The sequence below is a fragment of the Oncorhynchus gorbuscha genome, linkage group LG02 (assembly GCF_021184085.1).
Source record: "Oncorhynchus gorbuscha isolate QuinsamMale2020 ecotype Even-year linkage group LG02, OgorEven_v1.0, whole genome shotgun sequence".
In the NCBI taxonomy this organism is placed as follows: domain Eukaryota; kingdom Metazoa; phylum Chordata; class Actinopteri; order Salmoniformes; family Salmonidae; genus Oncorhynchus; species Oncorhynchus gorbuscha.
This window is the reverse complement of record NC_060174.1, coordinates 25020053-25092141: the sequence shown is the minus strand read 5'-3', so window position 1 is coordinate 25092141 and position 72089 is coordinate 25020053. Positions and strand designations below refer to the sequence as shown.

The 72089-nt window shown below is 42.7% G+C and overlaps 1 protein-coding gene across 1 annotated transcript; it reads right to left on the bottom strand.

Annotated features, from left to right (window-relative positions):
• Nucleotides 1-22245: 22245 nt before the first annotated feature.
• Nucleotides 22246-65635, bottom strand: LOC123999571 (junctophilin-3-like). The gene is made up of 5 exons (XM_046305479.1): nt 64230-65635; nt 53009-53798; nt 31363-31487; nt 26961-27958; nt 22246-25557 (listed from the first exon to the last, which is right to left on the bottom strand). Exons 1-5 carry the CDS (start codon nt 64609-64611, stop codon nt 25477-25479), a joined length of 2376 nt encoding a protein of 791 aa, XP_046161435.1. The 5' UTR covers nt 64612-65635; the 3' UTR covers nt 22246-25476.
• Nucleotides 65636-72089: the final 6454 nt, after the last annotated feature.

Sequence of the window (72089 nt, the reverse complement as noted above, 5' to 3'; positions counted from 1 at the left end):
AGTTATTTAATAAATATATGTTTTGTTACTCCTTATCTCCACGTTGTCTCCCTTTTGTTACGGGCTTTGAGCCGGTTCGTGACAGCTGTAATAGTTAAAATAACTTTTGTTAGAACAGATAGGGATTTTTTAATAATGTTTTTATTTATTATCGATTTTGCTTTAAATAGGCCTACAGTAAAGCAGTTTTGTTTGAAAATGATATAACAATGGGAGTCTTGAATGATTAAAACAATAAATAAACCGCAACATGTCAGAAATTGCATTTCATGAATGAAAATGTTTTTAACTTAAGACTTAACCTTTTTCATTAGAACATATCTGGGATTTCTTATTTACACTTCCAAACAGTCAGAAAACAAACTAACACCTGTTTGGCTGTGGCACACACTTTGAGATATCAGCTGATGTACGAAGGGCTATATAAATAAATTTGATTTGATTTTGATTTTAATCGTTTTTCCTGTCCATGCTAGCTATATTTGTATGTGCTGCATACATACATTTAGTTCTTTATTTGACCTTTGAACATGTTTTAAAACCCAAATGTAATGCAGATGTCACTTAAATATGAATCATTGTTAATATTTATCTAATCATTTTTGATATCTTGAATGAATACAGGTTATTGACACTTTTCTACTATTATGTCGTGGACTTTTATTTTGAAAATGTCTACCCGGAAGTGATTGGTTTAGCTGACAATACACAAACTGAAAGGAGCCAAGAAGACAGCTGCAAAAAATTGATACAAAGGTTTCAGATGTTTAAATGAGAAGAGGTACCTAGCTAGGCTTTGCATGTCATTGTCACCTCTACCAACTGCTAGCTACTGCTTACAGTTTAAACTTTAAAGTCGAGAAATATGTCTTTATGGCTTAACTTTGGCGTGTGTGAAATGGCAAATCAATCACAGAATGCCATTGTCTACAGTACACATTACCAACCCTGTACACAGTGAACAATTTCCTCTGGCATTTGGCCTGGCGACACTGATACCTGAGTATCAGTCTATGGATGCCAAGAAGACAACAGTTGTGGAGACTGCCTGCTCTCACTCAGGTGACCCATTTAAAGGCCCAGTACAGTCAAAAACGTGATATACTTGTGTTTTATATATATTTCCACACTATGAGTTTGAAAAATTATGATATTATGATTATGATGGCCTTTTAATGTAAGAGCTGTTTGAAAATAAATATCAGCCTGTTTGGTGGGATGGAATTTTGGTCTGCCTGGTGACATTTGCTTGAAAATAATTAAAAGTAAACAAATACCCTACCACCTAAAAACAAAACTTAAGAACAGGAAGCATCAAAATAGCACACACCGAACAGATCTACTTCTTAGACTTGATTTCAATGAGAATTTATTGGGATCGTCCAAAAAGTTACATATTGCAGCTTTAATTGTTACCCAGAAAAAATGACTGCATTGGACCTTTAAGTCCTGGACATTGACCTGGTGTGTATTCATTACGCTGATTCTGTTACAAAACATTAAACGGTAGACAGTTTCCATTGATGTAATCAATACACCCCTGGTCTGTGTTCAATAGGCACAAAATGGGGGAAAGTGTTTTGAAACCTGGGTTGCATTTAGTATGAAAAAAAAAATGGTGTGCAACATTGAATTCAATAGAAACGGTACTGTACTGAACGACCAGTTGAAAAAACATGATAATGTTGGCCCAGACGGCAATTACCATATGGTGTTTTGCCCGAGTTTTGCGATTTCAGATGGTCATACCCATATTGATCCAGACCATGTGTCAGGGGATATTAATATCCAGTGTCAGTATCCTGTTGGTCTCATCACTGTCTGTCTCATCACTCCTCAGTTTGAATTCAGGTTGAATTCCTCTCTGTCAGCATACCCCGACAAGGAAGAATCTTGTTTGGGGGTGAATTCTTCAACCTCAAAAAGGTAAGATTGATATACCTTGAACATCTTTATATCCTTAAAAAAATGTTTTTGACAAATCCTTGTTGACTTTGGATGAATAGGTTTTTAGTTGACAGTGGGTTTATTTTCTTCCTTTCAGTCTTACCTTTACAATGACCTGTTCTTCTATAACTTAAAGCAAAACACCTGAGTCATCGGGTAACTATGTACCTCCTATAAACCTCAGTGCTTCCACTACAGTCAATAAGCAGAGGCGTGCCGCCACTGGTAAATCGTTGCCGAATATTCAGGGCCTTCAGAAAGTATTCAGACTCCTTGACTTTTTCCACGTTTTGTTACGTTACAGCCTTATTCTAAAATGGATTTAAAAAATATCCCTCATCAATCTACACACAATACCCAATAATGACAAAGCAAAAACAGGTTTGTAGACAGTTTTGAAAATATATTTTTAAAAAAAAATGAAATATTACATTTACATACAGTACCAGTCAAAAGTTTGGACACACCTACTCATTCAAGGGTTTTTCTTTATTTTAATTTTATTTTTTTCTACATTGTAGAATAAGACATCAAAACGATGAAATAACACATATGGAATCATGTAGTAGCCAAAAAAGTGTTAAACAAATGAAAAATATATTTTATATTTGAGATTCTTCAAAGTAGCCACCCTTTGCCTTTATGACAGCTTTGCACACTCTTGGAATTCCCTCAACCAGCTTCATGAGGTAGTCACCTGGAATGCATTTCAATTAACAGGTGTGCCTTGTTAAAAATTAATTTGTGGAATGTATTTCCTTCTTAATGCGTTGAGCCAATTAGTTGTGTTGTGACAAGGTAGGGTTATTATACAACAGATAGCCCAATTTAGTTAAAGACCAAGTACATATTATGGCAAGAACAGCTCAAATAAGCAAAGAGAAACAACAGTCCATAATACTTTAAGACATGAAGGTCAGTCATTCCGGAAAATTTCAAGAGGTGCAATTCTTTTCAAGTACTTTGTGGCGACAAAGCTCTTAGGCACGTCTCTCTCCATGCCAGGCACATCTCTCTCCATGCGCACCGACTCCCACAGATTTGTGTGCATTCATAGTTTTCATGGTTTTAATTGCTTGCCAGTGTTTATGAATTCCCCACTATATAGCAAAAGTTTCACCAGTAGTATATGTAGGCTACCGTTAATCATTGCCGTTTCTAGAATGTTTGGTTAAAGTCATTTCTGTTCATTAAATGTATTAATACTGCATACCATTCTCATTCTCTTAGTGGACCTTGTTTGGGGAGCTGACGAACGGCGCAATACTTGTGATAATGAAGTTGTGGTTTATTTAATTACCAGTTGTAATTACATTTCTTCATTGTCTTTCGTTTGGAGCACATGTCTGGTTTCTCTGTCTTGTCACTGAATGCATGAGTGCGCAGAAATGTAGGCTGCCTGACCTGCACACCAGGATTATGCTAAATATGTCCCCTATCACTTTTAAGCTCTCCTATCACAGTATAACTAGCTTCTTGACAAATCATATGCTTATCGCAAAGAAACGTTATTGGAATGGAACAAGCAGCAGCAATCTCGCATCACATCTTTTGCCACTGCAAAGCGCCTCTGTAGACCCTGCCAGACCCGAGCAGTTAACACAGCTCATTATGGTTTCAATGAAGGGTTCTCAAATGGATCTTGTTTTTATTGACTGAATATATACTCAGGTGCCAGTTTATAAGGTACACCCATCTAGTACCAGGTCGGACCCCCCTTTGCCTCCAGAATAACCTGAATTCTTCATGGCATGGATTCTACAAGGTGTGGCGTTCAAACGTTGCTCAATTAGTATCAAGGGACCTAATGTGTGCTATGAAAACATTCCCCACATCATTAAACCACCTTCACCAGCCTGTACCTTTGACACCAAGCAGGATGGGGCCATGGACTCATGCTGCTTACGCCAAATCCTGACTCTGCCTTCAGAATGATGCAACAGCAACCGGGATTCGTCTGATTAGGCAACATTTTTACACTCCTCAATTGTCCAATGTTGGTGATCGTGTGCCCACTGGAGCCGCTTCTTCTTGTTTTAGCTGGAAGGAGTGGAACCAGGTGTGGTTTTCTGCTGCAGTAACCCATGCTTGACAAGGATGGACGAGTTGTGCGTTCCGAGATGTCGTTCTGCACACTACTGTTGTAGTGCGCCCCTTATTGGTCTGTTTGCGACCCGCCTGTTAGCTTGCGCAATTCTTGCCATTTTCGACCTCTCTCACCACAGGTCAGGCCAAAATTAATGAATTGCCAAAATCTCGCACTATCCCTTTAAAATTAGAGTGACAAGTTACAATGTATACTTGTAGGAAACCGAGTGAGCATGGTCGTGAGCTTGCTCCTCATTCCCTACAGTGCAGTGGCACGAATTAGTTATATTTCAGATTGTGTCCACATAATTAAATTTTCATGCATTTTGGAGTAGAATGCCTTTCTAAGTCCCCCCCCCCCCAAATGTCCCGGCATACAAACGCTGCTGAAAGAAATCCTAGGGGAAACACTGAACATCCACCCATCATCTCTACCTCCATCCTCGTTACTCTACAGAGCTCACTATATCCCCCTGTCATGACGTTGGCCTGGGGTAGGTTTATGACAGTCATAAATACCTCGTCCCCCCTTTTTCCTCTCTCTACCCTACTGATGTTACATTTGAAAAACCCTTGGTTAACATAGAGATTCTGGGAACATCAGAAGGTGGGGGGAAATGAACTATATTCTGGTTATCCGACCAACTGAACATATGCGGTGGTACTTAATGAATATGATGTCAGTTCGGTTGTCATCTGAGACATTGTCATCAATGATAAGAATACATAAAGATGACTCTACAGTGGAAAGTCTACACATCAGAGTTATCGGATTCACATGGAATTTTTGTTTAATTTAAATGTTTGAATATGAAATTATTTGTGATGGGATGAAATTTGATTTTAGCTTCTAAAATGTGAGATTTGGGTTTTCATAAGATATGGCTCTGCTCAATCAGTGGCCAGCCCCTGTGAAGGGACATGGGCTATAAAACTTTTTAAACACGCCCTCCTCTCCCTTCCTATATAAGCCCTTGATGACAATATAACCTCCTGTTGTGAGGACGACGGTCTGATGTCAGAATGGTTCAGATAATAACTACAGAACGAAGCCAACATCAGCGTGAGCTTTGGTTGTGAATGGTATGAACTTTGAACTCTTATTCACTACAGAAGTGATACCTCCTAGCCGTTCAGTTAGCAACAGCCGCTGCAAACGAGGGTTAGGAAGGAACAGACAGAGTATCCCGTCTACCACACAACGACGTTACTACAACGTATTCAATTTACCAGCAGAGACATTCTTCAAAAGAACAAAGGACTCGGTTGGGCAACACGGCCTTCCATCTACCACCAACCTACCGAAGCGCAGCTCAGAGTAAATATTTATTGCATTTTACTTTTCCAAATGGGCAGTAATTTAGAATGCATAAGATATTGTATTTACAATAGCACAGATTCACCCTTTGTTCCTCAGTCTTCCCGCTCTTTCACTCAAACCCAGCCCCTTTTCTTTTGTGTAACAAGCTGTCATATCTGTTCCGCCCGCTAGGGACGTTTTCCTTTATGACGTCATTTGTAATCAAGTTATGATTTAATTACGTGTATGTGTAATACTGTGTGATTAGTTAGGTATTTAGTAAATAAATCATTAAACCCAATTTTGTATTGCTGGTTCAACTTGTTAGCCAGGGTTCATGCAGATAAACAAGAATTTACAACTTTCAGATGAGACTTAATTAAGATGACGATTAATATTGACTGCTATTGATGTAAAATATTACTAGGTCTTTAAGAGTTTATTCAGAAGATAACAGCTCTATAAATATTATTTTGTGGTGCCCGACTCTCTAGTTAATTACATTTACATGATTAGCTCAATCAGGTAATATTAATTACGGATAAATTATTTTATAGAATAGCATGTCATATCACGTAATCTGGCATAGCCAAAGACACGACACCCCCACCCCCCACCTTATGCCAGGAACCTATCTATACCCTCTATAGTTACTTAGACAGCTCAGAACGTTGTTGGGGAGCTCACCATTTTTTCACACCTTTGTTCTACTTTTATCTATTGTTGTGGACTGGTGATTCCAGTCCACAACAAGGATTCCTCTCACTGCGGGTCTCTGTTGGCAGCCTGCCCATTGTTCTGTCATCCTCCCATTTGGACACCAAGGGGCAGACTATGCTCTGATACAACTATGAAGAGATTTGAGAGATAGCCAGGGTAGATGCTATCGATCTGAACACTTTCCCGCCCTCTAACTCTCTTTATTTCTCTCTCTCCCTCCTGCAGGCTGTGGTAGTTCCCCAGGAAAGGGGTAGCTGTCGGTGATTGAGGGGGGGGGGGTTGCTTCCCCTGAAGTGGAGCAGTTCAAAGACCTCTGGGGGCTTCATCTTTCCACAAACACCTGGGAACAGATCAAGTGAGTGGCCAGGTGTCTTTGCGTGCCATGCTGTTACTGTAGTAGTAGACTGCTGGGTTTGTGTTTGAGGTGCTACTACAGTAGGTGTACCTTGTATGTATCAGTGTGTGTCTGTAACCAAGGGTTCCAGGTGCTCACTCTGGTAGGAGTGGCCATCGTATGGTCCTGAGTAAGAGACAGCTGCTGGTGTTTAGAGGTTTCCACAAAAGTGCCAGGTAAGGAGAGATGATGGGAGGAGCAATTGTTTCAGGTAATGACAGGTGGTAGGAGGACTAATTGTAATTGTAGGAAATAAGAGGAGAGAAAATAGTTCTGGAGAGTTTATGGCTGAGGCTAAAATATAATTTCACAATATTTTTTAGAAGCTTTCGGCCTGCCGCTGTTATTGAAATATGGAAAATGTATGATAATCTGACGGTATGAACTCTAGATTACACTTCTGTTAGTCAATTTATTTTCCTGCGTGGGTTTTATCTACTACAACGACGTGCACAGCTTCAGTCTGGACTCCTTCACCTTTAGTCGCCTCTTCCCCTCTGGTACCCCCTTATCCCCTCATTCTGCCTGCCAGAATACCTCTGCCCCTGATGGCTCCGGGGTCATCATCTACGGCGGTTACTCCAAAGTGGTGTGTGTGTGTTTGTGCATGTGCGTGTGTGCGCAAGAGGGTCTTAAGTCTGTGCGTGTTCATTTAAGCATTAGGATATTGAGAGTTATGCAACGTGTCTTTGAGTGGCTTCCGTCTGGACACTCTACTATAAAGGCCTGATTGGTGGAGTGCTGCAGAGATGGTTGTCCTTCGGGAAGGTTCTCCCATCTCCCAGAGGACCTCTGGGGCTCTGTCAGAGTGACCATTTGACTTCCCTGACCAAGGCCCTTCTCCCCTGATTGCTCAGTTTGGCCGGGCGGCCAGCTCTAGGAAGAGTCTTGGTGGTTCCAAACTTCTTCTATTTAAGAATGATGGAGGCCACTGTGTTCTTGGGGACCTTCAATGCTGCAGACATGTTTTGGTACCCTTGATCTGTGCCTCGACACAATCCTGTCTCAGAGCTCTACGGATAATTACTTCAACTTCATTGCTTGGACTACCTGACATGATGACTCCTTGCTGTCCCCAGTCCACCTGGCCATGCTGCTGCTCCAGTTTCAACTGGCCTGGGCCCTAGGACCATGTCCCAGGACTACCTGACATGAGGACTCCTTGCTGTCCCCAGTCCACCTGGCCATGCTCCTGCTCCAGTTTCAACTGTTCTGCCTTACTATTATTCAACCATGCTGGTCATTTATGAACATTTGAACATCTTGGCCACGTTCTGTTATAATCTCCACCTGGCACAGCCAGAAGAGGACTGGCCACCCCACATATGCTCTCTCTAATTCTCTCTTTCTTTCTCTCTCTCGGAGGACCTGAGCCCTAGGACCGTGCCCCAGGACTACCTGACATGATGGCTCCTTGCTGTCCCCAGTCCATCTGACTGTGCTGCTGCTCCAGTTTCAACTGTTCTGCCTTATTATTATTTGACCATGCTGGTCATTTATGAACATTTGAACATCTTGGTCATGTTCTGTTATAATCTCTACCCGGCACAGCCAGAAGAGGACTGGCCACCCCACATAGCCCGGTTCCTCTCTAGGTTTCTTCCTAGGTTTTGGCCTTTCTAGGGAGTTTTTCCTAGCCACCGTGCTTTTACACCTGCATTGTTTGCTGTTTGGGGTTTTAGGCTGGGTTTCTGTACAGCACTTTGAGATATCAGCTGATGTACGAAGGGCGAAGGGCTATATAAATAAATTTGATTTGATTTGATTTGATTTGATTTGATTTGATTTGGTTTTTGCTCTGATATGCACTGACACTTGTGGGACCTTATATAGACATGTGTGTGCCTTACCAAATCATGTCCAATCAAGTTGTAGAAACATTTCAAGGATGAAACAGAATGCACCTGAGCCAGTGGCAATTTTAGCATGTTAATCTTGGTGGGGAAAACGCAAAAAAATGTTTTTAGATGCATGCCAGCAAAGCCACAACACAACAACATAACACTAAACAATACATTAATTGCATATACATTAAACAATGTATATGCACTAAACAATACATTATAACGACGACAAGTGGTGCCCACAAACTGTTAGCGCCTACATAAAGCTGTCCCAACAGAAGAGCTTTCTTTCCAGCACAATAAATAATATGCCATTTAGCAGACGCTTTTATCCAAAGCGACTTACAGTCATGTGTGCATACATTCTACGTATGGGTGGTCCCGGGAATCGAACCCACTACCCTGGCATTACAAGCGCCATGCTCTACCAACTGAGCTACAGAACCACAATGGAGTGAATCCTTACCACGCTACACCAGGCTATCAGCGGGGTCTTGTCTGGCGGCGAAACAATTCATTCAGCCTCATTTACTGCCTTTTTATAAAACATAGCTGATATGGCTGGCATAACATACCATATCTCCTTGGCATATTACATAATTGCTGAACTTGTTGTGTGCGGCAGTCCTTCGTTGGCAAATTTTGTCATCAAAGAAAAACATTTACAGTTCTGAGTTGGTTGACCTTTCAAAACATATTTTCCCAGTCTTCCCAGTTGCAATGCTAGCGGTTAGCCACTGTCACGATACCTTCCAAACAACTCATTGTTGAATTTGCGATTTCCAACTTGTGTTTAAGTGTTTGTGGCGTCACAACAGATCCGGGTTCGATTCCTTGGCTGTGTTGCAGCTGGCCGCGACTGGGAAATCCATGAGGCGGCGTCGTCTGGGTTAGCGGAGGGTTTGGCCGGCTGGGATGTCCTTGCCCCATCGCGCTCTATTGACTCCTGTGGCGGGCCGGTCACATGCATGCTGACATTGGTGCGGCTGGCTTCCAGGTTAAGCGAGCAGTGTGTCAAGAAGCAGTGCGACTTGGCAGGGTCGTGTTTCGGAGGACACATGGCTCTTGACCTTCGCCTCTCCCGAGTCTGTACTGGAGTTGCAGCAATGGGACAAGACTGTAACTATCAATTGGACATCACGAAAAGGTGTAAAAAGTAGTATAGAATAGGTCAACTTTTGTTCTATTGGGGATAGTAGATTGACATAAGCTAGGGCTTTTGATGTTCATTAGACCTACTCATCTTGTTGGCTGATGAAAAGTAAGTTCTTCCAATATTCAAGATGCGCACAGTTGCATTCCTGATGTTGCTCTCTTCCCCTGTAGCCTGTGAAAAAGACCTGGTCATGTGATGGAGAGCCATGTGAGTGAGAGGTGCTTCGGAGCACACAGCAATCAGGGAGAAGGGAATTATAATCATTATATTTAACCCAAGGTCACAATGGCCACTGGCCGCAAAAGGCATGGATTGTTTTAGGGGGCATTATGGCCACACAAAGGGAATGCCGCCGGGAAATTCGAGGCATTATCAAGTGTCTGTCAAATTGTGAATGAGAGACTGATGAAGTGTGTACAGCCAGCGCCAAAAAAATGAAGCAGAGCACATGCCTTTCAAGCAACTTTTTTCAAATCATCATTAGAGTCGTACAGCCTTACAATGTATTAAAAATCAAAACATATAGCCCAACATTTGTAGAACATCTAAAGTTACATTAATAACTTAGGGCCCTTCCGATTGGTGCAGCAGTCTAAGGCGCTACATTGCAGTGCTAGAGGTGTCACTACAGACTCAGGTTGTATCACAACCGGCCCGTGATATGGAGTCCCATAGGGTGGCGCACAATTACCCCAGCGTCGTCCAGGTTAGGGAAGGGTTTGGCTGAGGGGGCTTTACTTGGCTCATCGCGCTCTAGTGACTCCTTGTGGTGGGCCATGCGACCTCCAAGCTGACCTCGGTTGTCAGGTGAACGTTGTTTCCTCTGACACATTGGTGCGGCTGACTTCCGGGTTAAACGGGCGAGTGTTAAGACGCGCGGTTTGTCGGGTTATGTTTTGGAGGATGCATGACTCAACCTTTGCCTCCAACCCTGATGGGGAGTTGCAGCAATGAGACAAGATCAAAATTGGGGAGAAAAAGGTGCTGAAATACAACAACAAAAATAAATAAATATAATAATAATAATAATACATTTCCATAAATTAAGAATATAGGAGCACCTATTTCTTTGTTAACCGCTCACAGAATAGCTGCATGTGTGCACTCCCTCAAATCGTTTGTAGAAAATATATTTTAGATTTTATTCAGCTTTGTTCAATTGTATTCTTCATACTATAAAATAATATAAAATAATGCCATGGAATTTTAAGCAAATCTCGTCTGCTAAATGAAATAGTGTAGCCCACAGCCATTTGGCATAGCCAGATCAGGACCTAAAATAAGGACAACTCAGAGTATGCTATACTACATAATATACTACATTTTCTTCATATCATGTTTCTTTAGACCTGTCTAAAATAATTAATTAATTTATTGTGAAGGTGTCGGCTATATTACATGGATGTATTAGACTTTTTAAAATGTAGATGTAGGGTGTGAATTTTCATCATAGGTACACTTCAACTATGACAGACAAAATGAGGAAAGAAAATCCAGAAAATCGCATTGTAGGATTTTTAATGCATTTATTTGCAAATGATGGTGGAAAATAAGTATTTCGTCACCTACAAGCAAGATTTCTGTCTCCCACAGACCTGTAACTTCTTCTTTAAGAGGCTCCTCTGTCCTCCACTCATTACCTGTGTTAATGGCACCTGTTTGAACTTGTTATCAGTATAAAAGACACCTGTCCACAACCTTAAACAGTCACACTCCAAACTCCACTATGGCCAAGACCAAAGAGCTGTCAAAGGACACCAGAAACAAAATTGTAGACCTGCACCAGGCTGGGAAGACTGAATCTGCAATAGGTAAGCAGCTTGGTTTGAAGAAATCAACTGTGGGAGCAATATTAGGAAATGGAAGACATACAAGACCGCTGATAATCTCCCTCGATCTGGGGCTCCATGCAAGATCTCATCCCGTGAGGTCAAAATGATCACAAGAACAGTGAGCAAAAATCCCAGAACCACACGGGGGGACCTAGTGAATGACCTGCAGAGAGCTGGGACCAAAGTAACAAAGCCTACCATCAGTAACACACTACGCCGCCAGGGACTCAAATCCTGCAGTGCCAGACGTGTCCCCCTGCTTAAGCCAGTACATGTCCAGGCCCATCTGAAGTTTGCTAGAGAGCATTTGGATGATCCAGAAGAAGATTGGGAGAATGTCATATGGTTAGATGAAACCAAAATATAACTTTTTGGTAAAAACTCAACTCGTTGTGTTTGGAGGACAAAGAATGCTGAGTTGCATCCAAAGAACACCATACCTACTGTGAAGCATGGGGGTGAAAACATCATGCTTTGGGCCTGTTTCTCTGCAAAGGGACCAGGACGACTGATCCGTGTAAAGGAAAGAATGAATGGGGCCATGTATCGTGAGATTTTGAGTGAAAACCTCCTTCCATCAGCAAGGGCATTGAAGATGAAACGTGGCTGGGTCTTTCAGCATGACAATGATTCCAAACACTCCGCACCCGGGCAACGAAGGAGTGGCTTCGTAAGAAGCATTTCAAGGTCCTGGTCTCAACCCCATAGAAAATCTTTGGAGGGAGTTGAAAGTCTGTGTTGCCCGGCAACAGCCCCAAAACATCACTGCTCTAGAGGAGATCTGCATGGAGGAATGGGCCAAAATACCAGCAACAGTGTGTGAAAACTTTATGAAGACTTACAGACAACGTTTGACCTCTGTCATTGCCAACAAAGGGTATATAACAAAGTATTGAGATAAACTTTTGTTATTGACCAAATACTTATTTTCCACCATAATTTGCAAATAAATGTATTTATTTTTTTCTCATTTTGTCTGTCATAGTTTAAGTTTACCTATGATGAAAATTACAGGCCTCTCTCATCTTTTTAAGTGGGAGAACTTGCACAATTGGTGGCTGACTAAATACTTTTTTGCCCCACTGTATAACTATCATGTATGATTATTTAAAATTTTTTGTTTACTTTTTAAATACAGGGTGGGTCACCATTGAGACCAGGGTCTCATTTGCAAGTAAGCCCTATGAACATACAATAAATAATATCAATACAATAAATACAAAAATATGAATCAAAACAAACAACTCTCACATATCACCTCAATTAAACTCGATATAAACTTTCCAATGGAGACCAGCGAGTCTAATTTTAAAGCGACCTGAAGGCTATTCCATGAGCCAAAGCAACAATTTCAAAGATTTTATTGAGTTACAGTTTATATAGGGAAATCAGTCAATTGAAATAAATTCATTAGGCCCTAATCTATGGATTTCACATGACTGGGAATAGAGATATGCATCTGTTGGTCACAGATACCTTTAAAAAAAAGTTACAGGCGTGGATCATAAAACTAGTCAGTATCTGGTGTGACCACCATTTGCCTTAGGCAGCGCGACAGTTGCTGTGTATTGGCGGGAACTGGAACACACTGACTTACATATTGATCCAGAGCCTCCCAAACATGCTCAATCGGTGATATGTCTGGAGATTATGCAGGCCATGGAAGAGCTGGGACATTTTCATTTCAACTCCCAGGAATTTTGTACAGATCCTTGAGACATGGGGCTGTCCATTATCATGCTGAAGCATGAGGTGATGAATGGCAAACTGCTGTCAGGTCAAGACCCTGGTGAGGACGACAAGCATGCAGATGAGCTTCCCTGAGACGGTTTCTGACAGTTTGTGCAGAAATTCTTCAGTTGTGTAATTCCACAGTTTCATCAGCTGCCCGTTGGCTAGTCTCAGACCATCTCGCAGGGGAAGAAGCCGAATGTGGAGGTCCTGGGCTGGCGTGGTTACACACGGTCTGCGGTTGTGAGGCCTGTTGGTCGTACTGCCAAATTTTCTAAAACGATGTTGGAGGCAGCTTATAATAGAGAAATTAACATTCAATTATCTAGCAACATCTCTGGTGGACATTCCTGCAGACAGCATGCCAATTGCACACTCACGCATATCTGTGGAATCTGTGGAATCTGTGGCATTGTGCTGCGTGACAAAACAATACATTTTAGAGTGGCCTTTTATTGTCCCCAGCATAAGGTGCACCTGTGTAATGATCATGCTGTTTAATCAGCTTCTTGATATGCCACACCTGTCAGGTGGATGGATATCTTGGCAAAGATCAACGTTTTTTGTGCATATGGAACATTTCTGGGATCTTTTATTTCAGCTCAAGAAACATGGGACCAACACTTTACATGTTGCGTTTATATAGTATTTTTGTTCATTATATCACCATATTAAGTACTAGGAGAAGTGTTTCTTGAACAATCTTCCTTCTATTTTCAAAAGTGAGGCAGGATTTATTTCTATAAACTTTTTGAACGTTTTTTGTATGTTTTTCAATGTTTGTTTTAAAAGAGAGTTTATCATCAATCCAAATACCCAAGTACTTATAATTGGCTCCCTTACATGTGCAAATATGCAGGTCCACAGGGTCAATGTTATGAGAAGGGATGGTTGTTTAGCAACAGAACCGACGTGTGCCCAACTATTGGGCAAAACAGACAGGGTTGGCTTAGTTTCATTAGCATTTAGCACTAGTTTAGGATCAGCAGTAAACCATGCTGAAGGTCATAAATGGCCTGCTGTTCTGACGGTGCACAGGAGTAAATAACTGTATCATCCACGTAGAGATGAATGTTACAGGTTTTAACGGAAACATATTATTTATTTAAATAGTGATGAAAATATGGCCCAAATCGACCCCTGTAGCAAAGGGATAGAAGATTGACTTTATTCATTCAATTCAACACATTTAAAAAACTAGTCAACACTTGCTGCTGTTAGGTCGTATATCAAAGCACCATAAATAGCCCATGTGCCCCGACTATAGTAGGCCTATGAAACTAAATGGATGCGCCACAAAACAATTAAGTGGATTTCAATTCATTGTTAACACTTACATTACACTGGACATCTAAATTCACTCACAGGAGACAATGAAGAAGCATCATGCTCTCCCTCCTCCCTGAAAAAAATTATGTGTAAATAAATTTGACTGCAGCCAACCAGAGCGCACAAAAAGTAAAAAGTGGAAAAAAGTGTCTGGCTGACAATGAGTCTGTTATTGGCTATTGAGACTACGGGTGGGATTTATGGAATGAAATGCTCTACCCTGGGCCCAGTTTTTCAAAAGTTATCTATCTGGATTTAGCTTATTGGATAGGATTAAATAAATAGAAATATAATGGGTGTCCCCATTCAAGTCAGAAATTAATCCGTTCTATTCATTCTATTTCTATGCATTTAATCCTATCCGATAGGCAAAATCCAGATAGATAATTTATGAAAAACTGGGTACTGCTGATTTGTGCCAAAGCTTTGCCTGAATATATGAGGGGTTGGTTGTTTAGCAACATGACAGATTTTAGTTTTGGGAACAGAAAACTGAATTGAGATCAAATTTGCTGGATGACGGCCAAAATCCATCTTGCTCCATCTTCACCCACTGCTGGCCACTGTGCTTCCTCTCATCATCATACCATATTTGGTGGTGAGTGGAAATGCCAACTGGATGCTACAGATTTATACACCCAGTGAAACATCTGGCTCATTGTTCAATCTGTATTATAGCTCTGGGTGCTGTGTGTTATATGCATCACTGTTTTCCGTCACATTTTGGACTGTCAGCGTAGCTGTCAGCAAAGCCTAGTGGTTAGAGTGTTGGACTAGTAACCGAAAGGTTGCAAGTTCAAAATCCTGAGCTGACAAGGTACAAATCTGTTGTTCTACCCCTGAACAAGGCAGTTAACCCACTGTTCCTAGGCCATCATTGAAAATAAGAATTTAATCTTAACTGACTTGCCTAGTTAAATAAAGGTGAAAACAATGTTGTAGAGAGTTGTTGCACATGCTAGTTTCAAGTGCAAGCTAGTTATCAAGTGTGTCCCACGGTCTGCAATTTATACATTTTTTTCACTCTGTGACAAACACACGTTTTGCCTTGTCTCAAATTGTCCATGTGGTTGCTGGCTGCGCTTTGCTACCATCCGAAAAATCTGAAACATTGTCCATTATTTCATTTCGTAAGGACCCCAAAACACTAAAGCAGTGGGAGAACCTATTCACGTAAGTAAATACATGTTTCTTATGTAAAAAAAAACAATGTATCATTAGCTAGCTGGCTACAGTAGGCCATTTTGTAGGCTAATTCAACTGATCTGCTAGCTAGCTTTACACACAGTTTAGGTAAGTGAATTAAATGTAATCAGCTACTTAACTTCTTATTACTGTAGCTGGCTATCTTGATGTGATCATTGTAAAAACAGTCTCTAAATGCATTTGTAAATAACATCCATGAAAGAGGTTGACATTACAGCTCCAGCTGTCAGTAAAGGGAGAGTGTAGGTTACTGGATAGGGCAGGCCATTTTGTGGTCATTATGAAAACATTATATATGTAAGCCTTCCTATTTTAGCAAATGTTGTATAAAGAAATACAGTTAAACATCACACACAATGTACTGTATAAACCTATTACAATTGGAGCAGGTGTCACCTTCTGACCTTTATTTCCTTTGTTTTGTATTTATTTAGTATGGTCAGGGCGTGAGTTGGGTGGGCAGTCTATGTTTGTTTTTCTATGTTTTGGGGTATTTCTATGTTTCGGCCTAGTATGGTTCTCAATCAGAGGCAGGTGTCATTAGTTGTCTCTGATTGAGAATCATACTTAGGTAGCCTGGGTTTCACTGTGTGTGTGTGTGTGTGTGGGTGATTGTTCCTGTCTCTGCACCAGATAGGACTGTTTTTGGTTTTCGCACATTTATTGTTTTGTTAGTTATTTCATGTATAGTTCCTTCATTAAAGAACATGAATAACCACCACGCTGCATTTTGGTCCGCCTCTAATTCACCACAGGAAAACCCTTACAGCAGGCCAACCCTACTGGAGGTCTGCTTGGTATGCAGGGTTCTGTTTCAGCCCAGCAATAACACACCTAACTCAACTTATCAAACCTAATGAGTAGATAATCAAGTGTGCTATTGCTGGGCTGGATTAGAAGTCTGCTCACCCAATAGGTCAGGTATCAGTGAAGCAAGGTTGGCTAGCTAGTCTCATACGAACCTTGGTGTGGCTGGCTAGTTCTTGTCTCTCATGCTAGCCTTTACAGCCAAATATCACTTCAGAAACTGTTATTTGTTTGTTCCGTCAATAAATCTATCAGATTTACGCAGAAACAGAGTGCTCCTTTGTCTTTTTTTTCTGGATAGTCACCAGTTGAAGTGTCCTGGGCTAAGGAATGGTTTTTGGATCATGCCAGAAACGTCAAAATGTAAAATATTGATATGGCCAGCATTGTAGACCATTTCTCCCCTCTTACTGTAGCTTTAGCTCATCTAGAGGTAACAGAGAAATGATGTGAAAACCAGCGTGCTGCAAACATTCCAAAATGTTTTGTCACCAGTGCTTGTTTCGTTGTCCTTTTTAGTCCTCACACACTGTTGCTCCTACGGCATTAATCTAGTGAGCACCTTTGGAGTTCCGCCCAAGCAAGGCATTTGATTGGTTTGAAGTTGTCACTGATCCCTCCGGAACTTTCCTTATGCACACCTGGCCCCAATTCCCAATGATTAGTATAAGTGTATACGTGTGCCCTTGGTTTACAGTGTCCTGTTGATTGTTGTTACAATGTCTGTTGGTTTGTGTGTGTACCTGTGTTGTGTGTTTTGGCTTTCGTGCCATTGTGAATTGCGCAGATGATAGTACTGGTCGATACTGGTCTCGTCCCGTGTGTTAATCATTGTGCGCTTGTGTGATTTATTTGAGGTACTCCTCGCTCTTTTGTTTGGGTTTCAACCCTGTGTTTTGTATAGTGTCTGTTTGGTCTTCATCCCTGCTTCTTTATTTGGGTAAGAAAAAAAAAAAAGAGAAAAAAACTATTATGCATTCCTGCCCCTGTCTCCCGACCCTTCATACCAACGTGACAGAAGTGTTGTGAGGTTTCACTGATTTGCACAGTTTCCAATCCCTTGTTAGCTGATTTCTGCCAGGGAGCTTCTCCAGGCTTCATGTTTTAGGGAAGCCTGGATTGCGACTAGGCTAGGAGGGGGTCTCTGTCGCCTGTCCCGAAGTTAGAGAATTTAGCATTCTCAAATTTTTATGCATATCTAAGCATACCACTTGAGCTGTATATATCCTCCTGACTGTTTTATTTTGTTTAAATAAGCTAAATATGCATATCTGTTCAAATCTGGGTAAATGATTGAAAGGAATGTGAGTCTTAATCAGTGCATTTAGTAATTCTTGCTTTTCTAAAGTTTATCAATGTCACCTGCAGGCATGCTAGCTAAAATAGTTAGACAAGTTAGCTACTCCAACTTCATTGATAGCCTGAAATGGCTTCTTGGTAGCTACTGTAGTTGAGGTTAGGAACCTATCTGAGCTAGCTAAAGTGAACTTCATAAAGTTGCTACTAGTATTACACAGAAATGACAACAAAATGGACAAATCTGAAGGGGCACGTGCCCCGTGCCCCCTATGGGCATGACACCTCTGGTCAGGTAGAGACAAGCGCCAGAGCCAGGGAGGAAATCAGTGCATCCAAATGAAATGCAACCCAGTTACATGTAACTATCTCAGAGTGACCTATTTTATTCACTGTTCATTTTGTCACTCTTTAAAATTTTGACTAAATTATTGTCTTAGTCACATTTGTGTCCTTTGAGTAATGATTTTTTCAAAATGATGAAAAGTGGGTCATTTTAGTCAACTAAATACCCTTTCATTTTAGTCATATCACATTTGTATTGCCTCATTACACAAAAGTAAACATAAATGACTGTCTTCCATGTGCACAAACATAAATAGCCTTGTCTTACCAAGATATTTTTTCTGCATACCATCCTATTCTCTTCCCAACAGCAGAAATATGACAAACATGCACTGTATAAGAATTATCTGGCCATGTAAATTCCTAATTCAGCCGACCTAGATATTGTACATTACGTACAAAACAGACTCACAATTGCAGAGAGAGAGCGTAGCTCAATCACCAGATGGTGCCGCAAAGTGATGACAATGTCTCTCGGTCACATCATTGTTCTGAAAGTTCCACAGACGCCGCAGCCACATTGATGTCCAAAAGTAGAACGGGGGAATGACTTTGAACAGGAGCTATGACTGTTGTGATGTTGTCGATTCATTAAAACTTGAGTCCGAATCGAGCCATAAGTCCACTGTGCTCATGTTCGAGTCCTGGTCCAACTGCTCAAGTTTGATTCACTGGGTCCACATTCATTCCAAATAAAGTTATTTACACAGTCATATATAGTGTCGTGGCAAGAGGAATTTAGTCAAATTGTTTGCTATCCATTATCCTTTCCTTCTGTGCCAACAAATGTTTGCATATAGGCTACTCAGATGCACTGAAATTGTTTCTGTAGTTAGAAACAGATTTTGCAACATTTTTGTTGAAATGTGATTTGATCTCTGAGAAAGTAAGTTAATTGTTACTCAAGATGACTTTTTTCAATATTCTATGAATCCGATCAATTCATATGTCCAATTTGGGTGCAATCAATTAGCTTAGATTCAACAAAATTACGTTACAGGAATGCTAATCTTATCTGTTTCTAACTACAGAAACGATTTCGGAACAATATGAGTGTCATGGCTTGCTGAATTGACATGGAACAACGTTCAGCTGGAAAATGTCCTTGAACGTTGCAGATAGAAATTCCATGAATAGAGCCAACGTTATTCCTTATTCAACATGTCAGAGGCATGTTTGTTCTACATGGCATATTTCTATCTGAATGTTCCAAAACGATGCTTGCTGAAAGCGCCCCAGGTTATTTTTAAAGTTAAGAGCTAGAATCAAGCCGTTTTCTCTGAGGAGAACAGGGAGACTTGGCTACAGAACCTGGCTATGAAATGCAGTGGGGAACATAGGAGGGTTGAGCGAGACTACAAATTCAAACACAGCCTATTTTTCTATAGTCAAGGGAGACACATAGCTAGACTGTTGTTCTACTATTCAACTCAATGCTGCTATTGTTTTTCATTTCGTATAGCACCTTGAGAGTCTTAACCAGGCAAGGGTAGAAAACTAGAAGGTTGGTGGTGACTGGTTAGCTACGGGGAAGCAATAGAGTCGCCTGTGCAATGTGTATAATCAGACGCAGAGCTGGAGCGGAGCCTGTCTGCCTGTCTGCCCACACATAGCTTACTCCCCCACAGCTCACCAGCTGATGTAGACTGTGTGTGGTGCATTCTTCCTACTGCTGAACAGAACTGCGCTACGCATCTGTGCTGCTAATATTAATTGTGCTTGTCACTGAAAAGCTCTCAATCTCTCCAAAAATGCTTGTCCAGTTCACTTAGTAGTCAGATTTAGTCGCAGAGATAATTTTGTCTCATCTCTTTTTATTTACTTGAAATTAAAAATAATTTTAATTTAGTTATAGTTTTTTCTTTAGTCAGCTATAGTCTCATCAATTGGCAGTGAAAATGTGTTTTACGAGTGGTGCAGCGGTCCAAGGCACTGCATCTCAGTGCTAGAGGCGTCATTACAGACCCTGGTTCGATTCCAGGCTGTATCACAACTGGTCTTTATTGGGAGTCCCACAGGGCGCACACAATTGGTCCAGCGTCATCAGGGTTAGGGTTTGGCTGGGGTAGGCAGTCCGTGTAAATAAGAATGAGTTCTTAACTGGCTTGCCTAGTTAAATAAAGGTTAAATAAAATCAACCCTGAAAAGAATGAGGGAGGGATGAAGAGAGGAATGATGAATAATAGATGGAGAGATGGATGAGGTTACTGGGATGCTGCAGATGTTTTCCCAATCTTTTTTTCACTCAATCCCTTTCTCGTCTGCCTTCAATCCCCTTATTTATTTTAAATCCTGTAAAAAAGACTGATATTATAAACAAAATTACACTTTTTCTGGGCTCAGTGCCACTGACATGTCAGGGCACATGCAGTCAGTGGTCTCAGGAGTCCTGTGTGTGTGAGAAGTGAGACTCACACCCATAGAGTTTGCCTCCATCAATTAGTTGTATAATATCAGATATTGATCTTGTTGGTGTTTCATCATTTACACTTCTCCTCTTTGATAACACCATATTGGATGTTTTTTTTTCAGATTACAGAATGACTAGATGATATTCACCATCACTCATTATCAGCCCTTTTCAATGTTGTCCTGCTAAGATTGTTCAGGCCCAGTATTAGTGACTCATGATAACATTATGCTTACACAGTTAAGGAAAATAATCACATTTTGTAGCCATTTGTGTGTGTGTTTTATTGGCGTAGTTGTGATCATACACCCAGCTGTTAGCTGGATAGATATTTGACAGACTGTTACCTCTCTCTCGAACCCCTCTCTACCTCCTCCAATAGATTTAGAGGAATGACCCATAATCCTCTTCTAGTGGTGGGACACGGCTAAACTCCACACAGTGATTTTATTACAGTAATCTCTGGTGAAATTGGCTTAGCTTCCTTTCAGACAGCAAGCAGACAGGGAGGCAATCAGAGACACAACAAGACATACAGAGAGCTGTAATGAGAACAAGGCAGTGGTTCCAGAGTCTGGCAACAGAGCAACAGAGAGAGGGCTTACTGGGAGTTGACAGCAGTGCAGGTTGACGTTTATTGTCAAGAGTCATGTCCTGGAGGCAGAACTGAGCGATTTCCCCTTAGATAGGCCAGCTGCAAAGTCAAAATTGGCTATATTGTAAACATTTCTGAAAACAAAAAATATATATTTTTGGTCTTCATTTAAGGATAGCCATTAAGGTTAGCAGTGTGGTTAAGGTTAGGGTTAGGTTTAAAATCAGATTTTATGACTTTGTGGCTGTTCCAGGCTAATAACCACTCTGCAGAGCTTCCTCCAGAACAAGATTCATGACCGAAAACGCTAACCTGCAACAGGGGTACGACACTACTAGCAATACAAACTAGACTCTGTTGTTATGTACTTGTGCTATGATTTACCAGTATAATAAGATAACAAGATATCATTTTTATGTAAGCTGCAGCCTGCTGATCTTCATTGTGTGGTCTTGCTGTCTGATGTAGCAACATACAGTAAAGGACACGCACGCACGCACGCACGCACGCACGCACGCACGCACGCACGCACGCACGCACGCACGCACGCACGCACACACACACACACACACACACACACACACACACACACACACACACACACACACACACACACACACACACACACACACACACACACACAGTGTAATGTTATTGACAGGTAGCCAGTATAAACCAAGGTGGAATGTACCATTTAAATTCTATTCAAGGGGAATTTGTGTCTGTTCTTCATCAGCTATTCTTCTCTGCATTATTGTAATCCAGCAGCATAGTACAGAAAGAAGGCTAGAGAAGGGAGAGTATAGAGGAATAGTTCACATTGAAATGGCTTAGAGGCAAGACTGATTAAAGGGAAATGAAAGTGTGTTGAGTTTGATACAGCATTTTCCTCTGCCTTTTCCCTTTTTTCTCACTCTCTCTTTTATTGAGAAGATGGGTCCCAGATGGGTCCCAGGAAACTAGCCCCACCCCCATATGTCTGGCCACGCCCCTCACGTGACAGAGAGGAATACTAAATCGTGGTGGCCATGGTGACCCCCCTCCAATGGTGCAGTTTGAAGTAGCAGTTTGGTTTACTCCCTCTGCATCTTTATCATACTTTGATATCTAACATGTTGTATACCTTAACAGTTTAACAATATGCTGTGTAAACCCGCATACACACGCATTGCGCATGCGCAAACACACACCCTGGAAAACACACACACATGGCCCCCCACACACACAAAATGCCTTTTATAGCTGATATCATCAGTACAGTTTCTGTATATGGAAAGAATTGAGTGAATAATACAATATCAAAGTTGGAGAAGATCTGAGCAAAATAAGACTTGAAGAAAGAGGGAGAAGACAAGGATTCAATAACCACAAACAATGCGTTTTCTTTCAAACACTTTCATTATTTTCTCCACAAAACTCAAAAACAAACAGACCCCCAAAAAGTGAATAAATAAAAGAGGAGAGGAGAGAGAAAAAGAACTGGGCATGCTTGGGCATGCGATGGGCTCTCAAGGTGATGGGTACTTCCAGTCGGAATGGTAGAAAAACCACAGGAACAGGTAGATCACCTCTGCACCTCTCAGCATCAAGACCCGCTGGACCAATATTCATAGTTATTCTTTGAATCAGTGAACCATTTCCCATAATATGCCTTAACCATCTTACAGTATCAGTCCAGTTTCCAACAGTACCTCAGTAAGTCAAGACTGGGGGAGCAAACCACAGGAGGTTGGTGGCACCTTAATTGGGGAGGATGGGTTCGTGGATAATGGCTGGAGCGGAATTAGTGGAATGGCATTTACTCCGATACAGCCATTATTATGAGCCGTCCTCCCCTCAGCAGCCTCCACTTGCGCAAACGTTCTTGAAAAATATAACTCCAAGCATTTGGCCCCAGCTTTCATTCCTTCACATCGGCAGCTCTGTTTGACTTTGCTGGATAGAGAAACGGAGAGGTATGGGAGGAAGAGAAGAGAGCACACATACTGTAGATTGTGAATGATTACTGACTGGAGGACCAGGACAATCAGGAGGGGGTACTAGCCCATTACAGACATGCTATAAATGTCTCAGAGTCTTTGAGTTAGTTAGCCAGCTATAAAAGATACACAAAACATTTCTCTCTTAGTTTGTCTGTTTTTTTCCCTCTCTTGTTTAGTTCCGTCTAAGATGTGGACTTGGTCATGGAGAAGCAGTGGGATGCAGTAGACTGTCTGATTCCTTTACTGTACCGTACTATAGCTCCAGCCCAGGCTATCCTATGGAAGATTCTGCTTTTCAGAACAGTACTGGACAACACCTGGAAAGATTCTGCTTGCTCACAACTAAGAGGAAATTGGCAAAGCCAGTAAAAGACAACCTTTCCTCATTGGGATGACATTTTAAAATGTTTTTATTTTCTTTCGTTTTTTTTTTAAAAAAAATGTATACAAATCTAAAACATACTTGACCATGCATTTTAGAATATTTTTTTTCTTACTTTATAAAACAAGGCAGTTGGCGTTTTTTCAGGCGTCTTGCAAATAGCTAAACATGTTGATGATTTTTTTCTGTCTTGTGAAATCGTTGTTTTGAAAGCAGCAGTTTGACACGTAACAGTCTCTGAACTTGTACTTGGGCACACCCGTCTCTTACTGTACGGGGAGCCAGTGGCTCCAGACCAGGTGTGTGGGGTGAGGTTTGGGTAGAAACCTTTAGTCATTATACTGTAATGAGAAAGAGAAAGAGAGAGAGACTCTGTTGGGGCCAAAGGGGCAGTTAGATGACAACTGACAGAATGTCATGCCCTATAGTCCTCATATGAAGTTCAACCTGTACATTAAAGACCAGAGAGATACTGATGAAGTTGGTTGGAATGTCAATATTTTATACAAATCTAGCGTGTAAAAACTCCACTGGACAGACGTGCATGAGTCTTGTACCTGTTGTGTACATGGAATTGTACAGTGTGTGTGTGTTTGAGAGTTCTTTCCTTTAGATCATGATCAATGATCCTTTTGTTGTAGACTACAGAGAGAATCTTTTACATTAGAGACTTTTGTTGTCGACTACAGAGAGAATCTTTTACATTAGAGACTTTTGTTGTCGACTACAGAGAGAATCTTTTACATTAGAGACTTTTGTTGTCGACTACAGAGAGAATCTTTTACATTAGAGACCTGGATGAAGTCCTTTCAGACAGAAGTATTCCTACTCCGGTTGCGGACGGATTAGACTTGATAAAGAGTAGTTCCTCGCGCATGTTTCAATCTTGGTAACCCAATTTGCTAAATTTACAAACGGTTTACTAGCATAGATAGGTATGGTGTTATAGTTGTTAGAGGCAAATTTGTATTGGTCATCCTGGTTTTTCAGATTGTAAACATGTCCTGTTGCTGACCAGATTCTGTAGTTGCAAAAGTTGTTTTGCAGCCCTATTTTTATTTAATCATATTTTTATGAAAGAAACAAACAAAATGAAGTCTTGGTGGAAATGGTTGGTTGTTATGATTTGAGGAGCACGGTGGGGTATAAAATGAAAGGAGAGTTACATGAAACAAGGAAAAGAGGGTAACAAGATATGGTGTGATGTCATGAGTGGACTACCGGGAAGGGGAAGGATGGGTGGTGAGAGGCTGAACTTATAATCGTGAAGGGGAACAACGTGCCAGAAGGGTGATATGTGCAGGGGTAGAGGATGGGGTGGGTTCGGAGGGCACTGGGTAGGACAGGGGAAAGGGGACAGGGGACAGGGGACAGGGGACAGGGGACAGGGGACAGGGGACAGGGGGCCGTTTCCCATCCCTTTGGACCTTGTATTACTGGGTGGACAACACCTGTGTTCAAATACTACTAGAAATCTTTCAAATACTTTCAGCATTTGCTTGGGCCTGCCTCGACTGTCAGGTAGGCATGGTTTTGCACTTTTGGGACTTTTCTATTGTTTCCACTGCAACAAGTAAGCTCAATCAAGCACAGATACAGTATTTAAAAATATTATTAAATAGTATTTGAACCCAGGTCAGGTGGACACAGTCACAACCAGAGTAGATACATTATCTTCTGCCTCATTTGACCCACTACACCATCATACAGGCAGTGCCACCACTCATCTGAGACTACCACCAGAAACAAACTCAATCAAAAGAACATCAGCAATATCAACAGAGACAAAAGGCAATTAAGGAATACAAAATCATATATATTAACATGTCATATGTGAGCAAATGAATCATTTTAATTATACATTTTTAAACTATGATTTAAGAAGAAGAACAGGTAATTTCAGGGAGAGAAATCCTAAATGTTTTGCAGATGTTTTGCAGATAACTGCTTATCTGAAATCTGGGCATTGGGAACCATTTGTATCTCCATATTGTTTATCCTCTTACTATATTCTTTACAGAAGTGTCAAATGGTCAAGATCTGGTTACTGATAGTCATGATAATACTCATAATAATGTATAATCATAAAAGGAATCAATAGTCAATACATGTTTAAATAAAAAAGTGGATAAACAAAATTGCGACTCCAATGTTGAGCAAAATCACCATGACGACCAGAATTGAGCTGGAGCTCTGTGGAGGAGGGAGGGAGAGAATAGAACATGTTCATTCAGACTTTCACTAACGTAAGCACACACACACACACACACACACACACACACACACACACACACACACACACACACACACACACACACACACACACACACACACACACACACACACACACACACACACACACACACACACACACACACACACACACACACACACACACACACACACACACACACACACAGCTCTGCCTTAACACAAAAGCAAATACACAGCTAATGTGTACTTTCTTTGACTTTGGTATTTACTCTGTATCATTAGGTTCATTTGAGAGATACAATATTTTCAAGTGAGTCTGTGTCACTGAAAGCCAGCATGTCTAAACAGCAGACTGTTAGTGAAATCTAACTGATGGGCTTATGTACTGTAACACTGTCATGGAAAATGTGCAGGACTGGATCTATTGTACAAGGTAGAGAGCATCACAAATGACCGATGTAATTATCAAAGCAATTGAGTCCATAGTATGATATCTAAAATATTTAGAATAAAGATACATCTTTACACTGTAATTCACATAATCATTGGTAGCCTACAGCAGCTATGTTTACTCCACACCATGTTACTGAATGATTAACCCCAAGGATGTATTGTGTATAATTCATCATGTATTTTACGTCTCCATGCCAAACATGTTGTGTTGATGGCTCAGGTCACTGATCCCATTTGTTTGTGAGATACGTGGACATTAGCTCCATGTGTTGGAGTATCCTCATGGATGGATGTACGTTTTCCTAGGCTGTTAAAATATATCATAGTGGGATCTTTGTCCAAGAGTGTATTACAATGTGATCACTTGCAGAATCTACGTCTGTGTCTCATGTCTTACACAAGTTCGCTGCATTACTTGCCTCACTGCGGTTGCAAACACCCCCCTCCAGTCACCATCACACGCCCACTTATTGGCTACCGCTGAAGCAAGGCATAACCTGTTCCCTAGCAACAGAGCGTGGGGCAGCCAATGCGGGGCTGCTTTGTGGAAGGAGCTACTTTGCCAATCTGCTGTTACTAAGGTGCTGGGAGTACAGTGGGAGATAGCTAGCTGAGGCTGTGGTGCGGTGGAGGGGACTGTGGGAGGTTAGAAGCCCAACCAAGGTGTCTGTGTTGTGTAGAGCACCTGCCTATCAGGAGACTACACCAGGGCCTGGGATGCTCCCACTTGCTACCTTACACATAAGAGTTAATTCTGTTATTTTGTCTGTATACAGTAAAGTTGTATCTGAGAGCTGTGTGAGTGCAGTTGACATGGACATGGAAGTGATTACCCATGCATGTGTATTTTTCTGCATGTGTGCACACAATAAATAAATTACATGACTAAATGTGACTATGAATGTGTGGTTGAGAGGAGGACTCCTTACCGAGTTTGCTTTGAGCTGGGTCAGTTTCTTGTCATCGTCGTGTTCTAGTGCAATGGGTGAGGATTTCTGTGGGGGGGAGAGGGTGAGATCCCTGCGCAGAGGCCTAGCCTCCAGCTTGTCCTCCTTGCGCAGACTGTCCATCTTTTGCATTGAGTCTGGGGCCGGTCCCTCCTTGCCCTCTTTACTCTCCCGCGCCCCTGAAGGCCGTGCCGCCTCCATGTCTTGGCCCTCCCTGGCCTCCCGGCTCTTACTAGGCCGCTGTCTCTGCAGCGTGTGGGAGTGGGCTTCGCCCCCGTTGCTATGGCCCTCCTCTCCCAGCCCATAGGGCTTCTGGGAGTTGGAGTCCATCGGCTGCAGTGGCCTCATCTCCATCTCGTAGTTGCTCAGCTTCTCCTCATCCTGCTCCAGCAGTCGTGTGTCACTGCTGTGCGTCCGCTGGGACCTCCACGATGCTGATGGGCAGTCCGACCACCGGTCCCTGGAGGCTTTGTGATTGGACGAACCATGCTCTCGAGACTTGTGATTGGAGGAGGCGTGCTTGTGGCCATGGCCATTTGTGCGCCCACTGCCCCTGGCTTCCTCTTGGACAGAGGGGGTGGTAGAGCGATTTCTGCCCCAGCTGCCCCCTTTATAAGAGTGCTTGTCCTTGTCCTCGCTCCAGCTGTTGGCCCTAAGGTACTCCCCCCCTCCGCGCCCCTCCATCAGCACCTGGATCTCCTGCCCACTACTGCCCCCTCCCCCACCGCCACCACACCCAGCATCGTCCACAGCACTCTGCCGCAGGAAGCGAGCGTTCTTGGTGCAGTGTGGCTTGGTGGTGGCAGGGCTGCAGGGGGGCAAGGAGGGGTGGCTGGCCTCAGGGCTAAGGTCAGGGGTCAAGTTTGGGGGTGTAGTGCCCTTCATGTAGAGTTCAGGACTGTCTGGCCCTGTGCCACTGGAGACCACCTCAATGTCGTTCTCACTGGAGTTCTGATGTTTTGGCCTTTGGACCTCTACTCCTGACCAACAGCACAGAGACACAGAGAGAGAGACACAGACAGAGACACACAGACAGAGACACACAGAGAGAGACACAGACAGAGACACAGAGAGAGAGAGACACACAGACAGAGACACGAGAGAGAGACAGACAGAAAGAGAGACACAGACAGAAAGAGAAACACAGACAGAAAGAGGAAACACAGACAGAGAGACAGAGAGTCAGGACAGCATGACACACAATGTTGGAATAGTCCCATTTCAAAGTGAATGATTTAGAGTTATTACGTTGGGATAGTCCCTTTTGAAAGTGAATGATTTAGAGTTATTACGTTAGGATAGTCCCTTTTCAAAGTGAATGATTTAGAGTTATTACGTTGGGATAGTCCCTTTTGAAAGTGAATGATTTAGAGTTATTACGTTAGGATAGTCCCTTTCAAAGTGAATGATTTAGAGTTATTACGTTGGGATAGTTCCTTTCAAAGTGAATGATTTAGAGTTATTACGTTAGGATAGTCCCTTTCAAAGTGAATGATTTAGAGTTATTACGTTGGGATAGTCCCTTTTCAAAGTGAATGATTTAGAGTTATTACTTTAGGATAGTCCCATTTCAAAGTGAATGATTTAGAGTTATTACGTTGGGATAGTCCCATTTCAAAGTGAATGATTTAGAGTTATTACGTTGGGATAGTCCCTTTTGAAAGTGAATGATTTAGAGTTATTACGTTAGGATAGTCCCTTTTCAAAGTGAATGATTTAGAGTTATTACGTTGGGATAGTCCCTTTTGTGAAAGATTTAGAATGATTTAGAGTTATTACGTTAGGATAGTCCCTTTCAAAGTGAATGATTTAGAGTTATTACGTTGGGATAGTTCCTTTCAAAGTGAATGATTTAGAGTTATTACGTTAGGATAGTCCCTTTCAAAGTGAATGATTTAGAGTTATTACGTTGGGATAGTCCCTTTTCAAAGTGAATGATTTAGAGTTATTACGTTGGGATAGTCCCTTTCAAAGTGAATGATTTAGAGTTATTACGTTGGGATAGTCCCTTTTCAAAGTGAATGATTTAGAGTTATTACGTTGGGATAGTCCCATTTCAAAGTGAATGATTTAGAGTTATTACGTTGGGATAGTCCCATTTCAAAGTGAATGATTTAGAGTTATTACGTTGGGATAGTCCCATTTCAAAGTGAATGATTTAGAGTTATTACGTTGGGATAGTCCCTTTCAAAGTGAATGATTTAGAGTTATTACGTTGGGATAGTCCCTTTTCAAAGTGAATGATTTAGAGTTATTACGTTGGGATAGTCCCTTTTCAAAGTGAATGATTTAGAGTTATTACGTTGGGATGGTCCCTTTTCAAAGTGAATGATTTAGAGTTATTACGTTGGGATAGTCCCTTTCAAAGTGAATGATTTAGAGTTATTACGTTGGGATGGTCCCTTTTCAAAGTGAATGATTTAGAGTTATTACGTTGGGATAGTCCCTTTTCAAAGTGAATGATTTAGAGTTATTACGTTGGGATAGTCCCTTTTCAAAGTGAATGATTTAGAGTTATTACGTTGGGATAGTCCCTTTTCAAAGTGAATGATTTAGAGTTATTACGTTAGGATAGTCCCTTTCAAAGTGAATGATTTAGAGTTATTACGTTGGGATAGTCCCTTTCAAAGTGAATGATTTAGAGTTATTACGTTGGGATAGTCCCTTTCAAAGTGAATGATTTAGAGTTATTACGTTGGGATAGTCCCTTTCAAAGTGAATGATTTAGAGTTATTACGTTGGGATAGTCCCTTTTCAAAGTGAATGATTTAGAGTTATTACTTTAGGATAGTCCCATTTCAAAGTGAATGATTTAGAGTTATTACGTTGGGATAGTCCCTTTTCAAAGTGAATGATTTAGAGTTATTACTTTAGGATAGTCCCATTTCAAAGTGAATGATTTAGAGTTATTACGTTGGGATAGTCCCTTTCAAAGTGAATGATTTAGAGTTATTACGTTGGGATAGTCCCTTTTCAAAGTGAATGATTTAGAGTTATTACGTTGGGATAGTCCCTTTTGAAAGTGAATGATTTAGAGTTATTACGTTAGGATAGTCCCTTTCAAAGTTTATGATTTAGAGTTCTCTTTGTTTTATATTCATGTTTGTTTGACTTGTTTTATATTCAAGTTCAATCTCTGTGATATGGCCATGGCCAATTTACACCATGAATGACATGAACAGCTGTACTGCTAACGTCAACCAGATGATGTCAGTATTATGTAAAGGAAATCAAAGGGACGTGCACATGGAAGGAACCATAACCCCATATATTGCCCTTAAAATGACCTAAATTCCTTTCCTGAGATGCGTGTAGTTGATGTGCCCATTATATTATGCAATCATGCACACAACACAATAGAATAGAATACCTCTTAGACAGACAGACTATTCCTGACCACTCCTATCCTGTCTTTAGACTAGACTCTGCCTCTTTTCAAGGTTTTTCAGTCAGCAGCACCAGAGAGAGAGGGGGGGGGGGGCTGGTTAAGCATTCTACTCAGTTACGCCAGACACTCCTTTCTCTTTCTGCATTGCCTACCTTACCTCGCTGTCTCCCAGACGTCTGCACCCAGCCAGTCACAGCACTCACACAATCTTTACTCTGCTCAACAGGCAGCACAGCACGGCAAGGCACAGCACAACACTATCACTCTCACTCTGAGCCTCAACAGTGCTCAATGTGTTAATTTATCATGTGCACGTGCACAGATATTGTGTGCAAAGGGTTTTGTTGGCACATAAGAGCTTGGTGAAATGACCTGTTTCAGTTTAGACAAATGCTGTTGTTGTTGCTCTGAGGATAAACTCAGCCTCCGAGGGAATCTGTAACTGTGAGTCTTTATAATGTCATGACATTCAAAACAGCCATCAAGGTATTGTCAGGTACGTGGAACAAACAAACAAGCAAGGGAGAGTATATGTCAGGAAGTGTGTGTGTGTGTGTGTTTAAGAGTGTGTGTCAGTCAGCCTGCCTTGCGTGGGCTTGTTGGAAAGTTCATTGTTGACCTCCCTCCAGCTTCCTGTTGCTGCCTCCATCACTCATGACTTGCACTGCACTGTGGGTAACCGGTCCCATGGGGCACGAGCACATACAGTAGAGCACCCACATGCCTGCCACTGACACCTGATTGACTTGGCCATTCGCTCCTCTCTCTTGCCATTATTTACATGTTCAGGAGACATACTGTATGTTTATTCATATATGATGCCGTATGTATTTTCTCTCAGCATTTCAAGTTGATAAAATAAAGTGACACACTGTGAGTGCCAAATAGACTCAGGGCATTAGTGTATTGACATTTGTGGTTATAAAAAGATTGTGTGTGACAAAATTGGTGCTTCTGGTGTATTGATGGTTGCTATGGGGATGGTGGCACACTCACCGTTTTTGCGGTGCTGGAAGGAGGGGGAGAACTCTTTGGCCGTGACCCTGGCGAGGCGACACTCTTCCTGGGCCTTCTGGGCTGCTCCCATGGCCGCCTCTGCCTTCCCTCGTGCATGGGCTGTCCTGGTGGTGAGTAAATAATAATTAATTAAAGAATGCAACTGCAGGGAGCAAGTTGCATGACTGACTTTGTGAGTGTACTGTACGTGCATTGGAATGTATAATATAAAAGAGCGTCTGCTAAATGACTTAAATGTAATGTAAATGTAGACAGCCGGGAATTGTGAGGTCAGACCCTCTAAGTCAGGGCTGCCCAATTCCAATGCTGGAGTATTTTCAAATAATTTCCTATAAATAGCCTACTATTTTAACATATTTTCAAATACTTATTTCAAATACTATTTTAAAATGCCTGGGTTAAATGCATGGGAGTGTATTACACATTTAGTAATGACAGAATGCACTTGAAACTTCACACAGTAAAAGCTTTGTATGACAATACAATTATTTTGCTGATAGGAGTGGGAAAAAGGTACTTGTGCATTGATAAGCACACCAAAGATGACCTTAACGATAAGTAATAAAATAAATACCTCACTTCTAAAAGCCTATTTCACACTATAGCCTGCTGAATTGAAAATATGAATTATAATCCATTGAATAATTCACATGTCCTGTGTGGCTGCAGGATTATTTCCCTGCTATATCAAACTGGCTCAAATTAAGATCCTACATCTGTAGCTTCCATCGTAGTATACCCTTCTGGTATGTGACAGATAGCCCCATACTGACATCTGTTTCTGTGTCACACTACTATGGTCTCATAAAATAATAGAGGCCTGATGATAATGTGCAATCCCTTCAAATGGATAATTCCGTTTTAGCTCACATGACATAAACCCACGTCCAGAGGAGAACATACGGTGCTTTCCCAATTGTTTTGCCTTTACCATTCTTTCTCCTCTCTCTCTCTGAACCCTCTATTTTGTCTCTTTCCTTTTCTATTTCCCTCTCTCCTCCTTGTTTGTGCAGGAACTGTCTTGGTGCAGTATTGCATGTCGATGGTTATTGATTTATTTTGCCTGTGTTTCTTTTTGCTCCTGTCTCTCTTCACCCTGGCACTAGAGCTCACAGCACTGTGTGTGTGTGTGTGTGTGTCCATCCGTCCATCCGTCCGTCCGTCCGTAGTAGTGTGTGAGTAATTGTCTGTAAAAGTTTCTGTGTGTGGACAGTGTTGGCTGGCCTGGTGTGTTTGGTAGGGACACATTAGTGGGTGTTAGAGAGGGGTGTGGTGAGGGGGTAAGCTGAGGTGAGCTGAGAGGGGGATAGAGCTCCTCATCCTGCTCTACTGGGGACCAGCCCTCTCCTGGACCGTTGTCCTAGCAACTGCAGGAGCAAGGGAGTGAGAAACATAGTGAGAGAGAGGGAGGGGATAGGAATCTTCCATTCAGTGTTACTGTGCCCCAGAGCACTGCATGACTTATTTTACAGCTTCATCATTTAGAAAGAATGCAGTGATCACCCCACCACTCACACACACACACACACACACACACACACACACACACACACACACACACACACACACACACACACACACACACACACACACACACACACACACACACACACACACACACACACACACACACACACACACACACACACACACACACACACACACACACACACACACACACACACACACACACACACACACACACACACACACACACGCACGCTAGCACATGTGCTGGCACGTAAGGCAGATATGGATTTGATTCTCTGTCTATTTATATCACACCAAGCCACAGCAGTAAGAACACCACTTCTGATTTCACAGAGACACTAATCATTCTATGACATCAGACACACACAGGACTTTTTGTCTGCACCCCTCATCTCTCCTAATACACCTTCTTACTCTCATGCGTGCGCACGTGCACACATGAACAGAAGTTACTTCACCGTTCTCTGACTCTCACAATGCACAATGTCTCGACCTCTTGAACCATCTTTCTCATACAAACACAGACATGTTTTCTCACACAACCTGCACTCACCTTGTAACACACAGGTAAAGACAAACGCCCTCCTCCCCACCTCCACTCCAGCAGACATTTAGAGAATTAACTTCCTCTCACACCTTTATCTATCTAACACATTCATTTACACTGAATATATTTGTCTTGAGAAGCTGCTAGCTAATCTTATGTTAATGGAAAAGGGGCCATGCTTATACAATCTTAAGTAACCTAGAATGGTCTGACGAAGGCATGACCTGAGCCATCTGGGGAATAGGGTGCCATTTGGGACACAAAGAGAGTCTCCCTAATCCTCAGGATGACACACATAAGGAGCCTCTTTTTAATAAGTTGCATCAAGATGGAGTTGAACAGAGCCAGAGACAATTCATGCTTGTTTCCGGTATCAATGTCTCATCAGCAGCACATGATGCAGGGACTCTGATAAACGCATTTACCCTATTAACATCTCATTAACATCTCTTTCTGTCCTACTGTGGTCTCTTTCAGTCCTACTGTGGTCTCTTTCTGTCCTACTGTGGTCTCTTTCTGTCCTACTGTGGTCTCTTTCAGTCCTACTGTGGTCTCTTTCTGTCCTACTGTGGTCTCTTTCTGTTCTACTGTGGTCTCTTTCAGTCCTAATGTGGTCTCTTTCTGTCCTACTGTGGTCTCTTTCTGTCCTACTGTGGTCTCTTTCTGTCCTACTGTGGTCTCTTTCAGTCCTACTGTGGTCTCTTTCTGTCCTACTGTGGTCTCTTTCAGTCCTACTGTGGTCTCTTTCTGTCCTACTGTGGTCTCTTTCTGTCCTACTGTGGTCTCTTTCAGTCCTACTGTGGTCTCTTTCTGTCCTACTGTGGTCTCTTTCTGTCATACTGTGGTTTATTTCTGTCCTACTGTGGTCTCTTTCTGTCCTACTGTGGTCTCTTTCTGTCCTACTGTGGTCTCTTTCTGTCCTACTGTGGTCTCTTTCAGTCCTACTGTGGTTTCTTTCTGTCCTACTGTGGTCTCTTTCAGTCCTACTGTGGTCTCTTTCTGTCCTACTGTGGTCTCTTTCTGTCCTACTGTGGTCTCTTTCAGTCCTACTGTGGTCTCTTTCTGTCCTACTGTGGTCTCCTTCAGTCCTACTGTGGTCTCCTTCTGTCCTACTGTGGTCTTCTTTCTGTCCTACTGTGGTCTTCTTTCTGTCCTACTGTGGTCTCTTTCAGTCCTACTGTGGTCTCCTTCTGTCCTACTGTGGTCTCTTTCTGTCCTACTGTGGTCTCTTTCAGTCCTACTGTGGTCTCCTTGTGTCCTACTGTGGTCTCCTTCTGTCCTACTGGTTTGACCAATCGGATTCAACGCTTCAAGATTGCTTCGATCATGTGGACTGGGATTTGTTCCGCATTGTGGCGAACAACAACATTGATGAATACGCTGATTTGGTCAGCGGGTTTATTAACAAATGCATCGGCGATGTCGTATCCACAGCGTCTATTAAAACATTCCCAAAACAGAAACCGTGGATTGATAGCATGCATTTGTGCAAAACTGAAAGCACAAACCCCTGTTTTTAATCAGGGCAAGGTGACCGGAAACATGACCGAATACAAACAGTGCAGCTATTCCCTCCGCAAGCAATCAAACAAGCTAAGCCTCAGTATAGAGACAAAGTAGAGTTGCAATTCAACGGCTCAGACACGAGAGGTATGTGGCAGGGTCTACAGTCAATCACGGACTATAAAAGGAAAACCAGCCCCGTCGCGGACCAGGATGTCTTGCTCCCCCAGACAGAACAACTTCTTTGCTCACTTTGAGGACAATACAGTGCCACTGACACGGCCCGCTACCAAAACCTGTGGGCTCTCCTTCACTGGAGCCAATGTGAGCAAAATATTTAAACGTGTCAACCCTCGCAAGGCTGCAGGCCCAGACAGCATCCCAAGCCGCGTCCTCAGAGCATGCGCAGACCAGCAGGCTGGTGTGTTTACGGACATATTCAATCAATCCTTATCCCAGTCTGCTGTTCCCACATGCTTCAAGAGGGCCACTATTGTTCCTGTTCCAAAGAAAGCTAAGGTAACTAAGCTAAATGACTACCACCCCATAGCACTCAATTCCGTCATCATGAAGTGCTTTGAGAGACTAGTCAAGGACCATATCACCTCCACCCTACCTGACACCATAGACCCACTCCAATTTGCTTACCACCCCAATAGGTCCACAGACGACGCAATCGCAATCACACTGCACACTGCCCTACCCCATCTGGACAAGTGGAATACCTATGTGAGAATGCTGTTCATCGACTACAGTGCAGCATTTATTAACACCATAGTACCCTCCAAGCTCGTCATCAAGTTTGAGACCCTGGGTCTCGACCCCGCCCTGTGCAACTGGGTCCTGGACTTCCTGACGGGCCGCCCCCAGGTGGTGACGGTAGGTAACAACATCTCCACCCCACTGATCTTCAACACTGGGTCCCCACAAGGTTGTGTTCTCAGCCCTCTCCTGTACTCCCTGTTCACCCATGACTGCATGGCCATGCACGCCTCCAACTCAATCATCAAGTTTGCAGACGACACTACAGTGGTAGTCTTGATTACCAACAACGACGAGACGGCTTACAGGGAGGAGGTGAGGGCCCTTGGAGTGTGGTGTCAGGAAAATAACCTCACACTCAAAGTCAACAAAACAAAGGAGATGATTGTGGACTTCAGGAAACAGCAGAGGGAGCACCCCCCTATCCACATTGACGGGACAGTAGTGGAGAGGGTAGAACGTTTTAAGTTCTTCGGCGTACACATCATGGACCAACTGAAATGGTCCAACCACACAGACAGCGTGGTGAAGAAGGCGCAGCAGCGCAACTACTCCTCCCACAACTGCAAGGCTCTCCAGAGGGTAGTGAGGTCTGCACAACGCACCAAAAGGGGCAAACTACCTGCCCTCCAGGACACCTACAGCACCCGATGTCACAGGAAGGCCAAAAAGATCATCAAGGACAACAACCACCCGAGCCACTGCCTGTTCACCCCGCTATCATCCAGAAGGAGAGGTCAGTACAGGTGCATCAAAGCAGGGACCGAGAGACTGAAAAACAGCTTCTATCTCAAGGCATTCAGACTGTGAAACAGCCATCACTAACATTGAGAGGCTGCTGCCAACATACTGACTCAACTCCAGCCACTTTAATAATGGAAACATTTATGTAATAAATGTATCACTAGCCACTTTAAACAATGCCACTTAATATAATGTTTACATACCCTACATTACCCATCTCATATGTATATACTGTACTCGATACCATCCACTGCATCTTGTTTACATACCCTACATTACCCATCTCATATGTATATACTGTACTCTATACCATCTACTGCATCTTGTTTACATACCCTACATTACTCATCTCATATGTATATACTGTACTCTATACCATCCACTGCATCTTGTTTACATACCCTACATTACTCATCTCATATGTATATACTGTACTCTATACCATCTACTGCATCTTGTTTACATACCCTACATTACTCATCTCATATGTATATACTGTACTCTATACCATCCACTGCATCTTGTTTACATACCCTACATTACTCATCTCATATGTATATACTGTACTCTATACCATCCACTGCATCTTGTTTACATACCCTACATTACTCATCTCATATGTATATACTGTACTCTATACCATCTACTGCATCTTGTTTACATACCCTACATTACTCATCTCATATGTATATACTGTACTCTATACCATCTACTGCATCTTGTTTACATACCCTACATTACTCATCTCATATGTATATACTGTACTCTATACCATCCACTGCATCTTGTTTACATACCCTACATTACTCATCTCATATGTATATACTGTACTCTATACCATCTACTGCATCTTGTTTACATACCCTACATTACTCATCTCATATGTATATACTGTACTCTATACCATCCACTGCATCTTGTTTACATACCCTACATTACTCATCTCATATGTATATACTGTACTCTATACCATCTACTGCATCTTGTTTACATACCCTACATTACTCATCTCATATGTATATACTGTACTCTATACCATCCACTGCATCTTGTTTACATACCCTACATTACTCATCTCATATGTATATACTGTACTCTATACCATCCACTGCATCTTGTTTACATACCCTACATTACTCATCTCATATGTATATACTGTACTCTATACCATCTACTGCATCTTGTTTACATACCCTACATTACTCATCTCATATGTATATACTGTACTCTATACCATCTACTGCATCTTGTTTACATACTCTACATTACTCATCTCATATGTATATACTGTACTCTATACCATCCACTGCATCTTGTTTACATACCCTACATTACTCATCTCATATGTATATACTGTACTCTATACCATCTACTGCATCTTGTTTACATACCCTACATTACTCATCTCATATGTATATACTGTACTCTATACCATCTACTGCATCTTGTTTACATACCCTACATTACTCATCTCATATGTATATACTGTACTCTATACCATCCACTGCATCTTGTTTACATACCCTACATTACTCATATGTATATACTGTACTCTATACCATCTACTGCATCTTGTTTACATACCCTACATTACTCATCTCATATGTATATACTGTACTCTATACCATCCACTGCATCTTGTTTACATACCCTACATTACTCATCTCATATGTATATACTGTACTCTATACCATCTACTGCATCTTGTTTACATACCCTACATTACTCATCTCATATGTATATACTGTACTCTATACCATCCACTGCATCTTGTTTACATACCCTACATTACTCATCTCATATGTATATACTGTACTCTATACCATCCACTGCATCTGGTTTACATACCCTACATTACTCATCTCATATGTATATACTGTACTCTATACCATCCACTGCATCTTGTTTACATACCCTACATTACTCATCTCATATGTATATACTGTACTCTCTACCATCTACTGCATCTTGTTTACATACCCTACATTACTCATCTCATATGTATATACTGTACTCTATACCATCTACTGCATCTTGTTTACATACCCTACATTACTCATCTCATATGTATATACTGTACTCTATACCATCTACTGCATCTTGTTTACATACCCTACATTACTCATCTCATATGTATATACTGTACTCTATACCATCTACTGCATCTTGTTTACATACCCTACATTACTCATCTCATATGTATATACTGTACTCTATACCATCTACTGCATCTTGTTTACATACCCTACATTACTCATCTCATATGTATATACTGTACTCTATACCATCCACTGCATCTTGTTTACATACCCTACATTACTCATCTCATATGTATATACTGTACTCTATACCATCTACTGCATCTTGTTTACATACCCTACATTACTCATCTCATATGTATATACTGTACTCTATACCATCTACTGCATCTTGTTTACATACCCTACATTACTCATCTCATATGTATATACTGTACTCTATACCATCTACTGCATCTTGTTTACATACCCTACATTACTCATCTCATATGTATATACTGTACTCTATACCATCTACTGCATCTTGTTTACATACCCTACATTACTCATCTCATATGTATATACTGTACTCTATACCATCCACTGCATCTTGTTTACATACCCTACATTACTCATCTCATATGTATATACTGTACTCTATACCATCTACTGCATCTTGTTTACATACCCTACATTACTCATCTCATATGTATATACTGTACTCTATACCATCTACTGCATCTTGTTTACATACCCTACATTACTCATCTCATATGTATATACTGTACTCTATACCATCTACTGCATCTTGTTTACATACCCTACATTACTCATCTCATATGTATATACTGTACTCTATACCATCTACTGCATCTTGTTTACATACCCTACATTACTCATCTCATATGTATATACTGTACTCTATACCATCTACTGCATCTTGTTTACATACCCTACATTACTCATCTCATATGTATATACTGTACTCTATACCATCTACTGCATCTTGTTTACATACCCTACATTACTCATCTCATATGTATATACTGTACTCTATACCATCTACTGCATCTTGTTTACATACCCTACATTACTCATCTCATATGTATATACTGTACTCTATACCATCCACTGCATCTTGTTTACATACCCTACATTACTCATCTCATATGTATATACTGTACTCTATACCATCTACTGCATCTTGTTTACATACCCTACATTACTCATCTCATATGTATATACTGTACTCTATACCATCCACTGCATCTTGTTTACATACCCTACATTACTCATCTCATATGTATATACTGTACTCTATACCATCTACTGCATCTTGTTTACATACCCTACATTACTCATCTCATATGTATATACTGTACTCTATACCATCTACTGCATCTTGTTTACATACCCTACATTACTCATCTCATATGTATATACTGTACTCTATACCATCTACTGCATCTTGTTTACATACCCTACATTACTCATCTCATATGTATATACTGTACTCTATACCATCTACTGCATCTTGTTTACATACCCTACATTACTCATCTCATATGTATATACTGTACTCTATACCATCCACTGCATCTTGTTTACATACCCTACATTACTCATCTCATATGTATATACTGTACTCTATACCATCTACTGCATCTTGTTTACATACCCTACATTACTCATCTCATATGTATATACTGTACTCTATACCATCCACTGCATCTTGTTTACATACCCTACATTACTCATCTCATATGTATATACTGTACTCTATACCATCTACTGCATCTTGTTTACATACCCTACATTACTCATCTCATATGTATATACTGTACTCTATACCATCCACTGCATCTTGTTTACATACCCTACATTACTCATCTCATATGTATATACTGTACTCTATACCATCCACTGCATCTTGTTTACATACCCTACATTACTCATCTCATATGTATATACTGTACTCTATACCATCCACTGCATCTTGTTTACAAACCCTACATTACTCATCTCATATGTATATACTGTACTCTATACCATCTACTGCATCTTGTTTACATACCCTACATTACTCATCTCATATGTATATACTGTACTCTATACCATCCACTGCATCTTGTTTACATACCCTACATTACTCATCTCATATGTATATACTGTACTCTATACCATCCACTGCATCTTGTTTACATACCCTACATTACTCATCTCATATGTATATAGTGTACTCTATACCATCCACTGCATCTTGTTTACATACCCTACATTACTCATCTCATATGTATATAGTGTACTCTATACCATCTACTGCATCTTGTTTACATACCCTACATTACTCATCTCATATGTATATACTGTACTTTATACCATCCACTGCATCTTGTTTACATACCCTACATTACTCATCTCATATGTATATACTGTACTCTATACCATCTACTGCATCTTGTTTACATACCCTACATTACTCATCTCATATGTATATACTGTACTCTATACCATCTACTGCATCTTGTTTACATACCCTACATTACTCATCTCATATGTATATACTGTACTCTATACCATCCACTGCATCTTGTTTACATACCCTACATTACTCATCTCATATGTATATAGTGTACTCTATACCATCCACTGCATCTTGTTTACATACCCTACATTACTCATCTCATATGTATATAGTGTACTCTATACCATCCACTGCATCTTGTTTACATACCCTACATTACTCATCTCATATGTATATAGTGTACTCTATACCATCCACTGCATCTTGTTTACATACCCTACATTACTCATCTCATATGTATATAGTGTACTCTATACCATCCACTGCATCTTGTTTACATACCCTACATTACTCATCTCATATGTATATAGTGTACTCTATACCATCCACTGCATCTTGTTTACATACCCTACATTACTCATCTCATATGTATATACTGTACTCTATACCATCTACTGCATCTTGTTTACATACCCTACATTACTCATCTCATATGTATATACTGTACTCTATACCATCTACTGCATCTTGTTTACATACCCTACATTACTCATCTCATATGTATATACTGTACTCTATACCATCCACTGCATCTTGTTTACATACCTTACATTACTCATCTCATATGTATATACTGTACTCTATACCATCTACTGCATCTTGTTTACATACCCTACATTACTCATCTCATATGTATATACTGTACTCTATACCATCCACTGCATCTTGTTTACATACCCTACATTACTCATCTCATATGTATATACTGTACTCTATACCATCCACTGCATCTTGTTTACATACCCTACATTACTCATCTCATATGTATATACTGTACTCTATACCATCCACTGCATCTTGTTTACATACCTTACATTACTCATCTCATATGTATATACTGTACTCTATACCATCTACTGCATCTTGTTTACATACCCTACATTACTCATCTCATATGTATATACTGTACTCTATACCATCTACTGCATCTTGTTTACATACCCTACATTACTCATCTCATATGTATATACTGTACTCTATACCATCTACTGCATCTTGTTTACATACCCTACATTACTCATCTCATATGTATATACTGTACTCTATACCATCTACTGCATCTTGCCTATTACTCATCTCATATGTATATACCGCCTTCTTCTATACCATCACTCATTCATATATTTTTTTATGTACATATTCTTATTCATCCCTTTATACTTGTGTGTATAAGGTAGTTGTTGTGAAATTGTTAGGTTAGATTACTCATTGGAATTTACTGCATTGTCAGAACTAGAAGCACAAGCATTTTTGCTACACTCGCATTAACATCTGCTAACCATGTGAATGTGACAAATACAATTTGATTTGATTTGATTTACTGTGGTCTCCTTCTGTCCTACTGTGGTCTCCTTCTGTCCTACTGTGGTCTCCTTCTGTCCTACTGTAGTCTCTTTCTGTCCTACTGTGGTCTCCTTCTGCCTCTGTTTGTGAGTATGTCTCTATCTCTCTCTCTGTGTGTGTGTGAGTGTTTGTTGTTGTTTACCTATATTGTTCTGTGACTATGCATTATTTCTTGGTATCTTACCTCGAAGAGTAACCTTTGTCTTGGAGTTCTACAAGGAAAATACCTTTCCTCTCATAATATATGGGTTAGCCTGTGTACTGTTTGCTCCAGAGAACTGCTCTAGAGGCAATTCAAATGTTTAGCATAGAACGGTTGAGGTCAATCTCTTCTCACACGGTGTTCCTCGAAAAATGCATCCCTGTCCTCACAGACAGAGGTATGTTACCCACATTCTCCTTACTGTATTTTATGACTGCTTTAAAGTCAAGCAGTGGCTGCTATTGTTTCTGAATACAAAATGATACCCCCATACCCCTGCTCTCATCCTTTCCTCTCTCTATGCTACAGCAGTGCCACACTGAATCAGCTGACATGGGTTGAGATAAATGTATTATCCTGCTGCATCGAGGTGTAGATGCCCTCATCTATAAAGAGTGTCCCTGTGTAGGTGTCTGGTAACATGTCCGAATATAAACAATGCAGCTATTCCCTCCGCAAGGCTATTAAACAAGCTAAGCGTCAGTACAGAGACAAAGTGGAATCTCAATTCAATGGCTCAGACACAAGAGGCAAGTGGCAGGGTCTACAGTCAATCACGGACTACAAGAAGAAACCCAGCCCAGTCACGGACCAGGATGTCTTGCTCCCAGGCAGACTAAATAACTTTTTTGCCCGCTTTGAGGACAATACAGTGCCACTGACACGGCCTGCAACGGAAACATGCGGTCTCTCCTTCACTGCAGCCGAGGTGAGTAAGACATTTAAACGTGTTAACCCTCGCAAGGCTGCAGGCCCAGATGGCATCCCCAGCCGCGCCCTCAGAGCATGCGCAGACCAGCTGGCCGGTGTGTTTACGGACATATTCAATCAATCCCTATACCAGTCTGCTGTTCCCACATGCTTCAAGAGGGCCACCATTGTTCCTGTTCCCAAGAAAGCTAAGGTAACTGAGCTAAACGACTACCGCCCCGTAGCACTCACTTCCGTCATCATGAAGTGCTTTGAGAGACTAGTCAAGGACCATATCACCTCCACCCTACCTGACACCCTAGACCCACTCCAATTTGCTTACCGCCCAAATAGGTCCACAGACGATGCAATCTCAACCACACTGCACACTGCTCTAACCCACCTGGGCAAGAGGAATACCTATGTGAGAATGCTGTTCATCGACTACAGCTCGGCATTCAACACCATAGTACCCTCCAAGCTCGTCATCAAGTTCGAGACCCTGGGTCTCGACCCCGCCCTGTGCAACTGGGTACTGGACTTCCTGACGGGCCGCCCCCAGGTGGTGAGGGTAGGCAACAACATCTCCTCCCCGCTGATCCTCAACACAGGGGCCCCACAAGGGTGCGTTCTGAGCCCTCTCCTGTACTCCCTGTTCACCCACGACTGCGTGGCCACGCACGCCTCCAACTCAATCATCAAGTTTGCGGACGACACAACAGTGGTAGGCTTGATTACCAACAACGACGAGACGGCCTACAGGGAGGAGGTGAGGGCCCTCGGAGTGTGGTGTCAGGAAAATAACCTCACACTCAACGTCAACAAAACTAAGGAGATGATTGTGGACTTCAGGAAACAGCAGAGGGAACACCCCCCTATCCACATCGATGGAACAGTAGTGGAGAGGGTAGCAAGTTTTAAGTTCCTCGGCATACACATCACAGACAAACTGAATTGGTCCACTCACACTGACAGCGTCGTGAAGAAGGCGCAGCAGCGCCTCTTCAACCTCAGGAGGCTGAAGAAATTTGGCTTGTCACCAAAAGCACTCACAAACTTCTACAGATGCACAATCGAGAGCATCCTGGCGGGCTGTATCACCGCCTGGTACGGCAACTGCTCCGCCCTCAACCGTAAGGCTCTCCAGAGGGTAGTGAGGTCTGCACAACGCATCACCGGGGGCAAACTACCTGCCCTCTAGGACACCTACACCACCCGAGGTTACAGGAAAGCCATAAAGATCATCAAGGACATCAACCACCCGAACCACTGCCTGTTCACCCCGCTATCATCCAGAAGGCGAGGTCAGTACAGGTGCATCAAAGCTGGGACCGAGAGACTGAAAAACAGCTTCTATCTCAAGGCCATCAGCCTGTTAAACAGCCACCACTAACATTGAGTGGCTGCTGCCAACACACTGTCATTGACACTGACCCAACTCCAGCCACTTTAATAATGGGAATTGATGGGAAATTATGTAAATATATCACTAGCCACTTTAAACAATGCTACCTTATATAATGTTACTTACCCTACATTATTCATCTCATATGTATATGTATATACTGTACTCTACATCATCAACTGCATCCTTATGTAATACATGTATCACTAGCCACTTTAACTATGCCACTTTGTTTACTTTGTCTACATACTCATCTCATATGTATATACTGTACTCCATACCATCTACTCTATGCTGCTCTGTACCATCACTCATTCATATATCCTTATGTACATATTCCTTATCCCCTTACACTGTGTATAAGACAGTAGTTTTGGAATTGTTAGTTAGATTACTTGTTGGTTATCACTGCATTGTCGGAACTAGATTTACAAGCATTTCGCTACACTCGCATTAACATCTGCTAACCATGTGTATGTGACAAATAAAATTGGATTTGATTTGATTTGAGGTAGTTAGCTGTAGCCAGTGTGCCCTGTGTAGGTAGTTAGCTGTAGCCAGTGTCCCTGTGTAGGTAGTTAGCTGTAGCCAGTGTCCCTGTGTAGGTAGCTATATGTAGCCAGTGTCCCTGTGTAGGTAGTTAGCTGTAGCCAGTGTGTCCTGTGTAGGTAGTTAGCTGTAACCAGTGTCTCTGTGTAGGTAGTTAGCTGTAGCCAGTATTCCTGTGTAGGTAGTTAGCTGTGGCCAGTGTCCCTGTGTAGGTAGTCAGCTGTAGCCAGTGTCCCTGTGTAGGTAGTTAGCTGTAGCCTGTGTGTCCTGTGTAGGTAGTTAGCTGAAGCCAGTGTGTCCTGTGTAGATAGTTAGCCGTAGCCAGTGTGTCCTGTGTAGGTAGTTAGCTGTAGCCAGTGTGCCCTGTGTAGGTAGTTAGCTGTAGCCAGTGTGCCCTGTGTAGTTAGTTAGCTGTAGCCAATGTGTTCTGTTTAGGTAGTTAGCTGTAGCCAGTGTGTCCTGTGTAGGTAGTTAGCTGTAGCCAGTGTGTCCTGTGTGTGTAGTTAGCTGTAGCTAGTGTGTCCTGTGTAGGTAGGTAGCTGTAGCCAGTGTGTCCTGTGTAGGTAGTTAGCTGTAGCCAGTGTGCCCTATTACTATACTTAAAAAAATAAAAAATATGCAGACTCTCTTATCAAGAGAAACTTACAGGAGCGATTAGGGTTAAGTGCCTTTCTCAAGGGCCCATCGTCAGATTTGTCACGTAGTCGGCTCGTGGATTCAAACCACCGTCCGGTAACTGACCTAGTGCTCTTAACAGCCAGGCTACCTGTTGCCCTGTGTATGTACTTAGCTGTAGCCAGTGTGCCTGGAAGAGTTTGATGAGCTTAAATAGGATTTGAGTTTTAGAACCAAATATAGCAAATGCATACCCTTGCATATACTGTATGTATGTGTAGAAACACAGACACAGACACACACATGGAAGTGTACAGATGCCCACAAAACGTCCATAGTTCATAGCTTTTAGAGTAATAGCCTTTGGGGATGCATCCTATGATATAATAATTAATCGATATGCATAGTTAAGACTTTGGAGATCTTGGAAGAGTGTGCTGGGTGTGAAGGTTGTAAGCGTGGGTGTTTGAACATTTGTTTGCATGCACATATATTTATGTGAAAATTGTGTGTGTGTGTGTGTGTGTGTGTGTGTGTGTGTGTGTGTGTGTGTGTGTGTGTGTGTGTGTGTGTGTGTGTGTGTGTGTGTGTGTGTGTGTGTGTGTGTGTGTGTGTGTGTGTGTGTGTGTGTGTGTGTGTGTGTGTGTGTGTGTGTGTGTGTGGCCAGCCTCCAGTTCAGCCTCCCGTGTCTCTCTCAGGCTGTCCGCCAATGCAGATATCACTCCCTGCCTCTTCTCTCTCTCTCTCTCTCTCTCTCTCTCTCTCTCTCTCTCTCTCTCTCTCTCTCTCTCTGTATCTCTGATATTATCTCTCTTTCTTTCTCTGTCTCCCGTCATGCCTTTCTCCCACCTCCCTCCAGGAAGATGCTTCAACAGCCCAACACAGGAGTGCAAAGGAAAGTCCAGAAACAGGCAGATCACACAGGTATTCTGTTATCATAGCTTATGGCCTAATTGGGCTTTCTCTTTATCTCGCTCTGTCAGCCACAAAAACACATACACACATGCACTTATGCACGGACACACATACGCATGTGCATGCACGCACGCACACACACACGTCACACCCACACACACATATGAACAAATGCATACATGCTTTCAAATAATGATGTAATAGTTCATAGCCATGACACCATGACCGTGTATACCCACATCATTGATTGCCTCTACTGCTCACCCATCAATATAGACCCATCAAGGTTCCGGGCAACGTGTTTAAACAATCCATACCAGCCTCATTCAGACCACAGTCTGGTCTGGTCAGGAAGAGGAACTCAGTATAGTGGGCGATGCAGAGTTCCACATGCATGTGTGATATCCAAGAGCAACCAGCTATGTAATCCAACCCTAGTTTATAACTAACTACTATTCCGTCTTCAAGAGAGCGAGAGTTGCACCCCTTCTGAAAAAACCTACACTCGATCCCTCCGATGTCAACAATTACAGACCAGTATCCCTTCTTTCTTTTCTCTCCAAAACTCTTGAACGTGCCGTCCTTGGCCAGCTCTCCCGCTATCTCTCTCTGAATGACCTTCTTGATCCAAATCAGTCAGGTTTCAAGACTAGTCATTCAACTGAGACTGCTCTCCTCTGTATCACGGAGGCGCTCCGCACTGCTAAAGCTAACTCTCTCTCCTCTGCTCTCATCCTTCTAGATCTATCGGCTGCCTTCTATACTGTGAACCATCAGATCCTCCTCTCCACCCTCTCCGAGTTGGGCATCTCCGGCGCGGCCCACGCTTGGATTGCGTCCTACCTGACAGGTCGCTCCTACCAGGTGGCGTGGCGAGAATCTGTCTCCTCACCACGCGCTCTCACCACTGGTGTCCCCCAGGGCTCTGTTCTAGGCCCTCTCCTATTCTCGCTATACACCAAGTCACTTGGCTCTGTCATAACCTCACATGGTCTCTCCTATCATTGCTATGCAGACGACACACAACTAATCTTCTCCTTTCCCCCTTCTGATGACCAGGTGGCGAATCGCATCTCTGCATGTCTGGCAGACATATCAGTGTGGATGACGGATCACCACCTCAAGCTGAACCTCGGCAAGACGGAGCTGCTCTTCCTCCCGGGGAAGGACTGCCCGTTCCATGATCTCGCCATCACGGTTGACAACTCCATTGTGTCCTCCTCCCAGAGCGCTAAGAACCTTGGTGTGATCCTGGACAACACCCTGTCGTTCTCAACCAACATCAAGGCGGTGGCCCGTTCCTGTAGGTTCATGCTCTACAACATCCGCAGAGTACGACCCTGCCTCACACAGGAAGCGGCGCAGGTCCTAATCCAGGCACTTGTCATCTCCCGTCTGGATTACTGCAACTCGCTGTTGGCTGGGCTCCTGCCTGTGCCATTAAACCCTTCAACTCATCCAGAACGCCGCAGCCCGTCTGGTGTTCAACCTTCCCAAGTTCTCTCACGTCACCCCGCTCCTCCGTTCTCTCCACTGGCTTCCAGTTGAAGCTCGCATCCGCTACAAGACCATGGTGCTTGCCTACGGAGCTGTGAGGGGAACGGCACCTCAGTACCTCCAGGCTCTGATCAGGCCCTACACCCAAACAAGGGCACTGCGTTCATCCACCTCTGGCCTGCTCGCCTCCCTACCACTGAGGAAGTACAGCTCCCGCTCAGCCCAGTCAAAACTGTTCGCTGCTCTGGCCCCCCAATGGTGGAACAAACTCCCTCACGACGCCAGGACAGCGGAGTCAATCACCACCTTCCGGAGACACCTGAAACCCCACCTCTTTAAGGAATACCTAAGATAGGATAAGTATCCCCCCCCCTCCCCCTTTAAGATTTAGATGCACTATTGTAAAGTGACTGTTCCACTGGATGTCATAAGGTGAATGCACCAATTTGTAAGTCGCTCTGGATAAGAGCGTCTGCTAAATGACTTAAATGTAAATGTAAATGTAAATAACTAATGTAGCTCAATGTTACATTCTTTCAGTTCCTCAGTCCAGAAGGGGATACACAAACTAACATTGGGGAACCGTGAGGGCCTTCTAAACCTTCAGAGAAGACTTAAGAATTTATAAAATAATTGTTGTCGTTTTAAAATATACACTTATACACTTAAAATATACACACATTGAATTTCTATTTAATCTTTTCAATAATATTTCAGTGGTATTCTGATTATATTATCCTTCTCAAGAACATTCTGACTGAAACGCTTCAGGTGGTTGTAGAAAGGAAAGGGTTAACACTGAAACAGAAAAATATCCAATCAGAATTTTTATTTGTTGGTCTCTGGGGAGATAAATCTAGCTAGCTATGTCAGCCATTGGCTAGGCCCTCAGAGGCTAGATAGAAGGCATCTGCCATTTAACTGTATTTGGGTATAATTTAGGAGTAACAGTGGAATCAACCAATCACATTTTGACTTGGGTGGGACGGTTCGTACAAAAACGTATGGAAACTTCCAGCTTCTTGAAGGAGGACAGGTCACTGCACAATAGCGAGCAGTAGTTTTCCCAAGGTTTACCTAGCTAGCTTTTGTTGTAAGCTTGTTAAAAGTGTGTAGCAGCTGCAGCATGTTATCGAAGAGGATGTTGTTGCTAAATTGTTACTCTGGCTTCGCCCTTTTCAAGATGAACTTTCAACAAGAAGTTATGTTTCAAATGATCATTGTCTGGTGAATGGAACAGTGTTTTTTTATTGCAGCTCGCTTGCTGTTGTTAGCTGTCTCTGAAAATAAATAAAATAAAATAAAATCAAAACAAATCAAATTTTATTTGTCACACATACACATGGTTAGCAGATATTAATGCGAGTGTAGCGAAATGCTTGTGCTTCTAGTTCCGACAATGCAGTAATAACCAACAAGTAATCTAGCTAACAATTCCAAAACTACTACCTTATAGACACAAGTGTAAGGGGATAAAGAATAAGTACATAAGATACATGAATGAGTGATGGTACAGAGCGGCATAGGCAAGATACAGTAGATGGTATTGAGTGCAGTATATATATATGAGATGAGTATTTAAACAAAGTGGCATAGTTAAAGTGGCTAGTGATACATCTATTACATAAGGATGCAGTAGATATAGAGTACAGTATATACGTATACATATGAGATTAATAATGTAGGGTATGTAAACATTATATTAGGTAGCACTGTTTAAAGTGGCTAGTGATATATTTTACATCATTTCCCATCCATTCCCATTATTAAAGTGGCTGGAGTTGAGTCAGTGTGTTGGCAGCAGCCACTCAATGTTAGTGGTGGCTGTTTAACAGTCTGATGGCCTTGAGATAGAAGCTGTTTTTCAGTCTCGCGGTCCCAGCTTTGATGCACCTGTACTGACCTCGCCTTCTGGATGATAGCGGGGTGAACAGGCAGTGGCTCCGGTGGTTGTTGTCCTTGATGATCTTTATGGCCTTCCTGTGACATCGGGTGGTGTAGGTGTCCTGGAGGGCAGGTAGTTTGCCCCCGGTGATGCGTTGTGCAGACCTCACTACCCTCTGGAGAGCCTTACGGTTGTGGGCGGAGCAGTTGCCGTACCAGGCGGTGATACAGCCCGACAGGATGTTCTCGATTGTGCATCTGTAGAAGTTTGTAAGTGCTTTTGGAGACAAGCCGAATTTCTTCAGCCTCCTGAGGTTGAAGAGGCGCTGCTGCGCCTGTGTGGGTGGACCAATTCAGTTTGTCTGTGATGTGTACACCGAGGAACTTAAAACATACTACCCTCTCCACTACTGTTCCATCGATGTGGATAGGGGGGTGTTCCCTCTGCTGTGTCCTGAAGTCCACAATCATCTCCTTAGTTTTGTTGACGTTGAGTGTGAGGTTATTTTCCTGACACCACACTCCGAGGGCCCTCGCCTCCTCCCTGTAGGCCGTCTCGTCGTTGTTGGTAATCAAGCCTACCACTGTTGTGTCGTCCGCAAACTTGATGATTGAGTTGGAGGCGTGCGTGGCCACGCAGTCGTGGGTGAACAGGGAGTACAGGAGAGGGCTCAGAACGCACCCTTGTGGGACCCAGTGTTGAGGATCAGCGGGGTGGAGATGTTGTTGCCTACCCTCACCACCTGGGGGTGGCCGGTCAAGAAGTCCAGTACCCAGTTGCACAGGGCGGGGTCGAGACCCAGGGTCTCGAGCTTGATGACGAGCTTGGAGGGCACTATGGTGTTAAATGCCGAGCTGTAGTCGATGAACAGCATTCTCATAGGTATTCCTCTTGTCCAGATGGGTTAGGGCAGTGTGCAGTGTGGTTGAGATTGCATCGTCTGTGGACCTATTTGGGCGGTAAGCAAATAACTTACAGTATGTGTGTGAAACATCGTTGCATTTAAACTTTAGATTGATCACTGGTTACTTTGTGTGATGAACATGATGAAAAGTAATAGTTATACAATTTGATTGAGAAATGCTTAGCCTAATGGTTGTGTTTTTGTATTCTTATAATTGGGACCTACTGGCTTATTATGTCTGAGTGAATGAGCTTCTTATCCTTTAACATCATGCCGTGTGAGACTGCTGTCTTTCTAGTGGCTCTATGTTTTTGGCTAATGGTGTTTCTGTATGCTACTGTACAATGTAGGCCTACAGTGTAAGCTACATGTGATAGCAGAGTTTGCTAAACAAATGACCCCCCGATACAAATCTTCATGATATCACGTAATCACGCGAATTAGTCCCAAAGGTTGCGTGTTCGAAACTCATCACAGACAACTTTAGCATTTTAGCTAATTAGCATCTTTGCAACTGCTTACTACTTTTTAGCTACTTTGCAACTACTTACATGTTAGCTAACCTTAACCCTAACCAAAACCTTAACCCTTAACCTTAACCCCAGCCTAGCTAATGTTAGCCACTTTGCAAATTTCTAACATATTGTATGAATTGCAATTCATAACATATCATATGAATTGTAATTCGTAACATATCATATAAATTGTAATTCGTAACATATCATATGAAATGGATTATATTATTATTATTATTAAATTAATACATATTATATACCATACCAAACGTAACAGATCATACTCCTGAGTGACGCAGCGGTCTAGGGCCCTGCAGCTCAGTGCAAGAGGTGTCACTATAGTCCCTTGTTCGAATCCAGGCTGTATCATATACGGCTGTGATTGGGAGTCCCATAGGGTGGTGAACAATTGGCCCGGCATCGTCTGGGTTTGGCCGGGGTAGGCCGTTGTAAATAAGAATATGTTCTTAACTGACTTGCCTAGTTAAATGAAGGTTAAAAAAATCATTATTATATATTTTTTAAAAATACTATTTTTAGTGTCCTGGTTTTAATTTTACTATGTTCCGTCTACCCCTGATTACAGGTTGCAGGCAAACAACGAGTTGAGAGCTGCTTGCTCTTGAGATGATATTCTGGTGAAACTAAGCTATGTTGCATGCATGTCAATATATTTGTGCTTTGCGATGTCGTAGGCCACTTTGTGCATGATTTCTCTATTGTACTACATAATTGATATGGTGTATAGTATACCTCCACTACACATCAATGACACACATCAATGGCAATTAAAAGTGAATATACGCAATGCCCACTGAAACAAAAGTTGGTATATGGCATATTATTTTTTTATTTTGTATTTGCTTATAGCCCACACTAACACTACCGATCATGAGCGAGTCACAATCACATCCTTTGATGTGTCATCGTTGTCACTTTTTGTGATAGTAATTTTTGAGTTTGGTACACTGAAGGCGTATGTCCAACAGTCACAGTTTGCCACTGCAAACTAAACCCTAGTAATTGCTATTTGGAGGTACTCTAAGCTCTCTATCCATCAAGCCAGACCCAAAGATGACTCTCTTCCAGCCTCCTATACACAGACTGCTATCATTAAGCAATAAAGCACGAGGGGGTGTGGTATGTGGCCAATATACCACGGCTAAGGGCTGTTCTTATGCACAATGCAACGCGGAGTGCCTGCATACAGACCTTAGCCGTGGTATATTGGCCATATATCACAAACCCCTGGGGTGCCTTATTGCTATTATAAACAAACTGGTTACCAACATAATTAGAGAAGTAAAAATAAACGTTTCGTCATACCCATGGTATACAATCTGATATACAATCAGCCAATGAGTATTCAGGGCTTGAACCACCCAGTTTATAATAAGACCCTACTCCTAGTAAGGCCTATAAAGAAGGTCATATGGACCTGTTTCTGGGGCTTACCTGGACATGGCGATCTCAGCCTTCTGCTTGGCGATGTCTGCAGCCTTCTCGGCCGCGTCCACAGCCCGGTCCACCTTCTCTCTGATCTTACTGGCTCTGAGGGGGATCAGGTTCTTTCTCTTGCCGCTCACCAGGACATTCTGCTTGTACTTGCCCTCCTCCTTGGTCCCGTCAGGGAAGGTGGTGCAGCCGTACCCGTGCCGCTTGTTTCCCACCCACTCCCCCTCATAGTGCAGGCCGTCCGAGCGCCGGCTCACGCCAAAGCCTGTGCGCTTGTCGTTCTTCCACTCACCGCAGTAGGTCTCTGTTGCCGTGGCGTCCACATCATCCTCGGCAGCGGCCAGTTCGGCCTCGCCTTCTCCCAGGCTGATGGTGGAGTTGACTGAGCTGACCGTGCTCATGCCCGCCTCGCTGCGGAACGAGCTCTGCTTGGAGCGCTGGCTGGCTAGAGAGCTCCTGGACTCGGACTTCCTCAGTTTGAGTCCACTGAGGATCGAGCGACCTCGGAACAGACCCTTCTTCTTGCCCTTCAGCAGCTCTGCCTCGCTGGGTGCCGTGAGCACGAAGCCCCCCCGCGACACGGCCGGACTGCCAGCAGAGCCCATCCCACCCACGCACGCCACGCCGGCCCGGTCCGGGAGCAGAGCCATCCCGTTACTGTGCTCCGAGCGCAAGGAGTTTATGGAGGTACGCAGCGGAGAGCGGATGACGGCTGCCATGCCGTACGGCACACTCTGCCGCAGGCCGTATCCCTGTCGCATCCCCCCCAGCCACTGGCCCTGGTACGTACCTGCAAAGAGAGAGACAAAGGTCACAATGCATACCAATATGATATAACAGCATATCAATAAATTATTCATTTTTATATTTCACAATACAACAACAACACTAGAGATAGAGATATGTGCCTAAGGGGGCTAATGAACATACTGCAGAGTCTAGCATGTGTAAATGCCTCTTTGTCTGTGTCGGGACTCAGCTGATGACATTACAGCCTACTACAGTAATACTCGCTGCCTGAACACACACTCTTCTCCTCCAGCATTGTCTGCATCTTACCTGAAACACTAAGTTCAAGTGCTTCAATTAGGGACTAAACCATGCAGTATTACCATAATAACAACAACCAAACATACTACTACTACTACCACTACTAATACCGCCAGTACCAACACTACTATACTAAGGATATCAAGTAAAAATACTGCATCCCAGGCTGTATCCCAGTCATCAATACATGTATGAGGGAAACTGTGGCGAGATAGTAAGTGAAGAGCACTCATAACATCTATCAGCATGTCCATCCCGTTATCTATCACTATATCCATCCCGTTACCTGTCAGCACTGTTATTTAGGGGTCATATTGCCAACAAAATAATGTAATGTTCTTTTCTATGAAATGTCCAGTATGGCAGCTGGTCATCATGTCGTCTGCCAACCTCTCTGATTGATCATGTCTCAGTGTGTTCCTATATAGAGGTAGCAAATGGACATTAGGTGCCTGAACAGCGTATCAAAGGACTGACCCTGACTGGCTAGGGTCAAAGGTGAGGCTCCACTGGGCACTGGATTCCATAATTCAATTCAGTGGTGCTATATTATGTCAAAGGTTTTCAGCCCGATTTTCAGCCCGATGCAATACATGACATATCTATAGGGATAGGTAGCATTGTTTCCTATTGTGAACTACACTCTAAGTCTATTTAGTCTGTGAATAGGTCCAATACTTGTTCAGTACACTGCCTTAGTAGTTTATATTTTAAAGATGCCGCAGGATTTTTACTCTCTTTTTCTCTATTTCCCATTCCAGTATAGGTCCATCTGTTGGATATCTCTGTAGTGCTGAAATCTAGGACAATTCACTGCATCTCTCTCTGTCTCTCTCTCACATGCATGCACGCACGCACGCACGCACGCACGCACGCACGCACGCACGCACGCACGCACGCACGCACGCACGCACGCACGCACGCACGCACGCACGCACACACACACACACACACACACACACACACACACACACACACACACACACACACACACACACACACAATCCTTGTGGGGACCAAACAATTGATTCCCATTCAAAATCATATTTCCCTAACCCTAACCTTAACCCCAAACCTAACCCCAAATCTCTTAACTCTAACCCCTAACCCCTAATCCTAATTGTAACACTAACCCTAATTGTAACCCTAACCCTAAACCTAAACACTAAGCCTAAAATAGTGTTTTTCTTTGTGGGGACAGACAAAATGTTTCCGTGTTTTACTATTCTTTTGAGGACTGCTGGACTAATTGCCCGATTTATAGGATCCATCCATGTACAAGTATTCATCTATCTTCCGTCCTTTCCATGCTGCCAATGACTGAGCAAACCCTCTGATGTAACAGCTCTTCTGCTCGGTGATTCATCGCAGCAAGCTTTCTAGAATTTGCTGCTTAATGTGGAATCAGCACACATACAGATGTAGGATCTTAATTGGATCACCCTGTTGCAGGAGAACTGTACCGAAAACTTGTGGTGTATTTGAGGTTTTAAAAGGCTTCTAAAGTTTGTAATTTTCACATTGACATTTCGGACTTGATTTTCCCTTATGAAAAATGTACCCTACATGTCCATGAATTATAATCCTCATAATAATTAGTATTTCCTCTTGCTGCATGATTATTTTCCTGCTGTAGCAAACTGGATCAAATTTAGATCCTACATCTGTGTAGGCCCATATAAGGATGCACACACACACACGCACGCGCGCACACACACACACATACACTCTCCCCTTTCCTCTCTGCCTTCATTGCTATCTTTGGGCTGGCGTGTCAGTGAAATGCATAAGGTTGGATGGCTCAATGAGGCAACAGCAGAGAGAGTGTGGGATATCCCCACCCCCACAGCAACACACTGCTGCTGCTACTTCTACTGCTGCTACTGCTGCTACTTCTACTGCTGCTACTGCTGCTACTCCTACTGCTGCTACTTCTACTGCTGCTACTGCTGCTACTTCTACTGCTGCTACTTCTACTGCTGATACTGCTGCTACTTCTACTACTGCTACTTCTACTGCTGCTACTTTTACTGCTGCTACTACTTCAACTGCTGCTACTGCTTCTACTTCTGCTGCTACTGCTGCTGCTACTTCTACTGCTGCTACTTCTACTGCTGCTACTGATGCTACTTCTACTGCTGCTACCACAGTAGGATGGAAACCTACTGAAACCTACTACTCTTCAAAACAGGCCTGGCAGTCTGGGTGGGCATTGAATATTTCTGTGCGTTTGAGTGTGTGCGGGGGGGGGTGAAATAGGTAGACAGAGAAGAGAGAAAGAGGGAGAGGGCAAGACTAAGACCAAGCTCTAACATATCTCTCATGTGGAGGTATTAATCATTGTCATACCTCCCCCCGTTCCACATACGTCTGACCGTCACAGAGACAGCTGGCCGACATCTGGGCACACCCGCCCGATCCTATCAGTCAACAGCTGTGTGCCTTATGATGGATCAAACACAGGCCCCAACTGATAGGATTACACTGATATTCCCATAGACAGGCAGACAGACAGACAGACAGACAGACAGACAGACAGGCAGGCAGGCAGACAGACAGACAGACAGACAGACAGACAGACAGACAGACAGACAGACAGACAGGCAGGCAGGCACAGACAGACAGACAGACAGACAGACAGGCAGGCAGGCAGGCAGGCAGGCAGGCAGGCAGGCAGGCAGGGCAGGCAGGCAGGCAGGCAGGCAGGCAGGCAGGGCAGGCAGGGCAGGCAGGCAGGCAGGCAGGCAGGCAGGCAGGCAGGCAGGCAGGCAGGCAGGCAGGCAGGCAGGCAGGCAGGCAGGCAGGCAGGCAGGCAGGCAGACAGACAGGCAGGCAGACAGACAGGCACAGACAGGCACAGACAGACAGACAGACAGGCACAGACAGGCACAGGCACAGACAGACAGACAGACAGACAGACAGACAGACAGACAGACAGACAGACAGACAGACAGACAGACAGACAGACAGACAGACAGACAGACAGACAGACAGACAGACAGACAGACAGACAGACAGACAGACAGACAGAGAGAGAGAGAGAGAGAGAGAGAGAGAGAGAGAGAGAGAGAGAGAGAGAGAGAGAGAGAGAGAGAGAGAGAGCATGAGAATTAGCTAGGGCCTTCCAGCATTGCTCTGGCACATCTATCTATCTAGGATCACTTCCTGTTTTCCAGCTCTTGATTTAATTTGATTTCATTGATCCCAGCACAGACACTCCAGAGATAGAGAGAGGGAGGGAGGAAGTATGAGTGCTTCTTCTGTCTGATTTTTTTATTTTAATTGTTAGCTTTTGCGACACAGCTGAAATAAGGTCCAGACTGAAATGACTTGGGTTATGTCTGGTTTCAACCGAGTCCATATACGCAGATAAGTGACTTATCCTCTCTTGACAGTTTGATTAGGTCCATTTTGGATCAGACCACATCATATTAAATTGTTATTATAGTTTGCAGACACATTAGCTAGAATCAGATCATAATGAAAGACTTGTGTGTACCCCCCCCCCCACACACACAAAAAAAAAAAGTCCCCGACCTGCAACAGCAGAACACTTCTCAGTGAAGGAGGTGAAGCTTTAAAAGAGTTGAGAGGGACGTCTCTCTCCCAGGAGAGAGCAGCGAACGTAAACTCTGATTCTTTGGCAATCCATTGACATAGCCATGGGATCATCATTTCACCATTACTTGTATCTCACTACAGCCATTAGTAAAGCATAGCTAGGCTAATGCCTGATGCAAGTTTGCACACATGAACATTAATTATGAGGCAAAATAAATACAATGCCACATCTAGCATAGAAAAATGCAGTAGTCTACCTGAATATACTTTTAACAAATATGTGTTAATTGAATTCAAAGTATCAAGTGCTCCTGAAATGTCAGTGACATTTTCCTTCTGGCTTAATTTTGACATTGACATAAAAATCCTGTCATTACACATGCCATGAATCATTCCACATCAAGCAAAACATATTATATGCTTACTTGAGTTGTGTCATCCTTGTGTAGCCTTATAGACTTTAGGAATGTTTTAATACGCTGCATCGTGACCCAAAGTGTAGGCCTATTGTCATTGGAGCTCTCCAAGGTGCTGAAATGATAGAATTCTCTCTGTGGGGGTGGATGGATGCACGTTCATCATTGGTTTGCCTGAACAGTTTCCCACGCTTGTATGTGCGCTTACAGCTCTAACAGGAAGTCGGAAAGCCTATTTCAATTCAGATCGACGCTAGTTTCATCAGTTAATTTGGCTGTGGTAGAAAACTCCGCGTCGTGGAGGCATCTCTAAGTCGTGTTAATAATCAGTGAGGCAAGCATATTATTCAATTTCCCCACAGCTATGAAAACATCTAGGATTCTGAAAATATATTTTAATTCACAACGTGTCACATGCTGCCGGCGTTCAGATTCGGCCTGGTATGTGATGCATGTAGCCTGACTACAATAATCCTCTGTCGTTTATTTGCGTATTGGTTTTCTATGGACTATACAACTCAGATGTTAAAACGAATCCGGTGGAGGTTTTCCGCCGAAGGGCTGCGAGATGGGTTTTGCAACAGCAGTACAGGGGACAGCATGGAAATGGTTAAACGTGGAAAGATCAAAGACGCGAAAACATCAGAGAAACTCTGATTAGATCACGCGCCAACCAACCCCCTGTCTGAATTCATGATAGTTATGTGTTCTTCTGTTTCTAGATTAAACTTGTCTGTTGTATATTCACTCCAACAGAGATGGCGCGTCTTTTTCAAAGTTTAGGCCTACTAAATCTGTAATCAAATGATGAATCTCATTTTGATATTTTAGGCCGCATTGTGAGTTAAATTCATGACAGAGGAAATTGAATTTATGAATTATATATGAATTATTCATATTTTACAAAGTCAGCACTTGCACTTCAGACTTGTATGTTTGTGTGTGAGAGAGAGAGTGAGAGAGACAGACAGAGAGAGAGAGTGAGAGAGACAGACAGAGAATCTGGTGATGGTTATGCTTAGGCAAACAAACTATGAAGGAAAATAGAAATTGTGCATTTTGCCCATCTACCAGGTACATTTTTTAGTATTTAAAAAAATGATTTTATTATTTTAATTAAAATGTATAAATATTGAAACAAAATGGCATTACACATCTCACTATTAATATCCCCACTATTATGGGGTTTTGATGTAAGGTCCCTCTTTTCATTATTGCGCCAAATCATGTCCAAATCATCCTAATGTATCACAAAACGGCCTGTTTAACTCAATGAAGTTATTTATAGATGATTTGGACATGATTTGGAAAATGCTAATTTAGGTACCATTGACTTGCAACACACACCTTAAATTTGACTGCTTTATTAAAAACTGATTTCAAATTCTCTCTAAACAATTGGATTATTTATCTTTAGGCTCTCCTAATTGTACACTATATGACCAGAAGTATGTGGACACCTGCTTGTTGAACACTATTCCATCATTCCAAAATCATGGGCATTAATATGGAGTTGGTCCCCCCTTTGCTGCTATAATGGCCTCCACTCTTCTGGGAAGGCTTTTCACTAGATGTTGGAACATTGCTGCTGGGACTTGCTTCCATTCAGCCACAAGAGCATTAGTGAGGTCAGGCACTGATGTTGGGCGATCAGACCTGGCTCGCCGTCTGAGTTCCAATTGATCCCGAAGGTGTTCGAAGGGGTTGAGGTCAGGGCTCTGTGCAGGCCAGTCAAGTTCTTCCACACCGATCTCGACAAACCATTTCTGTATGGACCTTGCTTTATGCATGGGGTGCTTTCCTGCTGAAACAGGAAAGCACCTTCCCCCAAACTGTTGCCACAAAATTGGAAGCACAGAATCATCTAGAATGTAATTGAATACTGAAGCGTTAAGTTTGCCCTTCACTAGAACTATGGTGCATAGGTTTAACCATGAAAAACAGCCACAGACCATTATTCCTCCTCCACCAAACTTTACAGTTGTCCTGGCATCCGCTAAACCCAGATTAGTCTGTCGGACTGCCAGGTGGTGAAGCGTGATTTATCACTCCAGAAAACGTGTTTCCACTGCTCCAAAATCCAATGGCGGCAAGCTTTACACCACTGGAAACCCATTTCATGAAGCTCCCGGAAAAAAACAGTTATTGTGCTGACGTAGCTTCCAGAGGGAGTTTGGAACTCTGGAGTGAGTGTTGCAACCGAGGATAGGCAATTTTTATGGGCTATGCGCCTCAGCACTCGATAGACCCGTTCTGTGAGATTATGTGGCCTACCACTTCATGGCTGAGCAGTTGTGGCTCCTAGATGTTTCCTCTTCACAATTACAGCACTTACAGTTGATCGGGGCAGAAATTTGATGAACTGACTTGTTGGAAAGGTGCCACTTAATGGTTCTACTGCCTATGTTTGTCTATGGAGAGTGCATGGTTGTGTGCTCGATTTTATACACCTATCAGCAACGGGTGTGGCTGAAATAGCGAATCCACTAATTTGTTGGGGTGTCTACATACTTTCGCATGTATAGTGTATATATATATATAGAGTTTATAGAGATAACTTAATTCAATTATATATAGAACCATTTCTAAATGACAAAATGTTCGACCAATTTACCTCGTTTTGTTGTTGAACTCACTTAAAACATTTAGATCAGACAGATTACAGTTTTAGTTGAGCAAGAGTAGTGGCAGCCAGGGAAAGAGTTTGGAAAAGTTTTTGTGACATAAAGTGGTTTCTGGCTAGAACAGACACGGACAGACTGCAATCCAGAACAGAATACAGCGAGCAAAACTGTTGCAAAAACGTCAACATTCAAAATGAGCTGCAGTTAAAAGCTAAATCTCTCAGTAAGCTTAAATCGACTACGGATGTTATCCGGGATTTGGTTTTGAGCTTTTTCTGTCACAGAGAGGTGATGGTGTGCCCCTGTCTTAGATTTTTCCATTTAAGGATTATTAACACATAGAAACATCAGACTATTGATTTATCATTTGAACGCTAATTCTCCCAAAATTGCCCTGTACATCTCAAAATTGATTTACATCGTGGTCATAATTTTGAATAACTGAGCATGCTATTTATTTGGCCTCATAACATAATCTGGTTCAACAGCAACAAGATATGTTCTTTAATAACTACGGTAACACACCATGCAGGATGATATAACAACAAACCGTAGACCCCTCCACATCTGTACATGGTTCAAACCACTTCTTAACAACCATGTTGGTATGTAGGTCAGGGATCACATTATAAAGACTACTGTACTGTAAGGTTGAACAGGTTGACTCATATCCAGATAGACAACTGTCAGGGCAGTTTCCTGTAGCTTTCAGTTTTGTGAGTGTGTTTTACTCCCAATCACATAGTGTGTGATAATCAGCAATCACTTTGATCATTATCATGTGACTGATGGTGTACAATGGAGCGTCAACAACCATCAGAAACACTTGTAAATTAGCTACATGACAATTATTAACACAGACTGTTGAAGTGTTCTCCATAGATACCTTGGATGGGTCCCTTATTCCATGGCCATTGGCAGTATAGAATGTCTGACTCCATCTGAGGGGTAAGACATTGGAAAGACAATGCTACTTTAACCTCTCTGTAGCTTTGACTCCTCCCTCCTCTCTGTCACTGTCTACTGTGATTGTGATTAAGCAGCCAGATTAGTGCCCAAATAAGTAAACCCCATTAGCAAAATCAACCAGCCAATCAGAGCAAGGAACACTGACTCCCCTGTGACACGCTGACTTGCTGCGTGTCTGTGCGTTTCCACAGCAACTTACTGTACAGAGACAAGAGGCAGTGAGGCACGAGGGAGACAGAAAAACAACTGCTCAGAGCATAGATCCTTTTCCTCCTTTCAGTTGTGGTTTGATAAGGTTATGCAACATATGTGATCACAGATCGGGGGTAGAATGCAAGACTATTTCTTATTTACGATGATGGATGTTGTAATCAGCTGATTAACGTTGTTGTTTGGCAAAAAATGCTGTAGCTTACAGACACGAGGAGTATACTGGTGTCTTTTAAAGACACTGACTGATTTATAGACACAGTGAAGTGTTACATAATGAATACTGACTGTAGATATCAAGTATCTGAGTGTCTCTCATATGACAATAATCAACTATTCCTCATTCTCATACATCTTTATCTACCAGTTTATCTTCTCCAAATCCATTTCTCTCTATTACATCTCATACTCATTTCATTATAACAAAGCCTCACAGGCCTAGTGCTCTTTTCAGAGTGGATACTGTAACTGTTATCATTGTGGATATAGTACTGTATCATATCTGTTCTGCATATTCTGTCCCCATTAGCCTGCTCTCTCTCCTCGTTCAGCCAGTGTTGGGTGGGCTGCTAGTTGGGTGCATGATTGTGTAAGGTGCTAGAGAGTTATATAAGCTTAACAATGGTGTTGCACCAGGAGGTTTCACCAGAATAATTCAAACTATTCTACAGACAGTTATGTCCTTTAACTGTGTGATTGTTTTAGTACCTTTGTTTTGTGATATGAAATGTTTTGATGAATATATCTGGATGGACCTGGAATCCACCTTAGGAGAGATGTAAGGACTTCCAGGCTCTCATCACTGTCATCTTCAAAGTGTGTAGAGCATTTATGGCCTTAGAACTAGATCTCTCCCAGCCCAGCCTGGTCTCATAGACTAGCCGTAACATAGTAAACGTAAATCAAATCAAATTGTATTTGTCACATGCCTCAAATACAACAACCTTATCATGAAATGTTTACTTACAAGCCCTTAGCCAACAATGCAGTTCAAGAAATATAGTTAATCAAATATTTACTATATAAATTAAAGTTAAGAAAAATGTATCAATCAAACAGTAACACAATAAATGTACATAACAATAACGAAGCTATATATAGAGAGTACCAGTACTGAGTAAATGTGCGGGTGTACAGGTTAGTCGAGGTCATTTGTAAAGTGACTATGCATTGATAATAAACAGCAAATAGCATCAGTGTAAAAACAAATGGGGGGGGAGGGGTCAATGTAAATAGTCAGGGAGGATTAATTGTTCAGCAGTCTTATGACTTGATGTTAGAAGCTGTTAAGGAGAAGTTTGGTCCTAGACTTGGCACTCCAGTACCACTTTCCATATGGTAGCAAAGTCTATGACTTGGGTGACTGGAGTCTTTGACAATTTTTTGGGCCTTCCTCTGACCGCCTAGTATATAGGTCCTGGATGTCAGGAAGCTTGGCCCCAGTGATGTACTGGGCCATACTACCCTCTGTAGCGACTTACAGTCAAATACCTAGCAGTTACCATACCAGGCGGTGATGCAACCGGTCAGGATGCTCTCGATGGTGCAGCTGTAGAACTTTTTGAGGATATGGGTACCCATGCAAATTCTTTTCCGTCTCCTGGGGGGGAAAGATGTTGTTGTGTTCTCTTCATGACTGTCTTGGTATGTTTGGACCATGAAAGTTTGTCGGTGATGTGGACATCAAGGAACTTGAAACTCTCGACTCCTCCACTTCAGTCCCGTCGATGTTAATGGGGAACTGTTGGCCCTCCTTTTCCACTGAGACCAACAAATTAGTATGATATGTTACACTTGGTATGGTTACAAAAAATGAATGTAGGTTTGTTGGTTGCGGTGGACGAAAGTCGAGCAACTCAAAGATTGTGAGTTCTTTGAGACAACTTTAGCATTATAAATTGTAACATATCATATGAAATGGGTGATGGACACAAACAAATGAATACATACCATATGAAACGTAACATATCATACTAAATGGAACGTCTGGGATTTACGTACAGAAGGATACAAAATGCTCTGAGACCAGGTTGCCCAGCCAGATTTACCATGAGTTTCTCTGTCTGGTTATGGGAACTTCACCCTGACTGCTTATTTCCTATTCATGGCTGTACAGGTAATCTGGAATATCTCTTTCTCTCTCTCCGACTGCATGCAGAGTCCGGAAGGCCTTAGTTTGGGCCTCTAAATGTATCTCCCATTGCAGCTCGAGCAGTGGAACTGCTTACTTAAATGACAGATGGACAGAGAAAGAGAGCTTAGTTTCTGAGTAACAGGAGAATAATGAAGCAGGAGACAGTTCAATTTTGTGTGTGTTTGTGTGTGTGTTGATGCCTTACACAGAGGGTACTACTCAGCCATAACATGACTCAGTCTGAGTCTGGGTCTTACCTCCATCAGAGTAGGTCTCCGTACCGTATCCGTCCTGAAGACCGTTGTTCCAGGTTCCCTCGTACTTCCCGCTGGTGCCGGTGCTCTCCCTGAGGCCGTAGCGTCCCTTAAATCCACTTGTCCACTCCCCCTTGTACACCCACTTGCCCTTGTTCTCAACCCCAATCCCATGGCGCTTGCCTTGCGCCCAGGTGCCCTGGTAGGTGTTCCCACTGGGCCAGGTGTACACCCCCACCACCTCAAAACCATGGCTCCAGGACCCTGAGTACTCGCCTTGGCCCTTCGGCCCAGTGCAGATGCCATGGCCGTGGGCTTTGCCTTCCTGCCACCCGCCACAGTATGACCCCCCATCATCAAAGTTGAACCTGCCCCCAGTGGACATGCATGAAATAGGTTTTGGCAAATCCCCCAAATCTCAAAAAAAGAAAAAACACAGTTGGGGTCGGAGTTGGTGATGATGAGGTGTGAGGGGGAGGAAGACACACATACAAATCCCCTGGGTTGACTTAAAGAAGAAAAAGAAAAATAGCCCCCAGAGTGTAGGGTCCCTCCTGTGAGGCCGGAGCAGCGTGAGCCTCTTCAGACCATTATCCTGGAGCTGTGGTTCACTGTCACTCCCAGTCCAATCTCCTACAGCCGCAGCTCACAAATGGGAAAAGGCCTATGCCAGCCATGTGACTTCCCTGCTGACACAGATGCAGAAAACCCTCCTTCTCCAGGTTTTGGGTTCTTTCCCCCTCCCTCCACACAGGGCCCCACCGCCGGCACTCTCCCAGCCACTCTTTAGCGCTCCCTGGCAGCTGAGCACCACCAGGCTCCACCTAGAAACCCCAGGTAACACAGCTAACAGTCAGCCGCTGGCCAGATCCGACACCATTTCCAGCTTTACAGATCCATCACTTCTGGCTGGCTCAGCTTGTCGTCTGTACCCAACCCACCCAACATGCTCCTGCCGCACAGTGCAATACAGAAACAGAGAGAGAGAAAGAAAAAAAGAGGGATTCAGCTTGTTTCTCTCCTGATGCCTCTGCTAGTGAACAGCAATGCAGTCTCTTCCCATATGCACACATACATACGTACACTCTCACCAACAGCAAGTGCGCACACGGACCATGAAAAAAAAACAAGTGATCTGATTATTTTCCTCCTTTCTTTTCCCTTTCCCTCTCTCTTTTTTCATCCACGTCCTTAAGTGGTTGAGCGATGCTGATGCTTTTATTCTTGTTCCCTTTCTTGTGAGAAATCCAGATTTATCTCTGCTTTTCCTCCTCTTAATGCGCCATGCTCTTAATTGTTATGTATCACTATCTGCCTTTTCGGTTGTTGTCTTATTCCCCACTTCTCTCCTTATGGTTGGGTCTCTCTCTCTCTCTCTCTCTCTCTCTCTCTTTCTCTCTCTCCCTCTCTCTGGTGTCTCTCAAATCTGCTCATTAGAGGAGGACTGTTCCAATGCAGCCAACACCCCCTCCCCCTCACATGCATGCTCCTGTTTTTAAAGAGACAGAGGCAGCATAACATCCAAGCCTCTCTCCTCTCTCTTTTGCAGCCCTGAAGAGCAGAGATTGCTTTTCTATTTGCATGCCTTAGCCCTTTCACCTCTCCATCGCTGGTCTGTGCATAAAAACATATTTAATCATTATGTAAGATAATTATATGGTAATAGATAGAGACTGGTCAATCTGTTTATTAGATATTATTTACCAGAGTTCTGTTGAATCATTATGTTAGGTAATCTTCCATAAACACTCTTAATACTGTAATAATAATAATGTGATGCACATTAGTTTGACATGATATCAGAGGAATAACATTGACATACCTAACTTAAATGATTTACATTTTAACATCCAAAGTTAAGACATTATTGAAAGATACAGATGAAGAGGATGCTGAGTTAAACATCTCTATGTTATGACAAGGTGAAGATGACAAGGTCATAGTGACAAGGTCATAGTGACAAGGGCATAGTGACAAGGTCATGTTCTCCTTTTCAAAATGGCGCTGTAATGGATAGCAGCCGTTTTACGGGCTCCTGACCAATTCTGCTATTTTGTGTGCTTTTTTGCACTGATCAAATATTTTGTACATAATGTTTCTGCCAATGTTTCCTATGACCAAAATAGCTTTTGGACATCAGAACAGCAATCACTAACCTCGATTTAGATGAAAAAAGGCACAGGGTGAACCCAAAGTGCAAAATATAAAGTACTCAGGAAATAGTAGGAGAGATTCCTCTCAGGAAAACAAGTAACATTTGCAATGACCAACAAAGACAAAAGGCAGAGGGAGTATATATACACTGTGATAGAGTGGGGATTGGAACCAGGAGTGTGTGATGATGACGAGACAAGTCTGGGGATGATGATTGAAGGGCGTTTACCAGCAGTTGGTTCGGCAGCAGCTAGAAGGCCAGGCGACCCCGAACGCCAGAGCTGGACAGGAGGGGGAGCCAAGTGAAGGTTGGTGTGACACATGTCACCTGTGAAACTAGAGGCGAAAAAAACTCTAAATCACCTTTACTCCACATACATAAATGCATACAAAGATCGCCCTCCATTTGGCAAATCTGACCATAATGCTATCCTCATGATTCTTGCATACAAGCAAAAACTCAAACAGGATGTTCCAGTGGAAGTGGTCCGAAGAAGTGGATGCTAAGCTACAGGACTGTATCGCTAGCACAGACTGGAATATGTTCTGGGATTCACCCTTGAAAAGTTTACCACATCAGTCACTAGCTTCATTAATAAGTGCATCAACGATGTTGTCCCCACAGTGACAGTACGTACATATCCCAACCAGAAATCATGGATTACAGGCAACATCCACACTGAACTAAAGGCTAGAACTGCCGCTTTTAAGGAGCGGGACACTTATCCGGATGCTTATAAAAAAATACCACTATGTCCTCTGATGAACCATCAAACAGGCAGTGTCAATACAAGGCTAAGATCGAATCCTACTACACTGGCTCTGACACTCATCGAATGTGGCATGGCTTGAAAACTATTACAGATTACAAAGGGAAACACACCCACGGACTGCCCAGTGACGCGAGGCTACCAGATGAGCTAAATGCCTTCTATGCTCGCTTTGAGGTAAGCAACACTGAACCATGCATGAGAGCACCACCTGTTCCAGATGACTGTGTGCAAGACATTTGAACAGGTTGACATTCACAAGGCCGCAGGGCCAGACGGATTACCCGGAGGCGTACTCAGAGCATGTGCTGGCCAGCTGGCAAGTGTCTTCACTCACGTTTTCAACCTCTCCCTGACCCAGTGTGTAATACCTACATATTTCAAGTAGACCCCCATAGTCCCTGTGCCCAAGAATGCCAAGGTAACCTGTTTAAATGACTATCGTCCCGTAGGACTCACATCGGTAGCCATAACATACTTTGAAAAGCTGGTCATGGCTCACATCAACACCCTTTTCCCAGATACCCTGATCCCACTCCAATTCACATACTGCCCCAACAGATCCACAGATGACGCAATCGCTATTGCACTCCACACTGGCTTTTCCCACCTGGACAAGAGGAACACCTATGTGAGAATGCTGTTCATTGACTACAGCTCAGCATTCAACACCATAGTGCCCTCCAAGCTCATCACTAAGCTAAGGACCCTTGGACTGAACGCCTCCCTCTGCAACTGGATCCTGGACTTCCTGACGGACCACCTCCATGTGGTGAGGTTAGGCAACAACACATCCGCCACGCTGACCCTCAACACTGGGGCCCCTCAGAGGTGCACGCTTAGTCCCCTCTTGTACTTCCTATTCACCGACATCTGCGTGGCTGCACATGACTCCAGCACCATCATTAAGTTTGCTGATGACCCGACAGCGGTAGGTCTGATCCGTGACGACGATTAGACACCCTATAGAGAAGAGGTAGAGACCTGGCAGTCTGGTACCAGGACAACAACCGCTTCCTCAATGTCAGCAAGACAAAGGAACTGATCGTGGAATTCAAAAAATGGAGTGCCGAGCACGCCCCCATTCACATCAACAGGGCTGTAGTGGAACGGGAGCTTCAAGTTCCTTGTTGTCCACATCACTATGGACCTAACATGGTCCACACACCCCCCGCACAGTCGTGAAGAGGGCACAGCAGCGCTTCTTCCCCTTCAGGAGGCAGAAAATATTTGGCATGGGCCCTTGGATCCTCAAAAAGCATCACCGCTTGGTATGGCAAATGCACCACCCTTGACTGCAAAGTGCAACAGAGGCTTGGTGCGGACAGCCCAGTACATCGCTGGGACCGATCTCCCTGCCATCCAGGACCGCTATATCAGGCGGTATCAGAGGAAGGCCCGAAAAATTGCCAAAGACTCCAGCCACCCAAGCCATAAACTTTTCACTCTGCTACTGTCTGGCAAACGGTACCAGAGCATCGGCTCTCGGACCAACAGGCTCCAAGACCGCTTTTACCCCGAAGCCATAAGATTGCTAAATAGCCAGACTCCTAAATAGTAAATTAATGGTACCCAAACTATCTGCACTGACCCTATGCACATTCAGTAGACTATATATACAAACCATATACACACTCACTCATACACACTACATTGCCAAACAAAACCCACTCACATTCACATACACTACATATGCACACATACACAACACACACACGCAGACCGACACAACACAAATGCACAAACATACACATTATACACCCACACTTTTCCACTCATTATTTGCTGCTGCTACTCTGTTCTTTATTTTACTCCCCTAGTCACTACTCTGCCTTCATGTACATACAGTATATACCTCAAATACCTTGTACCTCTGCCCATTGATCTGGTACTGGTATTCCCTGTATACTGGATACTGTAGCTCCATTATTGTGTATTTTATTTTATTCCTCATGTTACTATTTCTTATTTATTTTTATACTCTGCATTATTGGGAAGGGCTCGTAACGGTAAAGTCTACACCAGTTGTATTTGGCCCATGTGCCAAAGAAAATTTGATTTGATTTTGACACATCTACCGCAATTATCTCGTATATATATATATATATATATATATATATATAGCCAAGTTATCGTTACTCATTGTGCATTTATTATTATTTATTTTATTATTACATGCTTTATTTTTCTATTATTTCTCTATTTTCTTTCTCTCTACATTGTTGAGAAGGGCCTGTAAGTAAGCATTTCACTGTTAGTCTACACCTGTTATTTACGAAGCATATGACAAATACAAATTTGATTTGATTCTAGTCTCTCTTCAGGTGCTCTCCCTATCACACGCTCAGCTGGCATGTTGTCGATGTGTTTATCCTGTCAATTACCTGGGATGAGATCAGACTGAGCTGAGCTGGGTATAAATAGAATGAGAGGACTGACACGCTAACCTCACCTCTCTCAGTGTTGTGGGTTGTGCGGTTCCTCTAGTCCAGTGGTTCTCAACCTTTTTTGGTTACTGTACCAATCACATTTTGCTCTGCCTGGAGTACTCCAGAAGTACCCTCTCATTCTTTCTACCAGTAGACCTACGGTTGTATGAGTTTTTTCAAGTACCCCGAGGATAGCCCAAGTATCCTGAGGGGTACACGTACCCCTGTTTCCGAACCAATGATCTAGTCTATACTCTGGACCCAGATAGGCAGTGTAGGCGGTATGGGACTCATTACTGGTCCCTCCCCGGAAAAATAGTGTTTTTGTACAGTAGGCCTCTTATCAAATCAATTGTGTGCCCTCTAGCTCACCTATCTCAGGTTCCCGCCTTCATTGGGTGAGTCCCAGCAGATATTATCTCACAATGGCTTCCAGGGCCCATAGGAGCAATTATGTCCTGACACCTTTGTCCTTAGAGCTCCAAAACACACACATACTCAAGTTACAACCCAGCAGCCAAAGTTATTGTCATACCTCCAGTACACCAAATCAGACACAATATCCAATAGGTTAACAGATGCCATTAGCAAAATGTGTGTGTGTGGGCCTGCTGTGGGGCTGTGAGGGAATTTGAGCAATTGGTCAAAGGCATGGAGTGCCTGTGGTTCGACTGAAGCCACACAGCTGATAGCTACTCTCAATGACCGAATGACAGTCACCATCCTCCATAGGGAAAACATACCATGCTGATTCATACTCATCCTCATCACCATCACCATCACCGAACATTCTCTCTGAAACATATCCGTGGACCTTCACAAAAACAGTCAACAGCAAAGAAAGGGTTCCCTATGTTGTTGTCAAGTGAAATAACAGCAAGGAGATGTAGACCAGAATTGAACAGAAACCTACTCTCTTGACCTGCCATCTGTTTAAAACGATTATCAAGTGCACATCTTAGTTGTTTATTTTATCTAACCTTCATTTAACTAAGCAAGCTAGTTCAGAACAAATTCTTATTTACAATGACGGCCTACCAAAAGGCAAAAGGCCTCCTGTGGGGACGGGGGCTGTGATTAAAAATACAAATATAGGACAAAACACACGTCACGACAAGAGAGACCACAACATTACGCAAAGAGAGACCTACGACAACAACACAGCATGGTAGCAACACAACATGACAACAACATGGTAGCAACACAATATGACAACAACATGGTAGCAACACAACATGGCAGCAGCACAACATAGCAGCAGGGCAAAACAGGGTAAAACCATTATTGGACACAGACAACAGCACAAAGGGCAAGAAGGGAGAGACAAATACAATACAATTGTTTTGGTCACATACACATGGTTAGCAAATGTTAATCTGGTGTAGCTAAATGCTTGTGCTTCTAGTTCCGACAATGGAGTAATATCTAACAAGTAATCTAAAAAAATCACAACAACTACTGTCACGCCCTGACTGTAGATTGCTTTGTATGTTTCTAATTTCAGTTTGGTCAGGGTGTGATGTGGGTGGGTATTCTATGTTTTATGTCTAGGTGTTGTGTTTCTATGTTTAGGCCTGGTATGGTTCCCAATCAGAGGCAGCTGGTTATCGTTGTCTCTGATTGAGAACCATACATAGGCAGCCAGTTTTCCCATTATGGGTGTGGGTAGTTGTTTCTGTTTTGTGTGTGCACCAGACAGAACTTATTCGGTTTCATTTCGTTCTCTTGTTGTTTTTGTCATTCAGTATTCTGTTCTATTAAATAATCACGAACACTTACCACGATGCGCTTTGGTCCTCACATTCTTCCACCTCCAACAGCCGTTACAACTATCTTATACACACAAATGTAAAGGGATGAATAAGAATATGTACATATAAATATACGGATGAGCGACGGCCGTTTGGCATTGGCAAAATGCAGTAGATGGTAAAGAACACAGTATATATATATGATATGAGTAATGTAGGACATGTAAACATTATTAAAGTGGCGTTATTTAAAATGACTAGTGACACCTTTATTAAGTCCATTTATTTAACTAGCCCGAGAGTTGAGTCTGTATGTTGGCAGCAGCCACTGTATGTTAGTGATGGCTGTTTAACAGTCTGATGGCCTTGCAGTTTTTCAGTCTCTCGGTCCCAGCTTTGATGCACCTGTACTGACCTCGCTTCTGGATGATAGTGGGGTGAACAGGCAGTGGCTCGGGTGGTTGTTGTCCTTGATGATATTTCTGGCAATCCTGTGACATTGGGTGTTGTTGGTGTCCTGGAGGGCAGGTAGTTTGCCTCCGGTGATGCGTTCGGCAGACCTCACTACCCTCTGGAGAGCCTTGCGATTGAGGGCAGTGCAGTTGAGTGAGTGTTTTAGGTGACAAGACAAATTTCTTCAGCCTCCTGAGGTTGAAGAGGCGCTGTTGCACCTTCTTCACCCCTCTCTCTGTGTGGGTGGACCATTTCAGTTTGTCCATGATGTGTACGCAGAGGAACTTAAAACCTTCCACCCTCTCC

Bases quoted from the DNA above. Each gene is read 5' to 3' on its own strand.
- LOC123999571 (XM_046305479.1), bottom strand. From the start codon at position 64,611: ATGTCCACTGGGGGCAGGTTCAACTTTGATGATGGGGGGTCATACTGT. The intron at 27,959-31,362 runs GTGAGTGTGCCA...GCTGTTGGTCAG, and splicing joins CTTCCAGCACCGCAAAAACG to GAGTAGAGGTCCAAAGGCCA. The intron at 25,558-26,960 runs GTAAGGAGTCCT...CCTCCTCCACAG, and splicing joins CCCAGCTCAAAGCAAACTCG to AGCTCCAGCTCAATTCTGGT.